Genomic DNA, 72,089 nt, shown 5'->3' with positions numbered 1-72,089 from the left:
CCGATGCATAGCGCTCAAGTCCGCTTTCCCGCAATGCAGGATAAAGATAAACAAACAAACAAACAAAATAAACTTTATCAATCAATTATCAAACGTTATCAGTTAAACCCCCAAATTTTCAAAGTTTGGATGTCGAAGTTGAGCCTTTTGTTGAAAATATAATAAAATTTGTAGAAAATTAGCCTAGCCTGTGTCATTTTCCAAGACATCTGGCAATTAACATCCCCCAGAACTTGTTTTAGACACACAGAAACCACCAATAAATTTTGTAAAAACAAATAAACGAAGTATTTTTAAGTCACATTTCGGCTTTGCGTGCAGAGCCTGATTACTTTTCTACAGAGCGTTCTTGACCATGACCGCAACGACCTGAAGATTTTGCTGAACACATACAAAGAAGCATGTGAAGTAGCCTACTCGGAGTACAAGAGCTGACAATGCCCAAAATAGTGGAGGTAGGCTACAAGTTTACCGTGCTAACGTCTGTGCTGAATTGGTTTCCCACTATATCCAACGTTCGGTAGCCTATATGCCCATACATCGACGGATTGAGTAGCTCTCTTCGGGAACGATTCAGTGACAACCCTTCATATTTTGCGTTGCCGTCCATCTTTCCACCAAACAAACAAACCAAGATAGAGGAGATTGAGCATTTGTATTCTTTGGATAACCTTGACAGCGAAGTAATTTTGTGGAGGTCTTCTCTGACTTCTCAAGTTAATCAGGAAAGTTTACAAGAACTTCTTCTGAGTGCTAAATATTAGGCTATCCATGTGTGCACACTGCAATCCAAGTTATCCTGGCCTTGCCAGCAACAAAAGTTGAAGCTGAAAGGTCTTTTTCATGCATAAAGAGGGCCAAGACCTGGCTACTCTCAACAATGACTTCCGATCGCCTATCTTCATTGATCAGTGAAGAGAAGATCAATCGAGTTGTTACGAATATGGCTGGCGGGAGGCGACGAATAGACTATAGAGTTTTAATTGCGATGTTGTCATTTTCTGATCATGCAATAAATTGTTTTTGCTTTATGTTTAAAATTACTTTTTAAATCTCTCAGAAAGCCAATTTTATATTATATAAGGCCAGGGAATGATTTTAAACCATCTTTTTTTTGCTGTATTTTTGAATGGTTGTTATCAAAAATGTTGATGGGTTTCACCAGTCAATTTTTTTTCTGCGCTTTCAACGTAATATGTAGCCTACTAGTGTTTGTGCTCGGCGTTTTTCCATAATTCTTTTTATATGGACTGTGCGTCTGAATTGAACAACCAATTAATTTGCAAAAACAAGCAGCTTACTTTGACTACTAATCAACCCTTATAAGTTTTTGTGTCTATAGGCTTCTACATCAGGTGGCGGCGTCTTAAAACAAACCCTTTGTATTTCCCTTAAACTCATCAAATAAATACCCCCACAATGTTTTTCTGGCTACGCCACCGGAGGCAAGGAAACTTTTTCATGACTTTGCCGAAACTTGCTGGAGTTTTTCCTTGCAGTGGGTTTCTCAAATAAATTTGACGAAAAGAGGGCGCTAATTGCGCAGTCATGGCAGAAGTGGGTTTATTTACTTTCTTGCCTCTCGTCTCGAGTCTTTTGCATGTATTCCGGCTTCTAAGTTCCAAGCGTAAGCAGAATATTTAAACTGTATGTAGTACATACAGTTTAAATATTCTGCTTACGGTAGATGTACTGTAAAATAGTCTAGTCATCTAGGCGTTTTGTACATTAAAATGTCAATTCAATGTTTTTAACTGGTAGCCCCCTCATTTTCAATTTGCTTGTTTATAGAGAGCTTTCTGGAAAAACGTGTGTGGGGCAACTTACTTTAAGGTTATAGCCAATTGATTTTGTCTACAATATTTTCTGAAGACTATGGTTAGTCAAGAATAGTATAAGTAAGTAATGTTGTAAGTATAAGTAAGTAATAATCATCAGCTGTCAGTGAGGCAAATGAAACTAGTAGATGTATGATCACCAGGCCCGTAACTAGGGGGGGCGCAGGGGGGGCGAAGCCCCCCCTGCAAAAATGTTGGCACCCCCTGGAAAAAATTATGTTAATTTGCTCTGTCGCTGACTTTTCAGTTTTATACTCAATTTTCTTGTGTTGTTTAATTGTAAACATTGTGTGTTTAATGGTGTGGTAGAATGTTGTCTCTAAAATAAAGTTTGCCTAATTTCAAACGAAACTGCATTAAAAGAGCGAGTTTTACCAATACCAAACATTCAAATATCTCAGCCAGGAATTAGCAACAAGAAAACATAGAGACTTAGCTTTATTACCGAAAAATGCCCTAGAAAACATGATCTTATCCTTTTGCTATACCACCGGACAGCACCATTTTACAGGAATATTCATACCCACATTTTTGTTGAAATTGCTCTCAGAATGCACCAAATTCAAAGTAATTTTTCAAAATTTTCTGGGGGTGGCCCCCCAGACCCCCCGCTGCTGGGTGTCGCTTTTGGCGAAGACTCCGTCGGGCTTCGTCCGCTGGCCGTCAAAAAAAACCCTTTTAAAATTCCTGGCTACGCCACTGACTGTTTGTCTGTTTCTATAATAAACTATTCTAATATAAGCGTTGTATTAAGCCTACGATGAATGTTCTTGCGTAAATATACCCACATTGTGTACAAAAGTCGTTTTCGTACATGATACGGAAGGTAAAAGTTGGGCCCCCTCTAGAATACTTTTTGCCCCCCCTGCTGCTCCAAGCTAGTTACGGGCCTGATGATCACTTCAGCTTAACAATTGATATGGAACAGACTAATATGCTGGCAGTCGATTTTTCTACTTTGTTTGGTTATTGGTGGATTTTGGAATATGTAGCTGTAGCAGCACAATTTAAAAATGCCTGTGGCTATTTTTTCCTTACAAGTGGTGCCAGATAAGGAATTCTGCCCTAATTTGAGAAAAGTTTGAAGTTGTTTGAATGTTTGCGTAGCAACTGCCTTTGGTAACCTTTTGGTCTTTTGCTGCCATCCTTATTGTGCAAATTGTTTGAGTATATACCGTACTACCATAGCAAATATGCGTATCCAAGTTAACCCACGACTAAACTTGCGTTTCTCATCTATTATCCTTACCATGAAAAGAAAACAATTAATAGTTTAATTCAAATGGATATATAAAAGTTTTTAATTTGATTTAATGTGAGCTTTGAAGCTGACTTGCAATTTGCAACCACTCACTTTAAAGTGAGTGGTTGATAATTGTCACTTTTCCAGATTCACTTTAAATGGAAATCGCTGCAAGGAAAAAAAACTAACCTCACCGTCATGGATAAAACCCAATTTGAGAAAGGATGATAAGGTGCTGGTAATCCGAAGTCCATTCTTCAGTTGTTCATTAGGGGTGCAACCTATTTCGTCCCCTGAAAATCTTGATCGAGAAAAAATGCAACAGAGCCAAAGTCACTGATTGGAGTTGCCGAAACAGTTGACCACACTAATCATCTTGAAATCATAGTTGATGAAACAAACTTCACTTTCAGGTTAGAGTTAGGCACACTTATTTTGTGGTGGCTCCAAAAAAATTAAATGATGAATTCTAGGGGAAAAGTTTAAAATGTTTGCGGAAACTGCAATCAGCGATATCAACTTTGTTCTATTTTGTTCTTAATCTTTTCAGGGGATGAAATAGGTTGCATCCTTCATTAGACAGCACTGATAAAGATGCTTTAGTTTAGGAAAAAAAATACTCATACACTAGAGTTTTTTTTCGCTCAGACTTTTCGGTCATTTGTCCAAAATGGCTTGAAAAATTCGGTCATTCTTTATTTATTTCGGTCATTTTTAGTCATTTTTGGTCATACATAGTCAATTGACTACATATTTTTTCAGACATTTTGACCGAATTGACTATATTTTTTTCGGACATTTTGCTAAAAAGTCGGTCAATGACGAAAAAGAAAACCCCAGCTCATACATACTGTGCATGGAAGGAAACAATGCTATTTTTAAAGCCACAAGTTTTCCTAAGTGTGAAAGTTTGTCTTGGTCGAGGTGATTGCATAAAAAATTGCCTAGATTTATTTCCATATGAATGCATTGTCTTTAGGTTAGTTCTCACCTGGAGTTTACTCAGTTCCATTTGAATCAGTCAGTGCTTGTCAACGTCCATGTGAAATGTCAAGGGAAATATTTCAACTAAATGTTCATAAGATTTGAAGCAATCAAAGATTTAATTCAACAGACATTCAATTTGGTCTGCGTATTCTGTCTTTTCGTTTCATGATGTAGTCCTGTGTCTCTCCGAGTATTGAAGTAGGTAACTAAGATGCTCTTTTTGCATGTGAACTTTTTAAAGTTTTAACTTGTCCTGAAACACAATTATGCACCTATGTTTATCATTTGCATGCTGGCAATTTTACTATGGCTTTGTGTTGAAGTCACTCAGGTGTGTGGTCTACTGTATAGCCTTATCAACCAAGAAAACTAGATCACACCAACAACTTCGGGAGCAGGTATACAAGTCCCCCCCCCCCCCTGGCAACTCATGACAAAGAGGAATTGACAAAAACATGTGGATTGAAGTGTGTGAACAGTAAAGCAAAGGTAAAGTAGTTTCACCCTATATGTTTGGTTGAGTCCTGTCTTGGTCATGAGTTACCAAGGAGAGGGACTTGTATACCAACTCCCAACTTCGTTTTTCATTTTATGAACTGGTTGCTTTTTAGTCATCAAAAATGTTTGACTTCTACATTCAGATCACAAAATCGTCTGAGCATATGGCCCTTGCTTAGCCAACGGACTTCTGTAAAGTTGGCTACAACTGGTTGCAACACAGAGTTAAGATCATTCAAAAGCAGAATTATGGTAACTGTGCAATTGAAAAGCTTGACAATTTTACTGGATTAATAGGCTATGTTTCATTTCATAGCATGTGTGGCATGAGCCAGAAACCACAGCCTGTCTTGGGCCATATATTTGCTTTGCGAGCCGCAGGTACCAGCTTCGTCTCAGAATATGGCAGCTTAAAACGACAACGTACAACATCCCATTTTTGTAATGCAAGCATAGCCAGATGTTATATCTTCTATTTACATTTTACTGGCCGTTAAAGAGAGAATGTACAGTAGACAGGCCTTTAAGCTCCCGGCGGCCATCGTTAAAAGTTCTTAAATGGCCTCCAAGACTACTGCTCTGCTAGGTCAAGTTTGGTGGCCGGCTTCCACATTCCACAAGCTAACATTTCTCTATTTGTGTGCATATTTCAAACTTTATTGTCCACTTGCGTTTGAACATGACACTTTTTTCTCTTCACTCGCTTTTGTAACCTTTTTTCACAAACAAGGCAAAGTCTTTCACACACCAACAAGAAATATAGCTGATCAAAGTTTCGCTTAATGTTTGAGCGTTGACCTGTAAAAGCTTAAAGACTAGCTTGACACCAACTTGGGAAGCAGTATATTTAAATGTAACTGCAAATATGTTTGAGGGTCTTGTTCGCGTTAGTCTTACCTGAGTGAACGAAAAAAACACAATACCTATTGATTAACGGACTTATAAAAACTCAAATTTTTAACGGATTTTTTTATTTGGCTGCCGGGCTTAATAATTGGGCCACTGGAAAGAAGCTCTGGTAGGCCATGCTTGGATGTCGGAAAAATAAAGGAGCTTAGATGCCTGATACCAGTAGCTATTTAGGATCGGTTGGTTATAGTTACCATTATATGGTATATATATAGCCATAGCCTCTGAGGCTATGGCCCTTTGTCACTTGAGCATGACACTTTCTTTTTACTTCAACGGGCGCTTCAACAAGAAAAACGGGCTGATTGCTTTGGACTCATAAATCATTTTTATTTGTGACAAATATGTCACATATTGGTAATACCAGGTTTTTTTTAAGGTTTAGTTTGGGTGACCGCTAAGTAGTTTTAAGAGACCGCAAGTGTTTCATTTAAATACCAAAAAATAGCCATAACTACATACAATCAACGCAACATAACATGACTTATTCGACAAGGCACAGCTTAAATGATTGTGACAGCGACCAAACAGTCTGCCCAACACGGCATCCAAACAGGTTTGCTGCACAATCAAACAAAATGTGCTTGTTGGCTTCTGCTTGTTTTGTTTCCACACGTAAAAACTGATCATTATGCGCCATAAATCAGAAATAAACATTGACGAGTATCGACTATCGAAGGTGCACTTCTTTTGTGAATAACTCTTTAATTCATCTGTTAACTGTACCTCCCCCTATTCTTTTTTCCGGACGTGAACTATTGATTGTAGGCTATATTCGTATTATCGACAAGACATAGCGAGAAACAACCATTACTTTTCTACTGTAGTTGCAAGTCCAAATTTTGGGAAACCGCTGGAGAAATTTGGGTGACTGTTTCGGTCCCCCAAAATACCTTAAAAAAACACTGGGTAGTACCTGTGTGAGAAGTTCCATATGACTTCGGTTTGATGCAGCTCCGAAGTACTGCATCAACTGGATGCCAAATCAATTTAGTGGCTGCCTGACTCCTGCCCAAACATCTAAACCGCGTCGCTGCCAATGCTCAAGGGTGGCATTAAAATAACGTTTAAAATGATACTTTGCAAATCTTAACCCTTTGATCTTGTTTAGTTAATTTTGATTGAATTATGTGCGGCACAGTACTGTATATGAATATATTGCAATAAACAAATAGTTATTAATTAGTGTTTTTACTGAGCATTTTTGATGAAGCAGTAAACATTTTTCTTTTCTTTTTTGCAAACTTATCTTGTTTAGCAACTATAAGAATGCCTAGGTTTGATGTATCAGCAATTCAGCATGTCAGGTTGTATAGAATTGAAGTTAAATTTTAGAAAGTTTTACTACTTTAATGCTTGATGTAGTTGCTGTGTTTACTGTGATTTGATTTTATTGTGCTTACCTACTTTTGATAATGTTTGGTTGTCATTAATAAATATTTTAGTTGTTGTGCTGTTGTGACATTTGGCTTCGATCACCGCAAGCCCGCGCGAGAAACTAAATTAGTCTCGCGCTTGCCTTCAGATGACCTCACATTTTTTGTAAGTTACACGTTTCATTTTTTGACTAGGTTGAGAAAAATGCATCAGTTTTAAGTTGGTTGAGTTACAGTACGGTTATTCATTTTTTTGCTTATCACTAGAGAGAAGAAACTGAATTAATAAAACAAAAGTGCACAAATATTGTTTCTCTTCATTTTGCAAGTCGTTGAAAACAGACCGAAGAAAGAAAAGTGAACAAGTAGCCCGTTTCGCGCACATTGGTGACCCCGACGTGATTTCAGTTTATAACAGAATTGCGATCGATTGCGATATACTGGCAGGAAGTAAGGAATAGCAATCCTGGCGGCATCACACCAGTCAGATTTATAATTCCAGATCGCTGTGGCACAATGGATTCGTGGCCGATGAGATCTGAGCTGACAAATAAAAACATTCGAGGGTTGTCTTCGACAGTCTCTTTGATTTCGTTTTCTCTTTCTGCAGGAAAGTTGCATGGCCGTTCTTAGTTGGTGGATCAATTTGTCTGGTAAACCCCGATAACAACGAAACATTCTATCTTTATTCATTCTATTGGTAATCAAGAGTTGATAAATTTGTTTAGTTTTTTCTTTTAAAATTCAAGAGTTCAGGCCTCAAATGTCTTTTATAACCATTCCTGATGGTTTTGATGGATATGCATGTGATTTATTTTAGATTTATGCTTTAAAATGTTTACCATACTGTACTGTAATTGGAGATCTTATGGTAATATTTATGCTAGTTTCAAATGGAAATCTTCTACATAAAGCAATGTCATCCAACTTGCATGTTGCTGATCAAAACTGATGCTTTGTGATTAGATTTTGTTGAAAAATTCATTGTTATATGATATGTACGCACTGACACAAATACACATTTTAACAAAGTAAAGTTCAGAGAAAATAGTTTTCTTTTTTGAAAAAGGATTTACTTCAATGATTGAAGATGCTTTTTGATGTCAGTGCTATTTTGTGTCACAGTAGTTATATATATATATTGCGTTGGTTTTTGTTTTACATTGTGTTCTGCGTCCTTTGCATAGCATGTTAGCTAAAGTAAGAATTGTGTAGTTAGATTTCATGTTGACTTAGTGTAATCTTATGTTGTCTGAAGGTTTTTGCGTTTTTTGGCAAAAGCTCATGTAGTTCATCATTATTTTTGTAATATGAGATTGTTACTTTTTAGTGATTATTTAAAGTCATGGGTTTTGATAGAAATACTGTATCTTTTAGCATGTGTTAATTAAACATCAATTTCTTGCTGATTCGCAGGACAAAAAACGTTCTCAAAAGTGATTTATGTAATTCGCCCAAGAAACCAGTTTGTCCGTAGCAAAAAAAAGTGATATGTAATGGAAGTACTTTGTTCTTTCGTGCAAAAGTACCATGGTCATCTCTTCTGTACATCCAGTGATTTCATTTGTGCACATCACATATGTTTTGTCGATTCACCATTTTTGTTTGGAATATCACATGGTTCATCTGGGGGAGGGCTGGTGTGACGTTTGGCTTCGATCACCGCAAGCCCGCGCGAGAAACTAAATTAGTCTCGCGCTTGCCTTCAGATGATCTCACATTTTTTGTAAGTTACACGTTTCATTTTTTGACTAGGTTGAGAAAAATGCATCAGTTTTAAGTTGGTTGAGTTACAGTACGGTTATTCATTTTTTTGCTTATCACTAGAGAGAAGAAACTGAATTAATAAAACAAAAGTGCACAAATATTGTTTCTCTTCATTTTGCAAGTCGTTGAAAACTGAGACCGAAGAAAGAAAAGTGAACAAGTAGCCCGTTTCGCGCACACTGTAGCTCAGTGAGTGAGATGCAACTTCTTTCAATTGTCGTCTAGTATGTAAGGTACATGGCAATTAGAGATGTACACCGATATATCGGTGATATCGGCCATTTTTTGAGTATTGGTATCGGCAAAATTTGGTCGATACTGTGGCCGATACTAAACATGCAAAAAAGGCGTTTGCTGCGGATTTTCTGCAAAAGCAAAGATAGGCTATAGATTTTTTAAAGTAGTAACTAACGTCACATTGATGTAGCAAATGACAACCTGTTCAAACTTTTGATACCGGTACCTCACACTCCCATGACTTCATGCGCGCACCTTTTGGCATTGGTTGCTTACAGTGATTCTTTCACTCAAACAAAACGTTTTGTTTCAGCAGTGTTGCGTTGTTCGATTCTTAAGTTGTGAAGGAGACTCAACTACTCCAATATTTATCATTTGTGTTTTTTTTTTACTCTCAGCAGAGGATAAAACCAGGCCAAGACTACCCAGGTAGCAAAAATGTATATATAATTTTGCATCGTTTTTACGTTGCTAAACGTTTTAAAAACCCATGTAACTTGGTTGCTTTTCGTAAGCTGGTTCTATCAGTTTGTGATTTAATTTCCACCTTTTGTTGTAATGAACTCACCAAGCTTAAACAATGTCATGGCAGAGTAAGTAATTTTTCTGAAGGTGTTGTGAACGTGCCAAATTTTTTTTAACTCAATAACTTACTTCGGTTACAAGCACGTTTTAACGTTTGCGTTTTGTCGCTTCTACCTTTTTCTACACCTTTGCTATGTTGACATGTATTGTTTTTGATATCATGATCAGACATAGAAATAACTGAACTGACATGACGAATTCAAGCACGTTTTAACGTTCACGTTTTGTCGCTTCTACCTTTGCTATGTTGACGTGTATTGTTTTTGATATGATGGTCACAAATAAAAACAACTGAACTGAACTGACATGATGAATTTTAATTTAATAGTTCAAACAATTTATTTTTATTTCTTTCTGCACAATTTCAACGTTTAGCGACGTTAAAACGATGTAAAAACGACAATTATAATTAGGCTACGGTACCCGATAATTTCCTTTCAAAAATTTCAAAAACTTGCCGAATAGGGCACTCGTCGAAAAAGCCTCTCGCCAAATAGGGAACTCGCCGAATCGGACTAGCCGAATCAGACTCGCCGAATAGTAGCAGACCCTCCAAGCTAGCCATTTAGACCATCCAATCAACTATTAATATGTTTCTCGGCAGCCGTTTTGTAGCAAGAATTGACATCGACAAGTATTGAAATGGCTAGTGTGGAAGCTACACCGTTGTGGTTAGCGAGTCGCAACTGCTCGCTGTACTAGTGAGTGCTCAACATTGTGCTCATTGGCGTATGAGCATTGAGCAGGTCTTTTCCAGGCTAGATTGGAGGGCAGGAAGTCTTCAGGCACTCGCCAGTCTCGTCATCCGTGGTCCTCAGTACATGTGCACCATGTGGACTCTGTGGAGGCCGGTGGGTTGGGCAGTGGTTAATGACATGGTCCGCGGTCTGTTCTGTGGCGCCACACTCGCATTCTGATGGAGAAGCCAGGCCCCACTTGAGCATGTTCGAACGAAATTGTGCTGATGGTCGGGAAGAACGCTCCTTTCTTCACAATGAGGTTGTTGTCATCTTAGGCGCAACAAGACCATTTTGATTAGTTTAGTGAAGATTCGTAGCCCCATTGCTTTCATTTTGAGCCTACTTTTTCTGCCATGACATTGTTTAAGCTTGGTGAGTTTATTACAACGAAAGGTGGAAATTAAATCACAGACTGATGGAACCAGCTTACTAAAAACAACCAAGTTACACAGGTTTTTTAAACGTTTAGCAATGTAAAAACGATGCAAAATTATACATTTTTGCTACCTGGGTAGTCTTGGCCTGGCAAAAGCTTTTCAACCAAATGACAAGCGCCCTTAGGTTGCACATTACTGGTCGAATAGTTTTTGTACGACTACACAAATCACTTGGTTTACATTTTACATCTTATTATCGGTTATGATAGCTTATTTGGAGAGTTTGCGCAAACACTTTATTAATTTTTCAGAAACTCTAATTATGATGTAATGTTTCTTCCCTTATACTCCAGTCCTCAATTACAGTGGACTTTCATTACTAAAACTTACTGACACAACAATGCGGTTGAGATTGGATTCTTGAATCTTTAATAAATTATGCCAATTGAAAGCTTTTTTTAATAGTTTTATGCAAATAAGGTAAAATTTAGCATTTGATACAATTCCTTGCAAATACCAAAATTGCTTCTTTTTGTAACACCAAATTATCGGCCAAAATATCAGTATCGGTATCGGCATAAAAAAGTGATATCGGGATCGGTATCGGCCAAAATATTGGTATCGGTACATCTCTAATGGCAATAAAAGATTCATGTTGCTTTTTGACGCTATGGAATGAATAGCGTTTTTGTTAGGCTTTGTAGAGCTTGTTTTATCAATTGGGTTAGGATTAATTGCCAAGTTAAGAACTAATGTGTCTATTTTTCTATTCATTGGTATTAAATTACGGTACCTTAGTTGAAAAACTAAGCTCTACGATTTTCACTGGCAGCATCTCAGCTTTGTGAAACTTTTCGACAAGTCAAAGACGCATATAAATCTATTAGTTTTTATATGTTTTATAAATAATGGAACTGAAATGTGAGTATAATAAGTAATTAGTTGCATGTAGTACAGTATCAGGTTTAACTGTTAATCACAACTTTGGGTTATCTGCTTAAGTGCTTAAGCAATCATTGGATACAAACGTATTCAAATAAAATAGAAAAATGTTATCACAACAATTAAACCTAAGTAATAGTTGCTTCAGAAGAAGGTCAGCTTGAAGCCCATTTTGTCTGATGTACATAAATAACAATGCAGTAATGCCTAATTTTATAAGTATGTGGTGTATTTGTTGCCGGTACTAGATTTTCGTTGATGTATGATATTGAATACTTTTACAACTCCTGTATTCCATCAGTGGGTTACATATTTGTTAGCGTTATATATATTGAAGACAAAGATGTCGTTATTAATCTGGAAAATTGTTAGTTTATGCCTGAAACTTTTTGTAAACAAAAAAAGTTGGTTTCTATTTTTTTGTATATATATTCATCTGCTTGTAAAAGTGTTGACTGGTGGTAACAATAGACTGGCAATTTAGTTTTAAACTATTTTTGTTTCAGTTGGTGTGGTGGATGTTTACATTGTTGCTAACAAGTTGAGTTGAAGCAAAACTCAAAGGCATAGTTACTTTTTATTTGCAGCACACTATATTATGGATTGTTATCTTGAATAAATAAAAGTTTTTTTTTATTAATTTATTTAAATGTTTTCTATATTTGATTTATATTGGCATGGGCAAAAGTTCTCATTCCCACATAGTGTGGTCAGTGGCGTACGCAGGATTTTCTCAAGGGGGGGGCCATTGAAAGTAGCGTAGCCAGGAATTTTGAAAGGGGGTTTGACGACCGGCGGACGAAGCCCGACAGCGTTTTTGCGTAAGTCGACACCCAGCGGCGGGGGGTCTGGGGGGCCTCCCCCAGAAAATTTTGAAAAATTACTTTGAATTTGGTGCATTCTGAGAGCATTTTCAACAAAAATGTGGGTATGAATATTCCTGTAAAATGGTGCTGTCAGGTGGCATAGCAAAAGGATAAGATCATGTTTTCTGCGACATTTTTCGAAAATAAAGCTAAGTCTCTATGTTTTCTTGTTGTTAATTCCTGGCTGAGATGTTTGGTATTGGCAAAACTCGCTCTGTTAATGCAGTTTTGTTTAAAATTAGGCAAGTTTTTTTTTAGACTGAAAGCATCACTCTCAATATCGTGACGTCACACGCGTGCCAAAGGGGGTCGTTAACTACTAAAACATTTTTAAGGGGGGGGGGGGCATGGCCCAATGGCCCCGCCCCTGCGTACGCTAGTGAGTGTGGTGTTCATTCACTTTTATTATTTTTAGACTCTGGTATATTATATAATGGAAGTGGTTCAATAGGTAATTTTGCATGTGTGAGTGTTGATCATTTTATGGTGGCATTGCTAGCGTTTTAAGAATATGTATTTTTTGAATAAGGTAACTTAATTGACAGTTAAACATTAATAGCATTTGGAAAAGCACAATATCCTCAAATACTTATACTGTACTATCAAATAAATGTCAGCTCTGGTAGCGTGATGAATCTAAAAATTATTCTAGTGACGAAAGCTACTGTGTTAATGGTATATATATATAGTTTTTGTCAAAACGTAACCACCTGTCAAGTTATCAAATTCGTATCTTCAGATGTTTGTTTAAACTTTTAGCAGACAATTTTGTCAATCTAATTGTCTCTGCCAACTTTATTTGAAATAGCTTTTTCAAAAGATAATAAATTTTAGCTACTTTAGATTTAATTGCAACATCGTTTCGAACGAAGTTGTTGATTAACAGCAAGTGAAAAAGTATTTTTCAGGTTTCAAACCCTACAGTTTGGTGTTAACATGCCATTCTAATCTGTGACCATATATGGAAGTAGACATTGTTAGCCGCCTGACGTCAATTTAGTTTGATTGTCTGATTACCAGCAGTCTAAGACCACATGCTCATTTCCAATGTTACGTTCTTGTTGTAGTCTAGCGAAGTCATTAACTGGCAATTGTGATGTCCATTCAAAATTTAACTACATTGAAACAATGCATAATTAGTTTGTTTTGACAGATACCAATTTTTCTATTTTAAAATTTGGTAGACATGTTAAAACGTGTGCTTTATTGAACTTTTAATTTATAAAACATGCCAAATGGTCTGTGTGCATAATTAATTAGATCTACATTTTGTTGATGGACAAGCTGTAAGACAGAGATTGACCTTTTTAATCTGGATTAAACGTTGTCAATTGTTAATTTAATGCAAACAGTTAGGTTTGTTTTAGACAAGCCGCTGCAGTTTGAAAACTAGACAAGCCTCGTAGTTTGAAAACTTTCTGCTATTTCCATTGGCTTAATTGGCGCACAGATGAGACTTTATTTCATTGTCAGTACTTGGAATAGGTTTTCTCATTCAATGTTTTAATTAAACTTTTTATTTAGTATGAGCAAACATTTTTGCTGGCATTTAATGATCGATGACAGTTGTACTAAAATAATTAGTGTTTCAGGCTTGTAAGTAAAACTTTTATGCAAGTGTTGGTGTTAATTTGTCAAGTTTCCCCTACACTTTAAATACTGTCAGGTAGGAAAAGCATTATATGTTGGCAGTGTTATCTAAGCACTTGGTGATCTTTTGAAGAACTGAGCAGCAACATCTGAGTCAAACTAAGGGGCGTTTCTTTTTTGTATGTGCAATGTGCATAGTTCCATATTCTTTATGCTTTTCTTTTTTTGTATTGAAAGAAGGCTTTGTTTTTCTTAACGGGTTAGGCTCCACAGAAGCAAAAATGGTTCATTTCATAAACAGCATATAACTAACAGTTTACTTTCAGCACTGCACAGCGTGCCTATAGTTTGTTGCATAAATAGATTCAGGAGATTAAATTTTATTCTTAAAACGTTAAATTAACCTTTTTACGTTTAGCACAGTAAAGTTACTGTGGATTGTTATCTTGAATAAATAAACTGTGCTGAACCAGGTGCCCTTCAAGGCGTGTGTTGATATCATTTTATGTAAATGCTACGTGATGAAGTCATTCAAACAATAACATGCTTTTTGAATGGTATGCCGTTGTCACCGTTGTTTGCCAGCTAGTTAGGATACTTCTAAGTCGTGACAATCAACGCGATCCTTTGTCAACTTACTTATTAGTTTAACGCGAACATTCAATTGTCTGCCTTCGACTTAGCGTCTACAGAGAGTACGAATCGCGCAAGTTTGCTTAGGCGATGCGTACTACAACGCAATACTTATTTTGCTAAGTAGAACTTCTGTCTACTGTGTGACCTCATCCATTTGTAAACAATCAAAAGAGAATTTAATTTTCCATCACGACTGTTCAACAAACGGAAGGGACGGATTGAGTTAAGCCGATATCATCCCAGCCAGCAAAGCGGTCTTTTTTACATTGAACGTCATGTAAAAAAGTTCAACGTTCAACGTCTCTAAATCTGAACAATCCCCTCTCACACGAAAGAAGAAATCGTCTGTGAATGCTGAATCAATGTAAAAAAAAGACCGCTTTGCAGGCGGGATACTTATGCAGCTGTATAACGCTTCTTGTCTCATGCCAGTGAGCTCTGTGAATGAACCTGGGGCTTTTGTGGCAAGACAAAGAAATATCAATCAACCCGGTGATACTGTGTTGAATCAACGTCAATAAATGTTGTTCGATTAATAGCAGGATGGCATGTGACAGCTGATAACTTTGGAAGCCAATAGAACCGACTTGCACCAGTTGAGGTCGGTCTTGCTAGCACTTGTGTTAATTTGTGTTGAAAGAGATTGTTAATTTGTACAAAGCGAGAAATTTATCATTGTAATGTTTCCACTTTTATCTTGGCGACTTTATTCTCTTGTGGCATCAACCAGTTGTTCATTCACATCAAACCTATGAGGTCACGATCTATCAATGGGAGGCTCAGCCAAGCATGACGAGCGTGTGGTTTGTTTGAGATCCGGGAAGTACTTGTGTTGTCCAGTGTTGTGGTGCTTTATGGAAATATGATCCGTTGTTGCTTCTGATTACCCGTGGGAGTGAATCATAGCCAGACTGTCCCTTCTTTACGCAAAGTATACGTTCATAGATGTTTATGTGGTGATAGTTCATGACATTCAATTAGATGTCCCTCACATGTACCATTCATAGTGAACACAGGTTCATTTTGACATGAGTATGATTACTCATGCTGAAGGGAAAAGTGCTTTGTCTTCAGTTGCAAAGGTATAGTTTTAAAGTTTCAGCTTTAACTGGGAGATGCGGAGGTATATGACAGTTGATATTGTAATCAGAAACTGTATGAGCAAGTTCGTGTTTAATGATCCAGCGTGAAAGAAAATGGTAAAATTGAATGAAGCTGTTCAGGCATTTAATTGAATAACATGGTACGTTCTTCTGATGTAGACCAAGCTGAACTGAAACTTATCGCAAAGTGTTCAGGCGATAATCTGCGTTTATTCCGACGTTAACCAGTATAATAAAGAATCTCACAAAAAGTACTAATTGGCTAAGCAAGTTTGCTTCAAGCTTTTAAAATTACGTTTCGATTTCACGTTAAATGATCAGTACGAGTTTAAAAACAGTTTTACTTTTGTAAAAGAAACCTTCACTTTAAAACCAAAACGTTATATATATAGCCTAGTTTTCAAATTTCCTATTTTTTTTCATTTACTATGCTCAATGGCTTTATTTCCCAAGAAGTTAAAAGTGTTTTATTTCTGGAAATACACTCATCTACCTATATTGTGTCGATTTAGATTTCAATGTGATCAGTGTGAAACCGCTTCCGATGTGAGTACATTATAGACTATAGAGAGGCATCATGGGTTTTGCAATGAATGGAGTTTCAGTTACCATATTTTACGGACCACAAGGCGCACTTTAAATTCTTTTTTTTCCTCATAAATTGATCGTGCGCCTTATGGTCCGATGCGCCTTATGTATGGATCAAGTGCGGTAGTGCTTTATTGCCTACACTCAAAACCAGTACCGATATACTATTATATATATATATATGGTCCGGTGCGCCTTATGGTCCGGTGCGCCTTATAGTCCGGTGCGCCTTATGTATGAACAAAAAACTACTCAAAGCAATTTATTGACAGTGCGCCTTATAGTCCGGTGCGCCTTATGGTCCGTAAAATACGGGTATATGTATTGTATACTTCATATTGTACAATCGCAGTTTTTTAGGCTACTGTTTTTTATATGAATTTATATTTTTATATTCAAACAACTCTGTTTAAAATTGATTTGCTGACTCAAGTTAGTTTGTATTAAAATATATTATTCTTATTTTCAGAGATATATACTAGCTCAATAAAGCAATATTTTTAGTTTGTTTTAGAATATTTTATTTAGCAACGTCACTTCAAATGAAGGACGAAATGGGAATGCATCATTCATCTCTTAGCTGTGAGAGACTTTCTAATTCAATTCAAAACTGTTTCGGTTTTAATCGTTCGTATCAAGCTCAAGCAGCTAAACAGACCAGTGCATCCAACTCATCTCTGTGCAATGGGAATAGTCTGAACGGGAGTACCAGTACTGGCTGTGCAGGGTCTGTACGGCAAAAACAAAACTTGAAGAGCTCCTGCGCCAGCGAGTCATGTTGTTGCAAAGGAGCAGCTGAAGACAAAGATGGTTTTTCTTACAATATATGCAGCCAGTCTGCCGAGTCACAGGTTAGTCCATAAAGCCTTGGACCGATTCTAATCTTCTTAAACATTGTAGTTTAAATGTGACCTTTTTTGTCTGATGTAAGGTTCAACAGTACATTGCACGAAATTGTTTTTTTGTAACGTTTTTGAAAATATCCATAAATTTTATTTTCCTGATTATGCTTTACCACCTAATTTATACGCTTCATTTTCACATTGTGAGCTCACAATGGCACCTTCCACCCTGGGTTTTTTTTTTCGCTGAGACTTTTCGGTCGTTTGTCCGAAATGACTTGAAAAAGATCGGTCATTTTTTTATTTATTTCGGTCATTTTTAGTCATTTTTGGTCATATATAGTCAATTGACTATAAAAACTATTAATACTACAAAAAGTGCTCAATGCTAAGCAAAAAAGCAAAGCAGAGCGAATTAAATCAAATATATATATAGTAACAACTATATTTGAGTCAATTGACTACATTATTTTTTTTGGACATTTTGCTAAAAAATCGGTCAATGACCGAAAAAAAAAACCAGCTTCCACCAGCATAAAAATCGCTGAATTGCCATTCGAATCTACTCGTGATTTCAGCATCACACTGAAATTTCATGGTGAGTTGGCTATGTCACACTTGGAAATTATTGAATAGAAAAATCTGCGTGTCTTGATTTGCGGAAATGCATATTCGCGTGTTCAGGGTATGACAAGATATGTCTCGCTTCTGTTCTTTTGTTATCGCTTCGTTGTCATTGTAACAACATTTTGTTAACGTAGAATCAACGAGTTTTGTCAGTTGGTATGTGCTCTGCCTGAGGCTCAATCGGTAATTGTAGATCCAGCCTGCTGAACCTGTGTGATTAGTAAGATTTACCCTGCACTGGTCTATAATTATTCATAGTATATATTTGCTAGCCGGTGCGTCGCTAGTCTACCATATGTTTTGTGGTGGAACTTTATGCTGCGTGGTTACATCAACTGCAGCAGTTTGACGCGGCTTTTATTACAAATTTTTGTATAGTTATTTACTTGGTTGAATCCTCATTCTTTCATATTGGTTAAATTTGTCATCAGACGCTCGGCCAGGGCGGTGCAAACTTGCGAAAGAGTTGAGATTGAAATTTCAGTATTGACTTGCAACAACCAGGGATAATTGTACAATTTTCAACAGGGATTTTAATCACTTGGTTTTCTGTTGTGTGGTTTACATTAGCTTTGTTACCTTACCTCCATTTCTGCAATTCTCCGCCGTGCAACCTTTTTTGTATTTCAGCTGTGGTCAAAGTCGCTTTTAAGTTTTTAAATTCGTTTTTTAACTGTTTCAGTTGAGTCCCACCGTCTCCGTAACTTCAAGCTCATCTTCTTTACCGCCGACCAACCAACAAAGCTCGTTACGGTCACGTGACTACAAGTCAACGCATCACGACAATTCTGGAAAGTCTTCAGAAGCCAGGGACGCAATTGATTGTAACGGGGCTTCCAACGTTGACTGCACATCGAAAAATACAAATATTTTAAGTAATTCTGAGGGCACCTCCGTAAGGACAATTGTTATTTCAAATGATAGTACAACCAATGCAATAACGAAGCAGTCAAGTTTTACCAATAACTCCAAAGACAAGAGGCAATCAAATGTATTTAGAAATGAGTCCCAAAAAATTACGCCTTCAATTGAACAAAGAACATTATTGATAAACAATGGAAATGATTCTGTTGCCGTGGAGAATGTTAACTTAACTACTATCGTGCTTGAAGATAAATCGGAAGGTACTGGAAATCAAAGTAATTTTTATGTTTTTTGCTACCTAGTCTTGCTGTTGAATCGTTTGGGTTGTTAAAAAGCACGGATTTTAGCAGCATACAGAAACGTCTTGAATAACTGCGCTTTGCTGAAAAATTGTTTATAATCTATGAAAACACACCCCAGACAGCAAAATCTGTCATTTTTACATTGATTCAACATCATCAACAACAACAATGACGAATTTGGCTATCTGGGACGGACTTAGCTCAGATATGTTTGTGAACCGCTTGAAACTTTGGTAAAGTTTTATGAAATATAGAATACTCGTGAAGTAAATCAAGCTGATCATAGTTTTGGAAAAAACAGGCTTGAGAAAGAAAGTTTTCCATTTTAGTAAAAACTGGAAACCCTGTGGTCTGTTTTGGGTGAATTTCATCATACATGTAATAGCTTTTCTTTTCAGTTTCCTCACAAGCGGGCACCTCTATGGTTGACATCCAACATTTTAGGAAGCTCATCTCCACGGAAACGGACAGACTAAACTTGTCTATAGACAACTGGAACGCGGTTTTAGGGGACCGGAGTAGTAGATGCCCTGTAGAAGGTAACATCGCGCGCTTATTAGCTGGCGCAAAAGTTAATTTGCTAATGTTGTTTTAGACTGTAGAGGTAGATGAAGCTTTAGTGCCAGGCTTCAAAACTGTCGTCATAGAAAACATGCTTCTTGTTCAGCAAGCCATTTTTTTATCACATACAGCGCTGGCGGTTTTCATAAGTTGGTTTTTGATCACACAGGCAGTTTAGGCTTGAAGGCGTTCATTCTTGATTCAATAGCAAAGTTCTTTTGTTATCCGATTTAATAACCACTCTCTTGAATGTTATTGTTGTCGCACAATAGCAACTTTCTTCTACGTTGGTTGGTAGCCTTTTCTATCTATCAAATGATTAACCTTTTAAGTGGACATTTTTAGATTCGAGTGTAACCTTCAAATAATGTCAAAAAGCGAAATTGTAGCAGTTTCTTTGCGACAACATCAAACTGTCGACCGCTGTTGACATGTCCCACTACAGATGGCATGGCAGGGCTTCGTTTGAAAATAAACAGCTTGATTTTTCAAACTAAAACACATCTTCCGCTAATTTTCATGCACAAATCAGCCCATTAGTGCAGTTGATGTACACGCTCTCCATTATGAAACAACATATGTTACCGTGCGTCAGTATGACGTCATGTATTGTTACGCAGTGTCAACATGCATGAACGCACCGCATCGTTTCCGGTCGAAATTTATTGAATCAATATAGTTTCTGCCAGATGCAAGAACGTCATCAATGTCATGGCTTGCTGATTGATGAATTGGGCGCAAAACAATTCACTATTCTGCCAAGTGTCCATGTGTATTAAGTTCTGACGATGGTTTTCAAACCGTCCACTAAGAAAATATATACCTATACAATATGTGTTGCGGCAAACCTGATCCTGCTTCTTGAGTCTAGTAATTCTAGTTGGTTGGAGGTCACAAACTTGATTCAACTTAGAAAAACTTCATTGAATGCCAAAAGTAAAGCTTTTATAGCTGACCTTGCAAACAATTTATCAACAAATACGCAATTAGTTTGACTGTGTTTGTGTTCTTGTGGTATAACAACTTCAGCTTTCACCAAAGTTGTATTATTTGCCAAGTTAATGATTGATTGTTGCCTTTACAGTTTGCGGCGAAATTCGCACTGTGATTGGCCAAACAAGGCTTGTAATTACCGAACGCTTTGCGCAATTTTCAAAGCTGGTTGACCAAGCTGATGGCATTCGTGAACCCCCCGATGGTCGATCGGTGCTGCTGTCAGATCTGCAAGGATTTTGGGACATGATATATTTCCAGGTATGCCGGAACGAATCATGCTTTCACGCACAAATTGCTATCGATTATTGGCTTTTGAACTTTTGAAAAACAAATGTACTGCACTTTTTTCCGTTATCATCATTAGCCTATCCAAATTCGTTTTTGTCCCCACTAGTGAGGGTGGCCGATTCTTTTCTTGCAGCAATTGCCTTCATCTTCCTTCAGTCCGACTTTGTATGCCTCAATCTCATTCTTCACCTGTTCTTTCCATGTTCTTTTTGAACGTCCCCGTTTCCTCCTCCCATTTACCTTCAAAGTCAAAGCCTTTTGAAGAAGACTTCCTTCCTCTGTTTTTTGTACATGTCCATACCATCTTACTCCGTTTGCCCTGGCAAGCTGTTCAACACTCCCTCATCTCTAGCATATTATGTGATTGTTACAGTATAATACAATATATGTTTTTTTTTTGTTTTTGCTTACCTATGGAAGCCTTAGTAAAGTGATATTGTTGAAGAAAGAAGATGTTAGGACACTGCGGCGAACCGATAATATTAATTGACTTGTATAATTCTATTAGAAATATTAGCCAGGTTGTGTTGACCTCAGGAAGATCGCTCCTTCCCAACAGAAATTTTACCCATACAGAAAGTATTGCATTGGCGCACCACAGTTGGATGCATTTGTGATAATTAACTTTTTTTACCTATAAATAGCTGTCATTTTACATTGCATTAGCGTGCTTTAAAGGTTGGAGTTAGATGACCGACTCGATGTAACATTTAACGATGAAAACATGTCATAAAGTGCGCAACCCAGAGCAAATACAGAAGGCATAGTTACAATGACTTAACGCTTGAAGAAGTAATTTAGCCATTAGGGAAAGTAGCGGTTGGAATTTGAGAGCAAACAACTCACTTTAACGTTTTTAATTTTCAAAAATATTTTTCCCCTCACGTTCTTACGTTGTTGCCGCAGAAGTGTATACTGCAGTTGGCTGATCACTAATTAATTATTCATTTCCAATACCTTGGTCTTGAAGGAACTTCACGCTTCACTGCAACATTTAGCAACGTCACTGTGACGTGAACCTGGGTTTTTGTACCAAGCAGCTTTCTGTATGTTCATTGTTCAGGGGTTTGATTGCTTGGCACAATTATCACTGGTTTGATGCTACGTGTCCCTCATTATTTGCGATAGGGATACACGCTCCAATTATAACGCCTCGACAATGTATTCCAGACAGCAAAATCCGTCATTCTTACATTGTAAAAGGTGTATTCGGTGCCTCATCGATGGGACACTCAAGAATGACATGGCCAGCAGTTCTGCGTCTGCGTCACATTGGTCATAGCGACCAAAGTGCTGATATCGCGTAGTGCAGCTAGAAACTGATGCTTATCGCGGTCGCATGAAAAAACCTGAAGTGAAATTATTATTATCTTGAGGTTACTTTTGTGTAGGTGCAAGACGTGGATGGAAAGTTTGCCAGTTTAGCCAAGTTGCAATCACAGCATTGGGTACCTGACACTGCAGCAGCTCTCAACACCACTACAAAGCGCACTGTGACTTCCAAAAAGCCGAAAGGAACGCAACCTCCAAAGAAGGTAGGTTAAGGTTGTTTGTGAGCATAACTACCTCTTGTGTTCAAAAATTATTTATAAGTTATCTCGAGAAAAGCAGCTTCATTTTTTTACATTTTCCACAACAATCTAATTTCAACTTAATTTACTAACGAACCGATCTCGCTGTTATAACAGCACTTCGGCTTATTCAAATAGAGTTCTTTTGTCGTTAAAAACATTGGATGAAGAAAGCGGTCGAACCGATTTTGTTTTCTTTACCCATGTGCTAACTTCTGCAACCCACTTTCAGCGACCAGCAAAGAAGAAGTCTCCTCCTCAAGGGAAAGATGAAGATAAGAAGAGGCGGGAGGCCGCAAGGAAGAGACTTGCTGACGCGAGAAAGGCTCTTGCTCAGCGGAATCAAGTTGACCAAGATGCCAATTCCACTTCAGACTCCGCACAAACTGTTTCTCCTCCAAATTTTATCACTGACCCTAGTACTCCTGACATCCCAGAAGATAATCCTAATGATAACCAAGTGCTACGAAAGCGTCCGGACTCGATCGTTGATGTGGTTTCATGTGCGGTAGCCATGGGCCCTGTTAGTACCGACTCTCCTTCACTGTCAAGTATGTCCTCAACCAGCCTGGTTCATTGATATAGGAAAATCTTCAGCATTTTCCTATTTTGTTAAGCTTTGTTTCTGTCCAAGTTTTTTAACTTCCGAAAGTGGTTAAGGTCTCGGATTTGGTCTTGAACAAGTTTTCATTGCATATCCAACACATGCCAAGATTGTGCATTTGTAAGTTTGGAAACCTGCTGTTTTGATGTTCGACCTAAGTGGGAAGCACCTCATTTATTGATTTTGTTTCCCTCTGCAATCAGCGTGCTTCTTTGTGGAAAAAAACTCAGAATTTTTCAGAGTTTTTCTCCTGACTTTATATTTCTAAATGGTAAGATTCCCCCGCTTTTCAGTCGACCTGTTTTTGACTTCTGTTTATGTGAGCGGCTTCTTCTATATTACATCTCATCAAACTCGAAAGTCGTTTGTAAATAGCAATTCGACTAGAAGGCACTGATTTGACTCCATTGAAGCGTGAGTGCAGTATTAATAAATTGTAAGTAGCATTTTTTACTATCTGTAATTTACATTCGCTGGAACTTGTGTTAAATATTGTGTTAGTCTACCTGTTGCTTTGTTGGTTAGTGATTTTCTTATTCGCAGTTTCCCACCTCCACCGTGGCATTGCTTTCGGCCTGATGTCATCAGGAGATGTTGGAAGTGGAATATTATCTTTGTAATATCTTCCTATGTTTAAAACGTTATGACCAACTTCGAGCACTTTGAGTCTATGTATAAACATTAATTTTGTTTTGTTTAAATGTTACCTGAAACAACTAGTTATATTTTACTTGCAAATAAGAAGATTGCAACGCGGAGTTACTTTAAATTACAATTTTTTTACTAATGTGAAAATACCAACCATCCGAGCAAATGAAAATGCTTTTGGTTTTGGTTCTTGCTGTTTCGTTGGAAAAAAATTGGATAAAATCGTTTGGAAAACACTCGAGTGTATCCGTTGCAAAACCTCCACTTGACAAGGGCGCTAGCATCCATTGGTCCAAGCACTATATCTGCAGCGTTATGCGAATACGTCTGCGTTTTCACGCCATGCTTTTTAAGTGCCTGTCTTTGAGCTAGCTTTCCGCTTCATTTTTTACAAACAAATCACTTGGCAGCCCTGGCGGTTAGCACTGCAAAGAAGCAGCAGCCGATGATTGTGAGTCTCCTTCTTTCGTATTTTTCCGTTTTCTTGTGTCTTTCTGGTTCAGTCAAGCTTACTGTTGTTCGTTTTTTTGTTTGTTTTTTTATTATTCCTTTGGCACAAACTTACTTCTGACTGAGCTATCTTATGTTTCATTACTTGGCTTATGGCAAAGTATAGAACTTTCTCTTGCTTGCGTTTGTTTGACAAGAAAAATTATTGTCTTGCATTGGCTCGCCAATGCCGAGTCAATCAGTTTTATGACCGAATTGTATAATACAACCCTGTTGAATTTTATTTTGAAAACTGCGTTTTTTGTAACTTGATGTTAGGAAACGTTGTTTTTGATTTGCAGTAGTCGCACTGTGTTAGGGAAAGACCGGTGCCTCACTAGCAGCAAAGTTAAGACGTTTTGTAACTGTGTGATCAGGATGTTGTTTGTTCGATAGTTCAATTTTGTGGAACCACATGTGTTAGAAGAGGTTTGACTTGACCTGCACTTGTTACAGACCAATGCAACTGTTTATGTTTTGGAGCAATTTTTCATGTGGTAAAATGCTACAACTAACGCACCTTCGATACCTTTGCTTCAAAGATAAGGTTTTGTACTTGCAACTTAGCAGATGCACTTGTACTTGCAACTTAGCAGATGCACATTCGAGTTAATTTACATAAAATGCTTTGACGTAACTTGCTTTATTGCTGATATAAGGTTCTAGGTGTTTTGTGGCATGCAACGACAATTCTTAAAGTTTTAAACAAGAAACTTTGTCGCAGTTTGTTACAGAGCATCTTGGTTTGTCTGCACTGGCTATATTGTTAGGTCTAACTGTTTGTATTTTCCACATAGACCGTTAGTGTAATTCCTGTACATTTTCTGTTGAACCAGCAGTTGCTCAGGCTCACAAATTCCTTATTTTTGCATTGATTCAACGTGGGTTGCAAAATGATACAAAAATACTGGAATTTGTTTCTCTTGTCATCAACCAGTGTTGCAAATGTAAATTATTTCCGTATTATTACGTAGATTCATTTTCGGACGGTGTTCGGGCCTTGTGATACAATTATTATTATTCTTAGAAAAAGATTCATGATCAAATAGTTTTTCCTTTATCTTCTTTGCGATAGAACATGCTATTTTTTTCTACTTCGTATTTCACTTTACATTCTGAATTTTTATCTCCCATGAAATTGTTGATCGACTGCTATGAGAGAGATGTAACAGTCACATCGGTTCATGCTCTCGTGCAAGACCGCATCAGATCAGTGACACTTAATCACGTGGCTCACCCTGGTGGGCAACTCAATTCTTTTAACATTTAATTCAATTTTTAAGTGATAAAATATTTGTTTGATTGACCGCCCCGGTGTATTTCTTCATAACCGACAAACTTTTTGACCTGTAGCGCACTGAATGGACATGGTTTGAAGTTACTTTTCCAGAAATATTTTTCATGTGGCGAGGCGTTCCTTGCAACGTCATTATCAACATTAACCAATCAAATTGCAGCAAAGAGGCGGCCAAATACATGGGTAAAAATAAAAAAATTTCTAACCGGGGGGTGGGCTGTCGTGATTTCACGGTGGCTTCTTTCACTGTCTTGATTGTCCAAGTTGATTGGTTTTTGAAAGTTGTTGGGGAAAGTTTTTATTGACTGACGATGTTTTTATGCTTAGAATCTAAGAATGGCAGTCAGTGAAATGTTGTTTAAACAAGAATTTCGACTTTTTAAGCTGACTATGATTAGAGCAAATGCTCTGGAACTCTTTAGGTTGTAACTCTGACAGGAAATAACTTGACAATGTAAGAATTAGTAGCAACTTGTGTAGCATTTCTGTGTTTCATGGAGAATAAACGATTTGATCGAACAACTATCAACCAACTCTGCTGTTTATATCCATATCGCTAACTTCGCTCGGCCGTAGTACTGACCGCAAATGCTCGATTTGATAATCTTCGTCGCTGCCGCGGTGGCGCATTTGAATAAGCTCAAGACTGTTTCTTCAATAATAAATTGGTCATGTTTGATCAGCTGTGTTCTCCCTTATGAACTTCCTCCATTTTATTCTACCTTTCGTTTTAACAATTCAAGTTTCAGAGACAAGCGATTTTTTTTTTTTCAGTTTTCAGAGACAGTTTTGCGATGTCAGATTAGCACATAGGTTGGGTGGCACCAGCTGATGTGTTTTGTGAGGATGTAGTTGGTCACATGTTTTCCGTGCAAGCTCTCAACAATTTTCTACTCGTCAGCTTTCTAATGTGATGTGACACAAAACCGGTGTGACGTCACATTGGGTGGATGAAAGCATCATTTGATGGGCGTTTTCGGCCGCGCTCCTTTAGAAAGTGCTTCATTTTGGAAAGAATGTTTATCGACAACAAACGCGCTCTAGCTTGGGCGTGGTAAGGTTTCTAGATGGTAATGGGCGCTAATAAAGTTGGAAGCACTTTTCTGATTTTCTGCAAGCGCCTTGGCTTCATTTTTAGACTCGTAGCAACGCAAGGACAACCAAGTGACAACTCTTGTCATGACGACAATGGGTAGCTTTTTCATTCTTGAGGAATTTCACAAATATTATGTCTATGATACGTAAGGGAAGCACGCACACTGGACGCAGTTTCGTATGTACTGTATTTACATTACCATGTCACACAGCAGCCGATTTTAGGGACACTTAATCACATGTAGCCTACCCTAATTACAGAAAAATAACTTTTCTCTGGTCTATAAGTTTTGCTCAATCACACTACGTCAACCGGCGGTGTAGGTGCAAGATGTGTTATAAGTTAATTGCGCTCGGTGTCGTTTTAATTTAGAGGGATAATAATCGTTAATGCATGACACAAAGCTTTGCTTTTGTAGCTTTACCAAAATATATCGATTCGGTGTAAAAAACTTTGGGGATATTTTAGCCGCTGGGCGGAGTAATGTTGCTGATGAAAAAACTGAAGGTTGTCTGAAACAAAAATATGGAAAGAAAAAATTTCATAATCCAACTCTGCACAGGAAAACCCGTCAAAATCGTTTTGGTTTTCTTATCAAACTGCGGAAAAAGTGGGCGCGAAAGAGCTAAGTTGGTCTTGGATTATTGGGAAGAAACTTAATTATGTGCCCCTCACTCTCTTACGTAAAAAATAGGCTACGTCAACTACATTAGGTAGACTAATTCTAATGTTATTAGAAGTAGCCTAGGCTAGTAGGTGAAGGATGTCTTGCATTATGGTTAACACGAAGGAAATCCACAGCTTCGTCAAAAAGAAATCATTGAAATTGTTTTATCATCAAAAAGGTTTGTATAGTGTTAATTGAAAATGTGATCCTATAGCTATCATTTGTAGCAAAAAGTTTACACAAAGTTATCGACTTGGTGTAAAAGCCTTTGGGTATATTTAACCGCTGGGTGGAGTAATGTTGCTGATGAAAAAATTGAAGGTTGTCTGGAACAAAAACATGGAAAGAAAAAATTTTTATGTTTTTGGAAGTTGTGTCGGGTATCCAACTCTGCACAGGAAAACCCGGCGAAACCGTTTTGGTTTTTCGATGAAACTGGGGGAAAAATGGGCGCGAAAGAGCTAAGGTCTTGGATTAAGGAGAAAAAACTTAATTATGTGCCCCTGACACCCTTGCATAAAACATAGGCTACGTCAACTACATTAGGTTGACTAATTCTGATGTTATTAAGAAAGGTGTCTTGCATTATGGTTAACACGAAGGAAATTCACAGCTTCGTCAAAAAGAAATCATTGACATTGTTGTATCATCAAAAAGGTTTGTATAGTGTTAATTGAAAATGTGATCCTATAGCTTTCATGCAATCAGTTGGGAATACTCTTTCCTTGCTTGGTGGTCAAACACAAGATGTGGGTTTTAAAACAAGAAATATTATCACTGAAGTAAAAAATAGCCTTACATAAAAATCACCCGAGCATGACAAAATTGATCAACTTCTTTGCAAGTCAACACTTTGGAGGAAAAAACTTTTTTCTTGCCAACATCTTTTTACTTTGAATTGGCTGAGTGGTGTTCTCCGATTTTGTTGTAGGTCCCTTACCAATAGCGTACTTAGCTAACAACTTACATCAACACAAAGATTATGAAACAACAAAAATAATATGAACAATAGGAATATGTAACGAAGAAATGCAAAACAATGATATCAATATGCATGCCAGGCTTCCGAAGTGATTATCTTCAAATGTTATTTTAGTCAATTAAGACAATTATACTGTAGCATTAAGTTGTCACGAAGATTTTCCGCGAACACACTGTTCCAAATTGCTTTTTCTTCAACCAATGCAGTACTGCAAGTCTGCAGCCTAACTCTCTAACGTTTTTCAAGAATAGAGTGCAGCAAGAAAGCAATGGACACTTGTTTCGCCCATGAGGCTAGGCTCATCAGTACTGCACCACTACTTCGTGTCTTATTTTGGAACTGTAATGACGTCATTATTGATTTACATCATGATTTACAACAAATGGCAAACGTCGATCAATTCTGTCACCTAGCGGTCAAACTTTTGACCCAAAATACGATCCAGAATAGGGATCGCGACTTTTACAATATGCAACTTCACAGAGGTGCGTTCAGCCCACATGGGTCACGTCTCAGGGTAGCCCTGCCATCCAAACTTGTAGCAGTCGTTTAATTGCAATTTGTTTTTGTGAAAAACGATTATGGAATTGTAATAATAACACAAAAGTACGTGTGTGAAGAAGGAAGCGTTCTTCCCGACTATCAGCACAAGGCTGAGCACTCACTAGTACAGCGAGCAGTTGCGATTCGCTAACCATGACGGTGTAGCCTCCACGCAGCCATTTAGATCAACTATGTATAAAAGTACGTTTGTCAACGTCATAAATCACTTGGCCACGATTGTTTGTGTTCCCTATTGGAGTGTTGGATTCCAATTCTGATTTTAAAATCCTTTGGATCACTAGCATCTCCCCGATGTTGGCTTCTCGCTCGCTTCTGAAGATCCATTGTTTGTGAATTTCTTCGTCATAATAGGAGAGTCGATGGTGCAGCTAAAAAAAAGATAATTTGGACTGTCGTGAGGGTCCAAAATGTTGTCAAAAGTAGGCTAAAACAGGTTACAATCCGTTAGCTCAGTGATTACGTTTCGCTTGTTATATCAGCTCGGCTCTCGGGGTGTGTGCTTGAGCAACGCATTTTAGGACTACGTTTTAGGAAACATCACTCCGCCAATCTCGGTGACCGGGCCTGCTTCAGTGATTTAAAGCCTCTACAAGTATGCAAAACTGCCAGGATTAACAAATCAGAATTAAGATTAACGTATTTTATTAGGATTAACTGATTAACTGCCAGGATTAACGTATTTCTCAGTCGGAAGATAAAGATTTAAACTTACTAACCTACCTGACAGTATGTTCCGTATGGTCCACGTATGTATGAGACTGGGGATTACTTCTGCTCGAATGGTTGTCAGTGTTACCGTGACCAAAAGTTTTCGGAGTCTTAATGAAGAAAAGTAAAATGTTATCGGCTACATCATAATATTGTGCAGAAATGGAGTGTGGTAAAAGTTTTAGCCAGCTGCAGTTGGCTTATATGGCAACATTAAAAAATGTATCACGATGTGTAAAATGACATTAGTTTAGAAATTGTGCAAAAACGCCCATGGACATGGCCGTTGACAGGGTCTCTCGGGCCCGGTACCAATTTATTTTCGGGCTCTCTTCATCGACAATGTTATGAAGATAAAGAAAGTTGTGTAAAAACTTTTATTGATGTCGTTTAAGCATGGCCATTTACCAAATCTTGCGCAATCTTAAAATTTCTTGAACCACAAACCTATCTCTATCTAGTAGTTGCTGTTTTGAACTTTTATTTGTCACATGGCGCTAGCGTATTACTTCCCGATTCCATTGATATTTCACTGGTCATTCTAGGCTCAGAAGAAGAGAATTTACAGCAAAGTTAGTGCAGACAGTCAGAAAGTTTTCAATTTGATTTGGGAAAGGTGTTTGGACCTAGGTCAAACATTTGCTGATTGCTGCAATTTTTTGTGCAGAAATAGGGATAGCAATCTTCTTACCTGTGCTATTTCAGTTTTTAAGTTTGAATAAATATTAGCCTGTTTATTTTGAAATTCGTGTTTCGGGTAATATTCGTGGTTAGGGAAATCACTACACTAGAGGTTAGGAAATCACAATAGATTAGATTCTTATTTTACTGTTTGGTGGCTATTTTACCATCAGAAAGCTGAAGTGAGGCCGGTACTTTACCATCTGACGGCTGAAATGGTTGTTTTAATCTCTGATGGCAATTCCTTTAGATCTGATTATATTAAGATCTTGATAATGTTTGAAGTCGCGGGAATTTTTAAAATCCGGGTCTTTTAAATATTCCGGGTCCGGGTCCAAAAGTACCACTTAGACTCCCCTGTCAACGCCCCTGCCCATGGACAATGCGTGGTAATACAATTTTATGTTTTATTTGGGTTTTTAGATCTTTGTACCGGTACCCATTTTTGTAGTACCATATTTATGGAAAATTTAAAAAATTTTAATTCACTGTGCTGTGCAGAAAATATAGTACACAGTTTTCACAGTCTTATCCTTATTTTTCCATGGTATTTCGCACTTAGCCTATTTAGGTACAATACATCGTAAAATGAAAGCCTGCAAGCAATTTCTGCCTAAGAAACCTGTTCTTCGTACAAAAAGTTGTCAATTCTGTTTGGTGCACTGCAGTAAAGTTAGACTTCTAAAAAACTAACAAAAAACAAAGTAAAAAATTGGTGGAAGCTTTATTGAACAAAGCAAAGTCGTCGCTTGCTCCTCGTGTCAAAATAATAGTAAAAGGCAAGTTAGTGTTGCTATTCAAAAAGTAGAATTTTCTTGCAATGCTTAGTATTATCTTCGTGGTGAGAACATCTGACTGATCCCCAACCTCGGATTGACACCCATCGAGAGTTCGCAGCTGTGCCTAAGAAGGATGTTTAAACTTTTTAGTTTTTAAAATTTTAAAAATGCCGTAGTTTGAGGAGTTGCTTAAAGGAAGAATGTTTTATTTTGGCGCAATTTTTTTTTGCAGACCATGACTAGAATTAGAAATTAAACACAAATAAACTATAAATTCTGAAACCAAATTTCTTGCTCCTCAATTCTTAAGCTATATTTTCTCGAGATTACCATAATGAAAGTAGCCTATGACTTATTTCAAAATTGATAAACCTGTTTAAAATAAACTTATTTTTATTTTTTGAAATAAGTTTTGTTATTAGCAGGTTACCGTAAGTTTATTTAATCTTTTAAGTTTATTTTATCTACTAAACTTGTGCTTTAATTAAAACAAATTTTTAAAATGACGCTGGCTACTGTAGGTTGATAGAGACAACATGCTCTCAAGTTGTGTGGGCGCTGGTTCGGCTCTCGGGGTGTACGCTTGAGCAACGCATTTCAGGATTGCTTTCCTTCAGCGGCACCTAGTGAATGGAATAATTCCCAGGCAACAACATTTCAACAAACGGAAATTTTACTCTGTCAATCTCGGTAACCGGCCCTGCGTCAAGAGCCTCCACAAGTATGGAAAACTACCAGGAATAATCTATCAAGGCTTTGTAAGTCCGAGAATAAATATTCAAAACCAAACCTAACCATTTTGCAGAATTTTAAGAAGAAAAATTGAGATTAGGGTTTAAACGTTTCTTTTAGTTCCAAGATTGAAACTTTCCAGATCCCTAAAATTTCTGATGCACAAGAAACTTGTCAATTTCGTTTTCTTTTAAGCATCAGTAGGATATTTACTTCGAGTAATTTAAAGTTTACACCTCAGTATGAATAACCTTGTGAAAGAGCCAAGGCCATCTGGTCGAGAGGAGATGGGCTATAAATTTATTAACTTAATAACGCTGTATAATATAAAGATACTTTCAAAGTCTTCAAAAACAAAAACAAATTGTTTCCACTCAATTGTTTGCTTTTAGTTTTGTTTCAAAGTAGGTTTCTCACCGAGAAAAGTTTATAGCCTACAGTAAAACTTTGTTTTTGTTTCCCCCTCCAATGGAAAAATGGTTTCGGACAAGAACAGACCAATTTAATTTGCAAAAGTATTTTTTTATGGTTCTCTTTTTTCGATGTGCAAGCAATAGCAAAACAAAGGAGCCTACATGCATCCAATGCAATACCAAGACACACACGGGCTCTCAAGGGGTCCGCAAACCCCAGGTTGGGAACCAGTGCTCTACAAGAATGAGAAACTGCCAGAATTAAGCTATCAAAGAAAGTTTTTCTCCGAGGATAAAGGTTCCCATAATATAAGATATGTAAAAATTGTACACTAGTAGGGTTAGTTATAACCATTTAGAATCAGAATCAGTGATTCAAAAGCCTTTGTGGGTTAGAAAGCTTCGCAAAGCCTTCGAAGATGCTCTGCTGTTTTGCCACCTGTCTTCACCGAAGCTAGTGGTGGAACAAATATAATCAGCTAAAGTTTCGATATTTGGTTTCATTAGCAAGAAAGAACTAAACTTGCAAGCTTGTACAAACAATTACCAGTACCATGCCATGCAAAACATAAAACAGAAAAAGGGTAATTCTTACCACACAAGAGCACAAAAACTTAGCTTTCATTAGTAGCCTAATAGCAAACATATTGCACTTTGACAATTATGCCGTTGCAGCTTTTGCCGTAGCGTTGTAGCATGAATAGCAAAAACATCGAAAATGGTCGTAACTTTAGCAATGAAAAGCATAAGCGGGAAGCAAAAAAATAGTATGCTTGACGAAAACGAAAAAATGAAGAGAGATTAACATAAAAGTGGCTTTTTATTCTCTCGTTTTCGTAAACCATACTATTTTTTTTAGGCTATTACGGCCTATGCTATTCATTGTTAAACTTACAACCATGTTCGATGTTTTACCGCATGAATTAGTAGGCTATAGTGTTATGCTAGTGGGGCGAGTCCGATAGCCGATGCAGTAGGCTACTGGAGTAGCCTATAGCAGCCAATTCTTGAAACACTCGACTGCCAAGTATGCCATAACACAAGCACTTTTAAGCACAGAAGTGCAAAAATATACAGTCTCTCATGCAAAGTTGATACATATACAAGCAAAACATCAAATATAGTTACTATTCACTAAAAACCTTTACAGCTTGTTTTACCCTAAAAAGGAGATCATCAGAAGGTCCTTATTCAAATAGAATAATTCTATTTGAATAAGGACCTTCTGATGATCTCCTTTTTAGGGTAAAACAAGCTGTAAAGGTTTTTAGTGAATAGTGACTATATTTGATGTAATTTGCTCTGCATGGCATTGAGCACCTTTTGTTGTAGGCTATGATTTAATAGCATTTATTGTTTATACAAGCAATACGTATCAATTAATACAAGCAGTTTAAATGAAGAGATTTAGACAAAAATGTTTCCAGCCTTTGACATCAACCACTCATAAAAAGCAAGCTTCGTCAAACGCCAAGTCTCATCTACTGAAGAAGACACAAACGGATGATGATGATGACGATAATTTTCATACATTTTATGTTACATTTTTCATCTTGTTTTGTCGGGTATATTTTGATTTGGAAGAGTACGTCTACGGTTGGCCTAAATGTTGTTTCTTTTACATGTTTTGTTGTCGAAACTGTAACATCCTTCGATCACTATACGCTATGTACCTATTGAGAGTAGCTTACAAGCAGCGCTTAATTTACCAACGCAACTTATAACTTCCAGAATGGTGGCAAGTTCCTGGTCTTGTGCTGCTTTTTTGTTCACTCTGTTTGGTTCCTTCTACTGTAGATGGCACACTTTCGAAGATGTCCTGGTAGAAGTTTGTTCCTCTGCGTCGTACTTTGCAAACCACCGAAAGGGCCAAACATCAGTTGCAGATATGAGAGCAAAAATGAGTGATTTTTATTTGGAGCCGAATGAACTTGGCTGAAGTGGGTCGAGACAGGTCCAGTTGTTTGTTTTTCTCTTGATCGCGGTATGGTTGCGAATAATAGTGGTGCTACGTCGGTAGAAGCAGCGTTTTCTAAACATTGATGAAGACAGTTGCTTCTGGAAATAAAGACACTAGATTTCATGATCTCGTGAGTAAGTAACCAACTACAGCGCCTTTACAGTTTCATGTAAGCAGTAAAATATCTGCAAGAGCTTTTTGATTTAAACAAAAAATCAGTTGCGCTGTACAATAGCGAAGTCATGTGGGTCATATAATGTATGTCCCGACTTCAGTCGGTTGTTGAAAACACCGCTCATCTCTACCAAGTAGCCTACGTAATAAATTGGGTGGGCATAACTGCTGCAGGAAAGGCGGCCGAGAAAAAGGAACTGGCCACCCTACTCTCCTTAGTGCCGAAGGCTTAATAAAATAAGAACCTTATCTTCTCATACCCGAGCATGTTACCACCTTTACCTTTTACGATGTATCAAATAAAAACAAGTTACTTCAAGCGATAGAAAATGTTTGTTTCAAACTATTTTGTACAATGGACAGTGCAGATTGCGTATGAAAAGTATGTAAAAGGTTAAATGATTTTGTCGTAGGCATTATCTTCATATGAAATTTGTTGTAATTTGAAGATCTCTAATATCCGCCAGTTTTTTCATTTATGTTTTCAGTTGGAAACAGCTGGTTTCATGCAAGATATTAACAATTAACAGGCAACACAGAGCAATAACCAAACATCAGTTTATATGCAATGCATACCATCTTCCTAACCGCATAACCAGTTCTTCGTTATATCAATATAAAAATAAGGTGATTTAGGGAATGTTAAACAAGACTTTTAAAAATGTATCATATATGATACAAAATGAGTGAAAGGGTTAAGACGTGATTTCACTAATTACAGGGTAGTTATGTTTGGTGACTCGCCATTTCAGAATGTCTTTTTATTTTATGCGTGGGACCAAACTAAAATTTGTAAACTACTCGTTGATGCTTGTGAGCGAACAGCATGCATTATGATGCAACATGAAGCAAACTTGATGCCGCCATTGTTAGTTACCTTTCGATGACCTCCTTTACTGTTACATTTACCTGTTTTATGCAACAAATAACTTTTCGCAAATCACCGCATAAATTTCCACTGAAGCACATGTATATCCATGGATTGGTGCAAGAGTTGAGGCCAGCCAACAATTGGATGTAAAGTCCAGATGGTACTTCTAAATATTTAAAGAAATTGTAGCCTACGTAGGCTATTACCGCATAAGCCAGCGGTGCACAAAGTGCGGCCCCTGTCTGGGATGACGTTGAAACAACGTAAAAAAAAGGTTGACTTGCTGTCTGGGTAGAATATACAATATTAAAGCTTAGCCTCAATTTTAAGGAAAAAATGAGTGAAAATCTTAAAGCGGCCGCGAAGACTCGCCAAATGTGGCATGAGCTAAAACTAAACTTTAGGCACCCCTGGGTTAAGTAAGTTAGCTCAGTGAAGCGCCCGACTCAAGGTTAAGCGGCGTTGATTCGGCTCTCTAGGTGTGCGCTTGAGCAACTCATTTCAGGACTACTCTCTATTCAGCGATACCAAGTGGATGGAATGATTTCTCGTCAACAACACTTTAACAACTATCCAAAACTTCACTCTGCCAAGCCTGCGACAAAAGCATTTACAGGTATGCGAAACTACCAGGAATAACCTGTCAAAGGCTTTGTCAGTACAAAAATAAAGATTCAAAACCAACCAAGTCCCCAGGATCATGCTGTTAACAAATTACTATGCTGACGATCGATACTAATGAGTAGATAAACTATCACGTCATACATTGCTAACATTATCAATAGGCTACCACGCCATTCCTTGCACTGCGTATGCTACTGTGCAATGTGCATTTCATGCAATCTTAGTAAATTTAGCATTAGCATCCCATCAGTGTTTCATGTAAGGTTTCTATTAATAACACTAAGGGCATTCATCGTCGGCTGCATTGCAAAGTGGTGAGAGCCTTGAAACGACGTTCGAAAGGGTGCCGGTTCGACACCGCTCAAGAGCATGTGGCTGTGTCTTTGGTAAGACACTTAAAGTCATGCTTGAAGGTGGTCACAAAGATTGGCTTCCTTACTTTACCCTCCACTTATTCTAAATCTTCATTCACCGGGTGTAAGCCTGGATAAGACAAACAAAAACTAAGGGAAGTTTGGTGCGCACTTTGATTCATTATTCAATATTTCAATATGCTATATGCTATTTTCAATATATATAGGCTATATGCAATATTCAATATGCTTTCAGCAACTTACTCTCTGGGGTAACCAAGTCCCATGGCTCCAAAATTTCGATTGTGAAGTAGGGCGCCCAACATATAATATACGAGAAAACAATCACCAGCATCATTTTGATTGTTTTGATTTTTGCTCTTGATACAATTGCCGAACTGCTTGCTCGGGGAGCAAAATCTAGTGGAAGAAATTCAAGTAAAAAGATTAATTCTAAATGTTCCAAAGGTAGGCTGCCATTTGCACAACAATCTAATCTTTTAGTTTAGTACCATTTATCAAGAATCTTAGCATAATTTATTAAGCCATATAAAAACACTTTAAGAAAAAGAAAAGATCTGAAAACTGATTTATAGTCGAAAACGATGCAGAAGACTTCTCACACTCAGTATGTTTACTATGTGTATATTGTTTTACTGTAGTTTCAGGATTGATATAATTTTTTTACCTCTATTTTTTGTTTAATTTGACATATTAGCTGCGCTTCATTTAAGCTTCAATTTAAGCTCTTAGAAGTAAAAGACAATAGACTGCAAGCACATTTGCATACTTGGACTACATAAAGACTCAAGCAAATGCTTGCAATTAAGCAAATGGTCAGATAGAGATGGCTATAAAAATATTAAATATGTCATTTCAAAAAATCTGAAAATAATTTCAAATCTCTGCATGCCTACGAGAAAGGATAACATCACTTGCCTTTCCACATAGCTAATTTTTTTAAAGGCATTCTAAATGAAATTTTCAAATGGGAATTAAGCATTAAAATGCGTAAACTGAACATTCAAGAATACATTTCAAAAAAAATTACCGAAAATAATTTGTTTTCAATGGCACTGGCAAGGCCCAAAGTTCAATGTTTTATTTATTTTTCATTTTTTCAAAGTGATCAAAAACTGGAAACACTGCTCGAGAATACGTCACTATCGACAGCAATAACAAAAGCCACGTTACCACATCTGATGTTTTAGCATCGGATCTGATGTTTTGAGCAAACTGTCTGATGTTTTGATGTTGAAATCTGATGTTTTGATGTACAGACATACATAGCCTACAGTTAAATCGCCCTCAGTAACAACTATTGCTCGATCAGCTGATTGCTAGTCTATAGTGACGTAGACTGTACAGTCGCACGCTTCGCTGCTCACGCCCATTCCCGTTTTGAAAGCTCTGACAAAAGTACTCGCGGAATTCTGATCAGACCGCAATGGGGCAAAATTTTATTGAAAATTGTTTTATGGTAGAATGTTAAACACAAAGAACGTGTACAATTGCCAAGTCAGGTTTTTCCTTTAGTATCCCTTTAAGTAGCTTATTCAATCTTGCAGTACTGCAGTAGGCCAGTTAGAACAAAATTATTATGCAAAAATTGACATAAAAAATCCAACAACAGATCAACATGTGCTTCCATTTTCAAAGAGAAGTAAAAAGTGTGCCACAACAAAATTCTGATCTAACAAATATAACTTAAAATTTTTGATGCTTTATCTTAGATTAGTTGCTTCAGGTATTTAAATTCATGTTATTGGCTATTTGGAATAGTGATTTTCAACCATTTTTAAACACGAAATACGGTACTTCATGCATTAAATGGATCTTGCAGAACACCAAGCAAATTTTAAATGATGCATTGTAATAAAACGAACAACACAATTTATTCATTGTTAGTTTTTCTTTGTGCGATATCTTGACTTGTTTGGATGAGCACAAAATTTATATTAGGTGAAGAATTACAGAAAGGAAAACCTGATGTTATTGTGATTTTGATTTTCGATCGGTGTTCCATGCAACACCAGTCAAACTGATAATTTTTTAGCGGAACACTCAACGATTTTTCACGGAATACTGGTGCTTCGTGGAACACCTATTCAAACTCATTGATTTAAAAGCTATAAACTTTTCCGTAAACTAATAACTAGACAATAATAATAATACTAACAATATAACTAACATATAACTAATAATAACAGCTCTAAACAAGACATATTAATCTTTTCTTTGGTTTTTCAAATTATAATTATTACTATTAATTTAGAATAAGTATTGTTTTAGTATTAACGATTGTTATAAGCTTACCATTCTTCGTACGGTGGCCTTTAGTATTGGTAAGAGCTATCTTTTCCCCTGTTGGTGAGGTTTGACCTTTCGCAGCTTTATTTTTGCTCTTTGCGTTTTTCATGATTGTAAAGGCAATCATTCCATAGAAATACGTCAGAAAACAGGCTGGGATGACCTAGAATGGAATAATATACTGTACAGTAGGTTATGGCAAAAACTTAACGGTAGCCTATAAACCACAACAAAATCATTTCGGTGAGATGGCGCAGCGGATAAGGCGTTAGCTTTTCAATAATGTAAACTTGGTACAATTCCTGATCTAAGCTTCTTTCTTTGTCGTATCCAGGCTTACACCTGGTAGTTGCAGATTTAGATTAAAAGGACGGAAAGGCAAGGAAGCCAATCTTCATGTCCACCTTCAGTCCTTCAGGCATGCCTTTAAGTGTCCTGCCAAAGACACAGCCACATGGTCATGAGCGGTGTCGAATCGGCGCCCTTTCGATTGCCTTTCCGGTGCTCTCACCACTCAGCTATGCAGCCGACATTATTAATTAGGCTGATTATTAAAAACACCGCTCACCTCTATCCAGGGTGTAATAAATAAAGTGAGCATACTTGCTGAAGGAAAGACGAGCGAGGGAAGAAACTGACAACCTTGCTCTCATTAGTGACGAAAGTTTAGTAGCCTAAAATGGGAATCTTGTTTTTTCATCCCCCGACGCTTGAAATCAATGATAAAGCCAACTTTACCTTATGGTATAAGGCCTAGCCTGGGCGGTGGATAATATCGTTCGTCTTAATCTATTTCATGCAAGTTCGTAGCCGGATATGCAAAAATAATACAATCACTCGCTTGATGGCAGTTCCGATAGACAAAGATTTAACCTCTCATGCACAAACATGGCAATACCACTACACAGTGAATGACTTACCACAATAATCATAAAATATGCCATCGTGTAGACCTTAAAAAAGGTTTTGTTGTCCTGTAGAAAAGGCGCAGGTTTACAGGCAAGTCCTTGTTTCTGGAAGACATACACCTAAAAATAAAGTTTTCGTTTGTGCAAATTTTAAGTTGAACATTTTTCTTGTGCCGTTGTTCATTTCAATTGAAAAACAGAGTTTTGTCTTTCATTTTATTCTCCGGTTAATTGTATGTCAGTCTTTATACATTTGAATTGATAAATCTCTTTAGTTTGAACTACTGGAGCCAAGGTTTTTTTTTCTATTACCATTTTAAGGTGGTAAAGCTTCCTGGACTACAATCAAAAGTTACACTAGAAAGCAGTCAATTTTATGGTTTTGTCATGCAAGATGCGAGGACTTTCTTCTTGATGAAGTGATAAAACTTCTTTGCTTTCCTGATGCGATTACGCAGAAAACGGCGTTGAGAGATTAATTTGGCCCGTGACTAATAGCCTTTACGGACACCAAAAACAAGAGATATATGCTGCAACTTCTTCAACTTCTTAAGGTCCATGGAATGTTTTTGCGCCCCAAAAACCTTCCCGGAATATTTTATGGACTGTACAGTACACAGGCACACGATTGGAATGTCCTCTCCGCTCCGATAGCTCAGTTGGTTATAGCGCGTGACTTCATGGACGAAGAAGCTTCAAGATCACGCGGCGCTGGTTCGACTCTTGGGGTGTGCGCTTGAGTAACGCATTCTAAGGACTGCTCTCCACTCAGCGGCATCTAATGAATGGAATACGTAGTTCTTGAATGGAATAATGAATGAAATAATTCCCAAGCAACAACACTTCAACAACCAGAAAGCTTCACTTTGCCAATCTCGGTAACCGGCTCTGCGTCAAAAGCCTCTACAAGTATGCGAAACTACCAGGAATAACCTATCAAGGCTTTGTCAGTTCGAGAATAAAGATTCAAAACTAAACCAATGTCGCAAGAAAAATTCAAATTACCAGTAGCGTTAACAAGGGGTGGGGGTAAGTTTAGACTTGGTTTCGGGATGATTTCAGGGGCCAGCAACCTTTCAATGGGGTCTGGGCACTTAAAGAAACTACCTCGTATTATTTGGGTATAGTACGTATTTTTTGGAGGAGTCTTGATTTGGGGCCCGGAGATTGTATCGGTACCGGCCCAAATTTTCCTCTCAACGGTCCTAAAAATCATTGTGGTTTATGGTGTGCATTTTCCTTTTGTTGGAGTTTGGAATAGCTACCGTGAAGTAGATAGGTCGCTTCAGACGTTTGATCAAGTCTAGCTTCATGAATTAACATTTTATTACGTCATAGAAAAAAAATAAAGCCAAACTTGTCCACCCCGATAGCTCAGTCGGTTAGCGCGTCACTTCTGGAACGAAGAAGCTTCAAGATCAAGCGGCGCTGGTTCGACTCTCGGGGTGTGCGCTTGAGCAACGCTCTCCATTCAGCATCTAATAGATGGAATAAGTCCCCGACAACAACACTTCAAAGATCGGAAACTTTACTCTGTCAATCTCAGTGACCAGGCCTGCGTCAGTGATTCAAATCCTCTACAAGTAGGTTATGCAAAACTGTCAGGAATAAGCTTTGCAAGAAGTTTTTCCAGTCGAGGATAAAGATTCAATCAATCAATTAAACTTTATGTCCACCTTGAAGCATTTGTTTCAAGTTATAATGAAACATTACATTTTTGTCTACGAGCAAAACCAACATTTAAGTGCTCTTCCAGCACATTGACCATGGATGTGACTTTCTTACGGGTCGGCAATGCAGCCAGAGTGAATTACTACACAATGTCTAACTGTCAATGAATTAACCTGAGTTTTAGTCGACAGCTTTATAAACGAAGTTATTCAAGTAGACAAGTTTAAAAGGAAGACCCTTTCTTACCATATATAATCGCGCATTTTGTTACCTGAGGAAAAGAACACAAAAAAGCGACACCCCAAGCTACGGCTACAGTGATGTGAACTCTCTTTTTTGAAGTCTTGAATGACAGCATTGGGTAAAGGATAGCCCTGTGGCGGTCGAGTGCGGCGGCTAGTAAGATAAATGTGCTTCCTAGCATTCCCATCACTTGCATAAACTTGTACATCCTAAAATATATTTTGTGATTTAAATTAAGGAAAAAATCATAGGCTACTATATAAAAAGGTAACAAAACTCACACGTTGAAATAGCAAAAGGTGCGTTTAATTGATTATATTTTTAGGAAAATTAATTTGCAATGTTGTAACAAAGATATGAAAACTATAAAAGTTTCTTCGATCAACATCCAGCTCTGGTTGTGGTTCAGCGTTTAATTTGAAAACAAGAGAAAAAAGATTTTTTTAAAAGACTTAACTATGGTTGTTAAATTTTTAGATTTTTGCTAAAATTGTTGTTAAATTGTTAATTTTTTTTTATTTGAAAAAAGATACAAGAATAAAATCAAAAAATTCCTGCCTTGAAGTTAGAGAAATTAAGCGTAAATGAGAAACTAAAAATTCACAATTAAAAACCTACTTGCATGTACCATCACCAGCATGGAATCCGCATACAACTCGAATGACAAGTTGAGGAAAAACAAGAAATAATGCGACGATAATGTCGGCTAAGGCAAGATGGAAGATGAACAAAGACATCCGAGACTGTTTTTGTCTGCGAGTCCACAAAACCAACAGAATGCAAACATTTCCAAACTGAACAGAAAAACATAGATTTGAAAGACAATAAATGCTATTAATACTACAAAAAGTGCTCAAAGACAAGCAAAGCCAAGCAGAGCGAATCACATCAAAATTAGTCACTAGTTCACTAAAAACCTTAGCAGTCTGTTTCACCTCAATAGGATCATCAGAAGGAACTTATTCAAATAGAATCTATTTATATAATAGAATCTCTTTATATAAATAAATCATTAATAAATTATTAAATTATATATTATAAATAAATCAAATATAGTTATTACTATCTAAAGTTTAGAAACCCTTGACAGCCTGTTTCACCTAAAAGGAGGATCATCAGAAGGTCCTTATTCAAAAAAAGACCTTTCGCTCTGCTTTACTTTTTGCTTGGCATTGAGCACTTTTTGTAGTATTAATAGTTTTCATTGTTTAGATATAGAAATATATATTTTATTTGAATAAGTTCCTTCCGATGATTCTAGGCTGTTAAGGTTTTTAATGAACTATAGCAACTAATTTTGATATAGATTTAAACTTTAGCTTTATAGCAAACTTTTTTTATTACTTCAGGTCACCATTTGTCCTTAATTCTTGTCATAATTCTTTCTAGTTCTTACACGTAGCCTAGAGAGACTTTCGAAATTCTTGAACACAAACGTCTTCGCCAATTTCAAAATAAACATACACCACAACTTGCAACAGGTACTTTACAATTGGCAATAACTTCCACTGTTCCACTTTTACAATCTGTTCAATATCGGCTGGAACTCCACAATCTTCTTCAAGCTACTTTTCATTACAACTTCTAATCCCCATAACGGGCTACACAACAAAACGCAACTCTCAACACAACTCTAATTATAACTGTAGCCTAATCAAATCATGCGCAGGTTTGCTTAGACCAGAAGCTTCCAGAGACTAGGGTAATATTGCATCACAAGAACTCACTCTTCTAGTCAACAAGTCAAAGAAGCTTCCATACTGTCACATTTGTTTGTTTGTTTGTTTATCTTTATCCTGCATTGCGGGAAAGCGGACTTGAGCGCTATGCATCGGTGTACGCCTTCCGACATACACCTGACCCACGCTGCAGCCGACGGCAATGTCAGTTTCCTGTTGTCTACTCTACTTATGACTTAAAGTTGGTACTACCCATTACTCGAAATCGATCACTGGGTAAAGGCAATTATCGTTAAGTTTCTTGCCCAGAGAAACAACAGCAAGTGCGGGTGGCTGGAGTCGAACATGCAGGCTCTCGACTGCGAGCCCAACGCGCTAACCACTCGGCCATGGCTGCCGACAATAGACATAAACTTCTAAAACACACATAGACATAAACTTCTAAAAATTTATTTAACAATAAAAGATTACGTAACTAAAGGTTACTATTGGTCAGTCAGTAATCATCGAAATACTACAACAGAATTACACAATAAAATTGTTCACCTATTCTAGAACAAAAATGTAGCCTGCCGTGAGACTACGCAAGTACGCATGTTGATTGTGACAATTCTTTGTATCTGAAACCTATTGCGCCAGCTAACCACCACAAATTTTATGAAAAACTTCCACGATACGGTGTATGAGGTTCAGCAGTGATGTACGCGCATACAAAAAATATTGACGCCGTCAGCGTAAACGCAAACGTTCGAAAAACCATACGCCGTATGCGTCAACGTAACTTCTAAAAAAAGTTGGCGACGTCAGCGTCAGCGCATACACTAGCGTAAACTCATTTTGTTTGGTAGGTGCCAAACATTCACACGGTATAAACCACTCGAAACAAACAAGTTTTGTTTTAAATTTCCACGAAGAAACACAAGCATCTGAAAGTGTTCATCTGACATTTTGCTGTGTTTTGGTTCCAATATGTCTTTGCCTATTGAAAACATTCTTTCAACTGCAGCGCTGGAAGGTATTAGCGTGTTGTAGCGAAAAAAATATATTAAAGAGTATGCGTTGACGCTATGCGCTAAAAAACCGCGAAAACTTTACGGCGTAGCCTCAAGCGCAAACTATCCAAAAAAATGTGGCCGCAAGCGTTAGCGTAAACAAAATGTCTACGCCGCAAGTATGCGGCGTATAACCTACGTACATCTCTGAGGTTCAACAATGAGTTTCAAGTTTCAATCAACACAGTTCTGATTACTAATATACTTCGGTAGATGTTCATTGTGATGGGTTTTTTGCTTTGAACATTAAGTTTGTTTTAACAAAAAAACACCGCGAGTAATGTCGGTCTGGAATTGCATGCGGGAAGTGATTTGCTGATGTCTCTGGATTTATTAATATTCAATTGAACACTGAAAATATGTCCTTGTAATGTTTGTAATGTATTGTATTGAGTTTAAATTTAACCGTTGTTATTGCGTTCATAAACGTAGTTGCACTGATGAGAATTTAATATTCGAAAACGCGTTCTGCAACACTGTTTTTTGCACTCTGCAATGCTTGATGCGGTAGGCACTTTAACATGCAGATATCCAATCCACCACGAACCAATCAGATGTTACGTTGTCTGTCCAATTGTGACCATTCCAGCATTCAGACAGAGACTTGATTATTACTTTGAACTTTGTTCGGTAATTACAGAAGAAAAAAGAGCTATAGCAGTAGTGAGAATCAAACCCACGTCAATGAAATGACTAGTCTACCACCGCCCTAACCTTCTGCGCCAAGCCAACCGACGGCAAAGCGATGACTTAATTTAGCTAGAATTTGCGTTTTTCCTTTGTTCTTTCTAAACGCAACCTTGGTGACGTCACGAACGGCGTAGCTTATGATTGGTTCGTGCTGGATTGGATATCTGCATGTTAAAGTGCCTACCGCTTGATGCAGATTTATCTGTAGATTTCCATCACGCATTAAAGCGGTGATCTGATAATGAAATTTTCTACGGTTCGAGAAAAAGTTTTTTCTGCCTATAAAACGTTGAATGGTAGTTTAATTAATTATTTCTGAAAGTTCCTTGGTTTCATATTATCTGGACAGTTCTGATCGTTTCTTGTTGTATTCCTCACTAAAAATTTGGGGGCATAGTTGTTTTGTTGTTTTGTTTTTTGTTTGTTTGTTTATTGGCCGCTGCGAAAAAAATATGTACAATAAATCAAAACACAATGTACAGTAAAACTGTTGAAAAGTTTACAATAAAAAAAAAACGAGTAAAAAAATGATGGTTGCATCACAGCAGCGGGAGGCTGCGAAGTGACCGTTCAAGGTCTTCAAGTCAAGCAGCCACCCTTAACTCATCAATGATAATTATAATTGAAAAATTGAGACAAAGACATAATAGTACATAAATAACGGTGAAGCTGTCCAAGATGATAAGAAATCAAAAAACTGATTAGTAGGTTAATTTAGCATTTGTTTAATATGAGTCAATAATTTTCTTTTTGTACATTCTTTTAAAAGTTGTGAATGAGGATTTGCGAATTTCATCTGATATATTGTTCCAAATTTTTGCGCCAGAGTATTTTATTGAGCGTTGTAGTTTTGTGGTTGTGTATCGATAATAATAGTAATCTAGGTTGGTCGAGTTTCGAGTAGAAAAGTTGTGAATTTGGTTACATTTTTTAAAGTAGTTTTGAAAAGTGTCGGGTAATAAATTAAAACTAAACTGATACATAAACTTAGCAATTTCAAAGTTGTACAGATCTTTTAACTTTAGGATATTTAGTTGTTTATAAAAGGGTGTGACATGGTCAGCCCATTTGCCTTTCACAACAGCTTTGACTGCCTTATTTTGCAAAACACCAAGCTTTCCAATATGTGTTTTGTATGACGACCCCCAAATTGTCAGTCCGTATATGAGGTAAGGATGCACAAGAGAATAGTAAAGCTGAAGCATAGCTTTGGTAGGTAAACAATGTTTTAATTTAGAGAGTATGCCAATAGATTTGGAGAGTTTAGAAGATATAGCATCAATATGAGGAAGAAAAGATAGATTTTTATCAATTAAGATACCAAGGTATTTAGCAGTGTGAACATCTTTTAGTTGGGTATTGCCGTAAAATACTTCAACATTAGTTGATTTTTGGTTGGTCTTGGGTGCAATTATTAAAAAGTTAGACTTAGAAGCATTTATCGTAAGTGAATTGGCTGTGATCCAACGTTTGATTCCTTTCAGTTCAAGATTAATTAAATTTTGAAGACTTAATAAATTATCGGCTTTAAGAACAAGACAAGTGTCATCAGCAAATAATCTAGGAACAGAAGAAACACAGTTAGATATATCATTTATATAAAGTATAAAGAGAAGCGGTCCTAATATGGACCCTTGAGGGACACCAAATTTTATTTCTTTTAATGAAGAATTTTCTTGACCAATAGACACGAATTGTTTACGATTTTTCAAGTAGGAAGTAAGTAAGGCATTGGCAACTCCTCGAATTCCATAATGATCAAGTTTATGCAAAAGTTTTTCATGATGAACTGTGTCAAAGGCTTTTTTAAGATCTAGTAAAACAAGTCCAGTCAGTTCATTGTTCTGCATTTGCTCGTATGAGGAGGTAATAATGTCTAAAGCAGCATGACTTGTTGAATGGTTGGCACGAAAGCCATACTGAGTAGGCGTTAAGATCGAATGCTTATTTATAAACGACGTCAAACGTTTGAACATTAACTTTTCCAGAATCTTTGAAAAGCATGAGAGTAGAGAAATTGATCTATAATTATTTGTTTCGAGTTTGCTTCCAGATTTATAAATTGGAATGACTTTAGTAATTTTGAGAACATCTGGAAATATGCCATTCGAAAATGCGTGGTCGAAAAGGATGGATAGAGGCAAGGCTATGATAGTCGAAGAGATTCGAAGGAAATAAGGCGAGATACCATCACTCCCTGCTGATTTATTTAACTTTAGCTGATGTATTTCTTCTATTATTTCGTACACGTCTGGTGGTTCAAGGAAAATAGAAGAGGAAACACGGTTGCTTAAAAAGTCTTTAAAATTATTTGTTTTATCAGTTTCGACTTGTTCTGCGAGGTGGCTTCCGATATTGGCAAAAAAGGAATTAAAACTCTCAGCTATTATTTTTGGATCGCTTTCCAGTTTATCATCAACGCGAACACAATCAACATTTTGGGTTGTTTTCTTTGTATTGGGCAAAAGAGAATTTATAATACTCCAGATTTTTTTTGGTTCATTACTATTAATGTTCAGTTGGTTTTGAAAGTACTGCTTTTTTGCTATACTTTTAATCTTTGTTAATTTATTTGAGTATTTTTTGTAAATGTATTTTCCTGTTTCGCCTCCTGTTAGAAAGTGAGTTTTGTACATTTTTTGTTTGTTTCGTATGGAAACAAGCAATCCTCGAGTCAGCCAGGGTTTACTTTTTAATTTAGTTTGTCTACGAGAGAGTTGTTTAAGTGGAGCATGTTTATCAATTACGCTAGTGATTATTTTCACAAAGCGAGCAAACTTCAAGTTTAAATTATCAGATGTCAATTCAGACAATACTGGTAGTAATTCAGACATATGATTACTAAGGTCATTACAATATAGCTCAGGGTTAAAGTGCCGTTTGTCTCTGACAAAGTAGGCATTTGAACGAGAGCAGTTCTTTAAACCAGAAATAATACAGAATATAGGATAATGGTCCGAGAGGTCACTAGTGATTATACCAGGCAGGATAGCGTTTGAAGTGTCATTTGTTAAAATGTTATCAATAGTTGATGAAGAGGTATCAGTCACTCTGGTTGATTCAACTATCAGAGGGTACACTCCATTGCTTTCTAGCATGTTTAAATATTCGGTCACACCAGGGAGATTGCAATTAGTGATGTTTATATTAAAGTCCCCAAGAAGATAGTACTTTTCATTCTTTTCGTTCAGAGTGGTTAGGGAATTATTTAGATCTTGAACAAAAGAAGATAAATTAGTTCCTGGGTGTCTATAGAGTGCACCAACTATTAGTTTAGATTGAGTGGTCAAGTTTTTGATACTAATCCATAAGTTTTCACAGTAATCGGAATCGACTTTACAATGATTTAAGACAGAAAAAGAATAACGGTTGGAAACATATATCATGACCCCACCAGCAGAGGTTAGCGAGTTTTCATATACAAAGTCGTAGCCAGGAATAGCAATGTTTACCAGTGGTGCTGTTTTAATGCGAGTTTCAGTGATACATATGACGTCAGGAAGGGTTTGTAGTGTCGTAAGGAAATCGTACAAAGAATCATAGTTTTTTTGAATGGACCTAATATTAATATGAAGAAATGCTATAGTTTTATTTTGGTTTCTATAAAGTGCTGGAGAATTTTGTTCGTAATAGTTTAAGATCCTTTGATGAGCAATTGAGCATGGTACCAGCAGCAAGCGGTGACCATGTTTTTTTGGTATTCGCTTTTTTCAGCAGACTTTAAAACACACACTATAGGTTTGAAGTTTACTCAATAGCTGTTTAGATCATAACAAAATAAACTGATGTGATATAAAGAGTCACTGTGCAAATCAAGTATGTGTTTGAAACTTTGTATAAACTGTGAACACCCAAAAGGGTCACCGTATGTTACTGCATGGTATTTGGCCAGCTAAGCACATAAGCAGTAGCATTGACACAGGAGTTCAGAGGGTGCTTTAGGTCTCGGGCTAATTTTAGGGGCCAGACACTTGAAGAAACCACAACATTTTATTTAAATATACTGTAGTGCTTTTTTTTATAAATGTCCTGCTTTGGGGCCCAAGGATCTCATTGGCATCGGGACCAAAATATCTTCAACGACCTTGAACTTAAGTGCCATGTTTACGATAAAAGATTAAGCAAAATAGTACAAAGGAAAGCTTCATATCGCGTGTTTATAAATGATTGCATCATGACACAGCCAGTGCCGGTCTTTGGGGTGTGTAAACCGTGCGATCGCACAGGGCCCGCAAACTAGGGGCCCTGCAATTTACTCAGAAAATGCAGTAATTTTTGTCATTTTTAATGGAAAAATTTCGATTCACAAGCAAGTACCGGTATCTTTAAATTCATTCATACCCAAATTTTTGTTAAACATGTTCTCAGAATGCACCAAATTCAAAGTAATTTTTCAAAATTTTTGGGGGAGGCCCGTCAAACCCCCTCCCCTTTCAAAATACCTAGCTACGCTACTGAATTGGATCATTGTATTGGGGCCCGCAAAGCATATTCCGCACAGGGCCCGAAATACCCTAAGACCGGCACTGACACAGCTAACAATGTCCTTGTACAAAATCATGTTGAAAAGGGGTGAGTTTCAAATAAAGATGCAAGTATGACCACAACACTGTATGACCTCAATATCGAGATAAGATTCTTCTTACGTGACATAGAAAGATAGTGAGAGTGACAGCAAGTGCCAATCAAATGAATGGTTTCAAAGGATATGTGGATATACGAAAGCATTACATCTAAGCAGCGTTGGAATATACTGTAAGTCCATGTATTAAATTAGTAATGAACAAGGTTTCACCTAAACAAAATACTACGAATATTCCACATGAAAGTTGATAAAATATTTCTCTTTCTTTCTCCTGGAGATCGTAGGGTGATAAACAAGTAAATATTCCCAGACACAAATCAGTCATTTTTTACGTTGATTTAACGTCTGCAGACGTTGAATCAATGTAAAAAACGACTGATTGGTAGCCTGGGAATTGTTTGACGCGTACAGAGTCAAAAAGGGTCATCTTCGCTTTGACCATTTCTTACTCTCTGTTGGGTCAGGTAACGTTGCAAAACAACGTGGCTTTGGTATCAACGAATCGATTTTGTTAAAACAATTGAACAAAAGACATAAATTTTTTGACACTTCAAGAATAAAACTTTTTCAGATTTCTGAGATGGAAATTAACTCGATCAAAACAAGGCCGTATGAAACAAAAATAGCAAAATATTTTATTTCTTTGTATTTGTTGATGTTAAAAAAGAATCTTGAGAATCTTGAAAACTAACGTGGATCAAGCAACCTTTTAGAAATATATGTCTAAGCAAAACAGAAGCGATATTTGGAACGAAACCGAAAGTATAATGGGTTTCTAATTAGTTTTCATATGCAATATGCATGCGGTATTGATCATAGAGGCTACAAGTTCCGCTTAATGCATTTTTTATCACAAAACGCCAAACTTTCAATCAAAAAACAAACTCTGCATCTTATATAAAATTTTCTCTTCACAAATTATTCAGAATTAGAAGTCATGGTCCAGCTGCCTCTTTTCGTTTGCAACTCTTTTTGTTTAAAAAATAACAACACAAAACGGTTGAACTTTTGCAACGGGGGGTTGAATCAGGGGTACAATAAGTTGCGAATCGTATTCATTTCAAACTTGAATAGATGATTGAACAAATTAGAAAAGTGGCCTTGCTTTGTCATAAAAACGACAATTTTACAATTTTGCCCACGACTTAAGATCATGCGGCGCTGGTTTGACTTTCGGGGTGTGCGCTTGAGCAACGCATTCTAAGGAATGATCTCCATTCAGCGGCACCTAGTGGATGAAATAATTCCCCGACAGCACTTCAACAACAATCGGAAACTTCACTCTGTCAATCTCGGTGACCGAGCCTGCGTCGGTGGTTCAAAGCCACTACAAGTATACGAAACTACCAGGAATAACCTATTAGACGCTTTGTCAGTCCGAGGATAAAGATTCGAAACCAACCAGTGAAGTTAGAGGTTAACATCGGTCCGATACATATCCAAAGCACGCTGCGTCCACGCAAGACACTTTATAAAACGCTTGAAGATAGACATGAAGTTTTTCTTGTCTTTCCAACGATGTAGTCTGATACGTCAACCTCCAATCGTAAGCCTAAATATGTCAAAAAAGGGTACTTATAGTTCAAGATGGCCGGAGGGTCTAGAAACTTAGTGACTGTGCCACACTGTGCAGATATAGACTTAGCAATCGTACAGCTGCTAATCCAATCAAATGGTTTGGCACAACGTGATAAGCTAATAATAAACAATGGCTGAGATGCCCCTTGCTAAATGGTCACATGACGTCATAATTTTACTAATTTAATTTCCTTCACAGCAATCTGATTATGTCGTCAGCCACACTAGCCAGGTAGCAAATCAGCCGATTTTTTACATTAATTCAACGTCTGCAGACGAAACAATCATAACAAAACAAAACCAACACGCAGAATTTTGGAACAAAACGAACCCAGACAGCAAAATCCGTCATTTTTACATACAGCTGTAGACGTTGAATCAATGTAAAAATAATGAGTTTTGCTGTCTGGTAAAGTTTTCAGATTTTGAAATCTATTTGTTTCGAACAACTCAATTCCATTATTACGTAGATCATACTTACCATTGCCAAAGCGAATTCCGTCGCTAATAAAGCAATTTGGACGTTTAGTGAATAAACTTGTTCTGGGGTAAATTTGGAAGGGGGACAGGTTCGTTTTGTGACGTTGTGCGGCTCCCAAAACGTCGTGTTGGCGGTGTACGGCCCAGCGGTTGTCATGGTTACTGCAAAGCACACATTGTTGTAAAGAAAGAACGAGTTTTTGTGAGAAATGTGTGGAAACTGGAGGAAAAAGAAACGAGAATTAAATTTGTGAAAAGAGCAAAAGAGCTGGTAAACATGAGTGCGCAGGACTTGTAGGCTTCATTTCAGAAAGGTGTCCTAGCAGCATGTGATGAAGTATGTGGAAAAAGAAAGTGAGGAGGGATCGTGGAGACACATGGTGGTGGGATGAAGAGGTGAAGCAGGCGATTTCACAGAAAAGAGATGCATACAAGCAGTGGCGCAAAAATGGGTCAGAAGAGAATAAAAAGAAGTATAAGAGTATGAAAAAGAAGGCAAAGAGGGTTGTTGCAAGAGCTATGAAGAATGGTGCTGAGGAGGAACTTAATAAAATGGGGGAAAGCCAAGACAAAGTATTCAGACTCATAAAGCAAATGAAAAAGGATGGGAATGATATTGTAGGGGGAAGATGTATAAGGAGTGGAGATGGGAAGTTGCATTTCAGCCCGGAAAGCAGAGGAGAAGTGTGGAAGGAACATATGGAAAATGTTATGAATAAGGAGAATGTATGGGATCATATGACAGAGGTTGATCTGGTGGAGGGTCCAGTGGGAAAGGTTACTCGTGATGAAGTGGTGGAGGCAATGGGGCAAATGAAACTGCATAAAGCAGCGGGTCCATCAGAAGTGAGCGTAGAGATGATAAAAGCAAGTGGAGAGTTGGGAATTGAAGTAATGCTACAACTTAGCCAAAGGGTATTAGATGGAGAGGGAATGCCGGAGGAGTGGAAGCATAGTACTCTTGTTCCATTGTTCAAGAGAAAAGGGGATGTGAGAAGTTGCAGTGCATATAGAGGTGTAAAACTACTAGAGCATGGAATGAAAATTGTGGAGCGAATACTAGAAAAGAGGTTGAGAACATTGGTGAAATTAAATGATATGCAGTTTGGATTTATGCCAGGAAAAGGTACAGTGGATGCTCTGTTTATATTGAGAAGAATGCAGGAGGAATACCGAGAGAAGCAGAGAAAACTATATATGTGTTTCGTCGACTTAGAAAAGGCATTTGACAGAGTACCAAGGAAAGTGATGGAGTGGGCAATGAGGAAAAGAGGTATACCGGAGGGATTAGAGAGAGCTGTGATGTCTATGTATGAGGATGCAAGAACAAAAGTGAAAGTTGGATCAAATTATTCAAACGAGTTTTTTGTGAAGGTTGGTGTACACCAAGGATCAGTTTTGTCACCTCTGATATTTGCTATTGTGGTTGACGTTGTAACTGAAGGAGTGAGGGAGGGCTTATTGAGTGAAATTTTGTATGCAGACGACCTGGTCTTGACAAGTAATAGTATGGAGGGACTGGAGAGAAAGTTTGAGAAATGGAAAGAAGCATTTGAAACCAAGGGTATGAAGGTGAATCTTGAAAAAACAAAAGTGATGGTGAGTGGAGCAGAAGGAACAGTTGCTGAGAGCAAAGTAGATCCCTGTGGAATATGTGGCAAGAGAGTGATGAGAAATTCAATGCAATGCAAGGAATGTGAAAAGTGGGTACATGCAAGATGTGCTAATGTCAAGAGAGCCGCAACAAGATTGGCGAAGTGTTTTGCTTGTGGGAAATGCAGTAAAGGAAGGAATGAAGTGGAAGGCCATGATGATGAGTTCTGCCATGGCATAGAAACAGTGACAGACTTCTGTTATCTGGGTGATCGGATAAATGGAAGTGGTGGATGTGAAGCAGCGGTGACAACAAGGGCAAGATTGGGCTGGGCAAAGTTCAGGGAATGTGGGGAAATGTTGTATGGCAGAAAATTCTCACTAAGGATGAAAGAGAAAGTATATCGGAGCTGTGTGCGGCCTGCAATGCTATATGGTAGCGAGACATGGATATTGAGAGAGAGTGAACTGGCAATCCTGAGAAGAACGGAAAGGTCAATGGTGAGAGCAATGTGTGGGGTGAAAACGAGAAGGGAAAAAGGACTGAAGAATTGTTGGATATGCTAGAGATGAGAGAGACCATAGACCAACTGGCAAGGGCAAATGGAGTAAGATGGTATGGACATGTGATAAGGAGGGAGGAAGGAAGTTTTCTTAGAAAGGCACTAGATCTAAAGGTGGATGGGAAGAGGAAACGCGGTCGTCCAAGAAGAACGTGGAAACAACAAGTGAAGGATGAATTTAAAAAAGTCGGACTGAAGGAGGAAGATGCAAGGGACAGGGTGAAATGGAGAAAAGGGATTAAAACAATTGCTGCGCGGAAACAATCGGCCACCCCCACTAGTGGGGAACAAACCGACGATGGATTATGATGATGATGATGACACTCAAAGTCAATTATACTCAACGCATCAAAGCCGTTTATGACAAAAGTGACACTATTGTTTATGTGATGCACTGTGAGGTAAGTATGCCCATTGTTGAATATAAACGATCCAATAAATCAAATGTAGTTATTACTCTCTAAAACCTCTACAGTCTACAGCCTGTTTCACCCTAAAAGTGGATCATCAGAACGTCCTCGTTCTGATGATCCCCTTTTTTGGGTGAACCAGGCTGTAGATGTCTTAGAAAGGAATAACTGAATTTGATGTAATTTGCTCTGCTTGGCTTTTTTGTTTGGCATTGAACACTTTTTGTAGTATTAATAATATTTATTGTTTAAACGATCCAGTAAATATATATATTTGAAACCAACCGTTTCCCTAAAACCGTTAGATCCACCAATAGCGTTGACAGGGGTGTCCAGGGGTACGTTTGGATCCGCGCCAGGGATGACTTTAGAGGCCTGCAACCTTTCCAAGGGGCCTGACAACTTGAAGAAGCCATCGCGTACTCGTGGGATATAGTACGTTTTTCTTGAAAGCGTCTTGATTTGGAGCCCAAGAGTCTCATTGAAACTTGTCCCAAACTGTCCTCTCAACCGCCCTGTACATCGCCCCCAGCTCGGGAGAAAATTTTGCACATATGGGAGAGTGTTGAAGCCGATGCCAATACCAAGAACCACTTCGGGGTTCCGGCTGCGTGACCAAAGGAGGATAGCAAAAAGTGTATGACCACTTTGCAATTTTCTAGCTAACTGTTGCGTGATAATGCTCTCAGCTTCTTTCTACAGTAATTCTTGTGTTCATTTTCATTTTAACACCTGCGTCGTACAATTGTACTTCTTCTTTCTTCAGCTTATGTAGGCTGTGCTGCCGGTGGGATGGCGCAGCGGATAAGGTGCTCGCTTTCCAATCATGCAATCCTGGTTCGACTCCCCACTTATGCTGGTTGTTGACAAAACACCGCTCACCTCTACCCACGGTGTAATAAATTGTGTGGGCGTAGTTGCTGAAGTATAAGCGGCCGAGAGAAAGGAACTGGCCACCCTACTCTCGTTAGTGCCAAAGGCTTAGTATCATGAGAACCTTATCTTCTCATCTCCCGATGCTTGGATTCAAGTATGGGACTCACCATTACCTTTAGGCTGTTGCTACATGCCTAATGGTGTGTTGTATCTCAGACAGTAAAATCTGTTATTTTGACGTTAAACCAATGTAAAAATGACGGATTTTGCTGTCTGGGAATGGAAGTTTTAAACTATGTTACCAAATGTAAGCTGGATTGTACGCAAAAAGCACGAAATACCATTGGAAGTGCATACATAGCTTTTGAATAGCAATGACTACGAAAGAAATAGGAATAAGTCAAAATGATGACACCGTAAAATAAAATTGCGGCTTAATTTAATTATGAAAATAGTTCACAACTAATAAGAAACTACGGTACCTTTTTAACACGTCTTGGATTCCGACTTAAAAAGTTGGTGTGCTGATCAGTAGAGGGTAGCAACAACAGCCACTTTGTAACTTACTATAATCTGATGTTCTATAGAAAATACAAAATTAAAAGTGTTACCAAACACAAGTTGATGCACCTGATAAAAGTTTTCAAACAAACATATCTATTTCTAGTCTTGCTTCTTCCTGCAATTGATTTACTAAGACAGATTGAAAACCTGAGTTGAAGAACTACGGTCCAAAATACGATGTTTAAGATACAGTGAGTTATTTCAACGTTGTTTAATCTTTTATTTCTATGCAAACAGCAGTGTGTGTTATAGAAAAATTAAGCCGATTTGTAAATCAAATTTTACCTAGGGACAGGCATTGATCATTATACAACATATTTTGTTGATAAACCAACTGAATTTCCTCAAAATATGACGTAGGTAGTTCTACAACTCAAGTCTTCAATTTAGGAATTACAAAAACTGTTCTACATGTTAAAGTTCGTTAATTTTTATTTTTGTTGATCGCTTATATTTACACACCAAATGTTTTTGTTCCTGTAACTTCTGGAAACGCAGACTGCTGTTTTACAAAAAAAAAAATACAAAAATGCGGTGTCTGCATTGTAGGCTATTACAGATGTGAAAAAGAATGCAAAACACGTTTTTCGAAAGCAACACACGGCGCACAGCTTACACACAAGTAGGCTACAGTAGATGAGATGAGTGTTTTTACAGAACATAAAATAATTCCTTGTGAAAAGTTAAAACAGGATTTTGGTCTCCTAGCATCGAGGATTAGCCTTGTATCCTTTCATACAAAAAACAACAAAAAAACACTTATTCAGATCTACATGGTACGGTTTGATTCTCAGCCTCCCTTGTATACTCCCATCCCTTGCATCTGTATATGCTTACTTTCCATCCCTTGCATCTGTATATGCTTACTTACATAGCTATAGTTGTGACTTGGTGCAGTCATAACATCAGTAATAGCAACAGCACAGTATCTTGAGCGGAATATTTCTTTTTGTGAAAATAAATCAAAATCAACAAACGTCGAACCGATCATACTTTCAGTGTCACTCGATCATGGCCGTTAAGCGTCTGAAGAACCCGTGAACTGCATGCAGTGACGTTGACAGGGGGTCTAAGGGTACTTTTGAACTCGGGCCCGAAATGAGTTTTTGGGGCCCGTAATCTTACAAGGGGCCGGGAACTTAAAAAAACCACTGCGACAGGGGGGTCTAGGTTAACAAGGGGGTCTAGGTTGACAAGGGGGTCTAGATTGACAGGGGGGTCTAGGTTGACAGGGGGGTCTAGGTTGACAGGGGGGTCTAGGTTGACAGGGGGGTCTAGGTTGACAGGGGGGTCTAGGTTAACAAGGGGTCTAATCCCGGGCCCGGAATGATTTTTGGGGCCTGTAACCTTACAATGGGCCGGGAACTTAAAGAAACCACCACATATTCTTTGGATGCAAAGCGTTTTTCCTAGAAGTGCCTTGATTTGGCGCTTAAGCATCATATTGGCATCGGTCCTGGCTTCATACAGTTGGAGCTTAGTTAAACCTTTGAAACGAATTAATAAAACAACCCACTAGTCCGTCATTTTTCTGATGATTAGAACTTTAAAAAGAATCAAAGTTTAAAACTGTCTAAACCAAACTCGGACTAAAGTATTAAACACAAACCACAAACTAATTTCATTTCCTTGGGGTTTTGATATCAATCAAAATTGAAGAGCAATGACTTGAATAGTCAACTTTAAACGTAGTACTAATGTACATCACTTAGTGTTTTTATGAGACAGCCACTTTGCTTTATGTCAGGTTTCTTGTATAATCCGTAAAGCACTGCAATGACATATGCGTCTATATAAATCTCTCTCTGTCGCACGTGAACTAAAATTGGGACAAATGAAATTGAATAATTATTGAAATGTGTTTTTTATTGATTTTCGAAATCACTTCTTGCTATTATGAAATCGCTACTAAAGGGCACTTAAGCAATTGGAAAGATGTTTTGAATTGGCCGAATAAAACGGTTGACGATATCACAAGATAGATGAAATCGTTTTGGAATAATGTTTGGTGCTTCTCGATGTGAAAAAAACGTCTCTACAACTTGTTTTAGCACACTTTGTGTCGTCGATTTTTGAACACTATTTTTCAACAGTTCTTCCAGGGTTTTTGTGTTTGTTTTAATAATATGTACCAAACATATTTTAGCAATTCTTTTAATTATGCATTGGCTAAGCAAAAACGCAGGAAACTTATTGCCTTGCTTAGGATACAACTGTAAGCTAGACTTCTAAGCCTATTTACTCTTGTCTATGCTTTCCCGAGACTAGAAAAGAAATATTTACATCCGCGAGCTATTTTAGGATTTGAATCTGTGCATGTTTCATACAATCAATCTTCTCTACTTCAGTGAAATAATTTCTTTGAAATATGTAGGCCTATCGTATGCTTATTGTCGCATAGTGTATGTGTATTGTGTATTGTTGCATTGTGTAATGTGTATGATCAAAAGTGGGAAGAACTAACTGGAAAAGGTGATCTGGTACTATGACACTTCCTCAAATGGGCGATCTACCTAATACAGAAAGCATATCACTAAGAAAACAAATCAATAGCTTTTTTTCCCTAAAGTCTGAACCTTAATTCATTTGTCCAGGCAAACACTCACCAGTGCCGGTCTTTGGGATGTGCAAACCGTGCGATCGCACAGGGCCCGCAATTTACTCAGAAAATGCAGTAATTTTGTCATTTTCAAAGGAAAAATTCAACAAGTGAATTCAGCAAAGGAATTCGCAACAAGAAAACATAGAGACTCAACGAATTCAACCTATTTCGTCGCCTGAATATTTCGTACCCTGAAAAGATCGAGAAAAAAAACGACATAGCCGAAATCGCTGATTGGAGTTGCCGCAAACATTTCAAAATTTCTCGATCTTTTCAGGGGACGAAATAAGTCGAAATTTAATTTTGTTACACGATTTCAGGGGACGAAATAGGTTGCATCCAGACTCAACAGACTGTAGAGACATAGCTTTATTTCCGAAAAATGCCAAAGAAAGCATGATCTTATACTTTTGCTATGCCACCGGACAGCACCATTTCACAGTAATATTCATACCTAAATTTTTGTTAAACATGCTCTCAGAATGTCCCAAATTCAAAGTAATTTTTCAAAATTTTCTGGGGGAGACCCCCCACACCCCCCGCCGCTGGTTGTCGTCTTTGGCGATCACGCCGCCACCGCCGCCCCTCCCCTTTCAAAGTACCTAGCTACGCCACTGAATTGGATTATTGTTATTGGGGCCCGCAAAAGCATATTCCGCACAGGGCCCGAAAAACCCTAAGACCGGCACTGCACTCACAATAGTATTTCAATAAAATTTAAAATTTAATTTATGTCGTGGAACCGGTTTTCGTTCATTAGAACTCTTCAGCACAACTGGATCGAAACAAAATTACTTGAAACAAAAATTAGCCTACAAAATTAATAGATGTCACTGTCAGCATAACTGTACCAAAACGAACGAAAATTTACATACGGTATTAATTAGATAAAATGTTCATGTCTTCCATGTTCTTTTCTTTTTTTCTTTTCCTTTTCTTCATTTTTTAGCAAAAACGCAACTTTCGAATACTATATAATAGTATTCGAAAATATAATATATAATAGTATTCGAAAGTTGCGTTTTTGCTAAAAAATGAAGAAAAGGAAAAGAAAAAAAGAAAAGAACATGGAAGACATGAACATTTTATCTAATTAATACCGTATGTAAATTTTCGTTCGTTTTGGTACAGTTATGCTGACAGTGACATCTATTAATTTTGTAGGCTAATTTTTGTTTCAAGTAATTTTGTTTCGATCCAGTTGTGCTGAAGAGTTCTAATGAACGAAAACCGGTTCCACGACATAAATTAAATTTTAAATTTTATTGAAATACTATTGTGAGTGTTTGCCTGGACAAATGAATTAAGGTTCAGACTTTAGGGAAAAAAAGCTATTGATTTGTTTTCTTAGTGTAATGTGTAGCCTATGTATACAACACAAATTTTGGAAATTTTTACCTTGTTTCGACCGCTTTTTGTGTATTTTGTACTCCAATATTCTGTCTTTTCGTATCTGTTTCACACTTTGTATTTGATTAAATTTATCCAATTAAAACTAGATTTCTGTAAAAGGTAAAGCTACAAGGTTTAAAATTAAAGTAAAGTTTCAAATCTTTTATTTTTAATGGCCGCAGAAAGATTTCAGTAGCTCGGTTATAAAAACTACTCGACATCATGTCTTTGTTATAACAACACGGTTGCTGCCAAAGTAACAATACGAAACTGCAAGAGTTGATGTGAGCATTGGTAATTCTAATCATTAGTATTTAACTACAAAACCTTTCACCACTTCTTGCACTCAATCATATTGATATATCTTCACTCTCTCGCTTTCTTTCTCTCTCCATTTTGCTTCAAAGAAGACTGGTCTTCATCCCGAAACATCAAGGTCTTGCTTGCAAAACGCTTTCTGTAGTCTGCGAAACCTTGCGAAAATCGTGTGTGAAAAATATACCATGCTAAAAAAGTAGGCTAAATGTCATGCGGATACGTTTGACGGAAAATGCTGCCTAACATAATAGGCTAAGCTTAATAAACGCAATCAAAAGGAATTAAGAATTCACCACAGTATGATTCTTTTCTAATTACTTCCAAGAAAAAGTGATTAAGATTATAAAGTTTACGGTGTTAACTGCAGATTTTCTAGTGCAGGGAATATCAACTTTTTTGCACCGTGACCCCCTCAGTGCAATCAACATAGCTTTGAGACCAGTTTTTAATCTTTTTTACGAAAAGAATTGAATACGAGACAATGGATTTTCAGACGTCTTACGACTCCCCACAATGGACGCGACCACCAGGTTGAAAACCACTGTGCTAGTGCAATGACACCGTCAGCTTTAAACGTAAATTTAGGCCAAGTGTTTATAAATTTTGGAACTCAAAAAACGACTTCAAATTTTAAAAATCAGTGGACAACAAAATTTTACTAAATAATTTATTATTTATATACTATTATATTTGGCCGATACATTATCATTATCATAAATGATAACATACACTATTATATATATTTATTATTTATAATAATTGAAAATTTTAACTTTTGTAATTTTTGTATTAAAACAAGCCCTGAATCGAACACAAGAACATGAGGTATAATAATTAGTTTAAGCGGGCTTTATCGGTGCTTCTGTACTGCACCACAAGCGCTGTGACTCAACAAAGATAAAGCTTTTGAAAACAAGTGTTTGTTTTGATTTTCGTTTTATTTTCAATGAAAGGTAATTTCGTTTCGTTGAATATTAGAAGAGAAACGATTTCAAAATTACTTAGAATTGATTATCAGAATGAAAAACAAAACATTTCATAATCATACGTTTCGTTTCCACACAAAATTCGCTGTCATGGTTTGGTTTCGAATTAAAATTTCCTCCAGAATTACGTTTCAGTTCGTATCAACCAACTAATCGTTTCGGACAGCCCAGACCGCAGCTATTCGGTTGCAAAACAACCTCATGAAATTTAAGTAATTAACTTGTGTTTTGGTTTTCACAACACAACTGCTGAATTGTCACAAGAAGTAGCATGAAAAATGACAAAACCTTAAATCACTTTGTTAGACACAATAAAAAATTGGCTTTTTATTGAGATATTAAATAAAAGAGTGCAGAACGTATAGCTTCTGATATCGAAAACTTTAAAAACTTGCATTGCGCAAACTTCCTAAAGCAACAAAACAGTGACTTTGACCTTCCCTAGTTGATTGCACTTTGCAAGTAGGCCTAACCTTCTAAGCATAATTCTATTATGATTCTAAACACATGACGGCATAAGTTTACGTTTTCTTACAAGTTTTTCTGATCCAAATCACACAAACACATTAGAGTTTTCCAAATGTCGAACAACTCAGCGTGTGCGTTAAAACCATGTTCAAACTACATCACACTGTTATGCAAAAAATTAATCCTCTTTTAGACATAAAAGTAACGCCCTGGCTGACACAAATTTTTGAATCCTAACAACTTTTTCTCAGCAAACCAGACTTGTTCTGAATCCGGCTTAGATGAGCCTGCGCAACGTAATTGACTAGCTGCAGCGCAAAACTCGCAATCTGAAATCCTGGAACGAGGACATGGACAAACGAGAACGAGGACAAAATGACATTGTATTTCATGTTAAATAACGTTTTATAAGTGTTTGGCTGCAGCTATAATTACAAACTCTTTATTTCAAATATTAAACTATTTGCTCCCAACAGTTGTTTTTGTTTGCTTAAAATTTTCTTTCTAGCTGCGTCACTATCGCAAACAGTGGCTGCTTTATGACAGTAAAAGACTAAACTTTGCAATTTTATTGAAAACAAGTCTTCGAAAGTAACAGGCCACAACTAACCCTTTCCAGTGCTTGATAAATCCATTCTGGCAGATAGCGTTTGATTCGTCTTCTTTTATATGTGACAAAATTGTTCAGTTTTAAGACAGAAATAGCGTTATCACATTGTGAAATTGATAACTTATTAATCTTTTGCCTGATAACATTGAACTCATTAATTACTCGTGTTCATCCAAAGAGTTTCGTCGTTCAGAAACTCTCCTAACCAACTAAGCTATCCGACGGTGGTCCAAAACGTATCTAAAACACATTTCAGTATCTGCTTACAATTTCTGGTTATCCTTGGCATCAATATAAATGCTGTGTTGCTGACTGACTTGAGTTGCTTGTGGTTCCACAAAGTCAACTTCTGCCAATTTTTGTTTCTCAGCACCGGTTTAATTAAATTAGTTCTTTGACATTATGCATTTGAAATTGCGCCATACAACAGTTTGAGCCGTCGTTTTGTAATTATGACAAACGTGGACTTAACATTGATTTAAAATCTTTCAACAACTGTTCGGTTGGGTGGCCTAGAGGCGAAAGCGTTTGCTCGAAGTTGGAAAGGGCATAAGTTCGAAGCAGATCAAGAGCATACATTTTCCTTCTTCGTTCGACACTTGATATTTAACTTATACGACGGAAAGCAGAGTGTCTCCAAGAAAGTGAAAAATACTTTACATCATAAACAATATACATTGTCCCCGTATTTTTTTAACCTTTGTAATTTTGGTTCCTGTCTGCAGGGAAGTAGCCACGGAAAGGCCGTGGAGGCAACCGTTCACCCCCCAAAAAAATGTTATCTTACCCCCAAAAAATAGGTTTCAATACTATTGACTGTTTTACATTGATTCAACGACTGCAGACGTTGAATTATTGTCTGGGGTTAGATCGTCCGTTTCATAAGTTCACACAAAGAAAAAAAATAAAGATTACAACTTGTGCCAGATTGAATTTAGAGTTTAGTTGGTGTTCATCCCATTTACTCAATTTGCACTTTTCAATAGAAATGGTTCAATAAATAACAAAACATTGACTTTATGCGGCAACAAATCTAGTCTTTCAAACTAACTGCCTCTCTTACTGCAGGCCTACAACAATATTGATTGCAATTTGTTTATCTTACCATCCCTCAAGTATGGAATTGATTAATTGCTTGGAAATGGGTTAAACCTCCCAATCAAAATGTTTACATTTCTCAAAAAGAATACTAAAATGTCCAAATTTATGCTGTAGCTTCTTCGTCGTATGAGCTGTTCTTCGGGACTATATGTTTGGGCATGATGTCATCAGCCACTCTACAGTCTCGTCATCCAGGGTCTTCAGTCCAAGCGTTCCATGTGGTGGTTGATGGATTGGGCAGTCATGGACGACATGATCTACTGTCTGGTCTGTGGCGCCACACTCGCATCCCGGTGAGGGAGCCAGGCCCCATCTGCACATGTCTGAACGAAAGCGACCGACGCCGGTTCGTAGGCGGTTAAGCCGGACCCACGCAAGTCTTGCGAGGGACATTCCCGGAGGGTGGGGATCGACGTCGGGTAGGAAATCATGGAGTCGGGAGGTGTTGTTTTGCCACTCCATGTTCCATGTGTAGTTCGTCCAGTGTGCCGCACTTATTCCAAGATCTTCAACGTTGTTCAGAAGCTGTTGTGCGGCGGGCACAAATGGGCGTCTTGATTTCAGTCGCTGCTGTCCTCCAGGTAGGCGCTGGAGTGCACTGTGGAGGAGGTGGTCGGGGTCCAGTGCGCGACGAGCAAGGGAAATCATGGCTCCTTTACGGCGAAGCTCAGCAGGTTGGATGCCTGCAAGGATGGGAAGGCAGTCCGTTGGAGTGGGACGCAGGCATCCAGTCACAGTGCGTAGTGCGTCATTGATGGCGGTGTCAATGTGGCGGGTGTGAGAGCTGCGGCACCACACTGGTGCGCAGTACTCAGCGGCAGAATGGACGAGGGCCAAGGCAGCTGTGCGAAGGGTTTTCGCATCAGCTCCCCAGCCGGAACCCGCCAGCCGCCTCAAAAGTGCAACGCGCGCCGATAGTTTTTTGCGCAGTGACTCCAGGTGTCGTCGGTACGTGAGTGACCTGTCCAGGGTTACGCCGAGGTAGGTGGGTTCGGCGCAGTAGGGGAGGTGTTCGTCATCGGTGGTAATGTTGATCTCACGTTTTGCTTCCTTGTTGTTTAGATGGAAGGCCGCCGACACTGTCTTTGCCTTGCTGAGCTGTAGCTTCCATTTCTGGAGATATGTTGATATAGTTGACATGTCCTGGCTTAGGTTCCTCTCCATTGACTGCCAGTCTCCGGCTGGATGCAGGAGAGCCAGATCGTCTGCGTCTGCGTCTGCGTGCTGTAGCTAATGTAGTACAACGCTGTCTTTTAAGCTGACCACTTCTTCTACTGCAGGCATGTAATAAGATCGTTTGCAATTCATTTAGCTTTCCGTTCCTCAAGTAGGCTATGGTTGATTGAATGCATTAAGTTGGGTTTTAATCTCATAATTACTTTGCACAAACGCTGCCAGCAAATCAATGACTTTTGCATTGATTTTACCTTCGCTGACGTTGAACTAATGCAGATATGACTGATTTGATGGTTAGGGTCAGTTACAACTCTGGTGACTAAAGTACAAGGCAGTAGACTTGCATGCTTGCTAAAGTTGAAATCCAAGCCACCGATAGGCATTCTCAACAAAAAAAAAAAATTAACGACCTAACCCTAATGTAGTAACAACGCACCCAGTTTATAAGTTTCATACTGCACAGGGTTACTAGTTTCCGCTTTTTCTTAGCCATTGAGCTGGTTTTGTTTCCAATTTGCGGGGAAAATTGTAGCAGTTGCGGATTTGGTGATATTTGATCCGTTTGGTTTTGTTTCAATTTGAACCGATTTTCATAGAATAAATAAACAGTCGTTTCTTTATTTATAATGCAGCTTTCTGCAGTCTGAGTTTAAACTGTTTAATTAAAAGACGGTACTAGTATTGCGAGATAAGTAATTCTGCCCTAATCTGAAAACAGTTTAAAGCCAAAGACAAAAACTTGTGATTTGGGAATTTTAAAGTCTTCGGCAGAGACAAAAACTCTAAGTCAATTTTCGTCCAAACTCTGGCAACACCTGTCACAAAACAAGACTTTTTGCTCACACTGACAACAACCAGTGAAGAAAACATAACAAGTACGTAAATTAAAATACTATCATGCCTCAAATGTTTAAAACAATTCAAACGGCAGAGTTTAGGCAAAATAGGTTCAATTGAGAAAAGGCTCTCTTGACAGGTTGTAGGTTTGATGTTATCAGGTTGTTCTCTCAAAAATTACATCAGATGACATCAGAAATGAAGATTTTATGTTTGTGAAAAGGAGCTGCAATTGTGATTTATTTTAGCTTGATTTTGAATCCGACTATCAAAGGAAAACCAATTATGTTTGAAATGATATACCGAACCGAAAGTCCAGAAAATAGAAGTTGCTTATCTTCTAGTCTAGTGTTTGATAGACTAGCTCTAGCAAAGCGATGATGTCGCATATTCGCTGCAGAGTAATTAATAACGAAGACGACTCATTGATAGGCCTAATGTGGCAGAGGAAGCTTTCATCAAGAATAAAAAGTTGTAAAACAAAATATCTTATCACATTTAATGTGACTTTTGAAATGATGATATCGCATGTAACAAGGGCAGTACGTATTTAAACATACTGATAATAAGACATTTTGAGTCATTCCTTGACAGTAAATGTCCAATCAACAGTGGTTTTAAATAACTTTTGATTTCAGTTTAGTTTGATTGAAATTTCCGGCTAGATTTTTAATGCGATAACGACGTTCTAGTAAGAAAAATCACCTTTAAACTTTCCATTTTATGGAACTACTATGATCAGAAAAAAGATCATTTGAAGAACGATTTAAAGAATGATCAGTTAAAGAAATAAAATGATCAATGGCCATTTTAAATCTTTCGATAGGTTGTATTCATGGTCATTAGCATTTGATTAAAAAAATTCCCAAAGAAATTAGATTAAAAAATCTTTTAATCTAAAAAAACATCAATCTTTTTCCAAACCATTTAAAGATAAATCGTTTCGTCATTTAATTGAAGAGTGTCATTGATTTATCTTTGTGATGTCACAATTGCGCCAAATAGTAGTAAAGCCCTTTCTCTTCAACACCCTTTATCGCTAGACATTAAATTTAAATAAAATTTCTAATACTGTACATCTTGTCTCTTTTTTTTGTCTGCTTTTCAGTAAAAAGTTTATATTTCGGTACAGGTTATAATGTCAAATAAAGCCGCCATAAAATCCGCTTAGATTAAGCCAGATATATGTCATTTATTTTGGTGAATGCCATAAAACGCTGTAAACATATTTTTTATTCAAAATAAGGATTTCAAAGGAATTAGCCAAGAATATCGTTGGGTTGTCTACTTTATGAGGTGGGTGTGTGCAGTGCAGTTTTGTTTGTCAACAATGGGTGGCATCACGTTACGTTATATTATTGTAATTACACATCAATATAATGATTGATGAAAAAAAATAAACTCACTTTATGATAGTACCTGCTCACCTAAAGCTTTATTTAAGAAACTGTTTCTGGCCACATTCCATAAACGTTGAGTTATATTACTTTGATGATTCCTCTCAATAAGTTGTGACATCTAAGTTTGTAAACGAAAATTCTATTTTGTAAGGATGAAAAAATAATTTGAAAACTCTGATTACAAATTTAATCCTAATCCATTTATTCAGAAAGCTGGATTAAATAAACATTCCATTAAAGTATTCCTTATAGATTTTAATCTAGTTAGAGGGCTCTCAGCATTAAAGAAAAATCGAAAAAATATAGGCAGTTTACAATTTTTTTTTCGATTGTAGCAAAAAGCTTAAGCAAACCTGAAGTAAAAATCTCAACTTGGGCATTTGTTTTGCCAAAATACTTTCCCTTACTTTGCTGAGTGAAGACTTAAGTGGAATATATAGCTCACCTGACCACTTCAGAGTTTTGTTTTAGGTACCGTATAAAAGGTAAAAGTGGTCCTGTACTTGATTCAAGTGTTGGGAATGAGAAGATAAGGTTCTCATTATATTATATTATACTAACTAAGCCTTCAGCACGAAGGAGAGTAAGGTTGCCAGCTCCTTTCTCTCGGCCGCCTTTCCTTCAGCAATTACGCCCACCTAATTTATTACACCCCAGGTAGAAGCGAGCGGTGTTTAGCTCTATCTGTTTCTGGCCACATTTCTTAAACGTTGAGTTATATTACTTTGACGATTCCTCTCAATAAGTTGTGACATCTAAGTTTGTAAAAGAAAATTCTATTTTGTAAGGATGAAAAAATAATTTGAAAACTCTGATCACAAATTTAATCCTAATCCATTTATCAGGCAGCTGGATTAGATAAACATTTCATTAAAGTATTCCTTATAGATTTTAATCTCGTCAGAGGGCTCTCAGCATTAAAGAAAAATCAAAAAAATATAGGTTGTTTACAACAATTTCTTTTGATTGTAGAAAAAAAACTTGAGCAAACCCGAAGTAAAAATCTCAACTTGGGCATTTGTTTGGCCAATTTGCTTTCACTTACTTTGCTGAGTGAAGACTGCCCTTAAGTGGAATATATACTTCAGAGTTTTGTTGTAAATATAAAAGGTCAAAGCGATCCTATACTTTATTCAAGTGTCGGGTATGAGAAGATAAGGTTCTCATTGTACTAAGCCTTCGGCACTAAGGACTAAGGAGAGTAGGGTGGCCTGTTCCTTTCTCTCGGCCGCCTTTTCTTCAGCATATGCCCACCCAATTTATTACACCCTAGGTAGAGGTGAGCGGTGTTTTTATCAACAAGACGAGAGTCGAACCAGTTTTGCATAATTGGAAAGCCAACGCCTTATCCGTTTTGCCATCCCACCGCCTAGTTGTAGATATAGTTGTAGATGAACGTAAAAAAATCTAAATGTAATGGCAATTGCAATTTGTCGTTTTGTCTCTTATTCTTTCATCTATCACATAATAAGACCTGGATGCAAACAAATCGTTAGCCTTGCAAGGATTATGTCCGAACAATGCTGCCATGTAGCAGAGGTTCGTTTTCTTCGGCTGAATCAAAGCTATTCTGAGAAGGATTCTTTAAAATAGTTATTTTCATTTGGCAAAAAAAAACGTAGCCTACGTAAAATGGAACCAGAAATCCTCACGCTTATGATTGACATATTATACTGTATAATTATCCAATGTAGTTGAATTGTAGCCTATATAGGCTATTATGTTACCTGAAGAGGACAGCTTGTGATGTCGAAAACGTGCAATATTTAATTTGTTGTTGAATGAGTTTCGCTTTTAGCAGCATGATCGTTGCTTACTTCACAGTGTAGAAGCTCAACAGCCGGCAGCCTCAAGCTAAAACAAAGAACCATTTTTAAAAAAACCACTCACTGACTTCAACACCATTCGTCATAGCACATGACCAGAGAACTGTGTTCCGAAAGCTATAGTGTAATGTGATATTGCCAAAAAGAATCCGCAGCATCAGGCTATAACAGATCGTTTGAATCTACACTGTGAAGTATTTAATTTGTTGTTGCGTAGTTTTGTGTTTCTGTAAATGTAATAAACTTGAATATGTTAGACTTGATAACTTTGCTCGGCTTCGTATGCCTATGGTTCAACAAGATAAAGTCTCTATCGAAGCTCTATCAATATATTGTTGACACAAAATAAGAAAACAACAAAAACGTATAGTTTTGTATCTTGTCCAGCCAAGAAGATGTCCTATGACCCTTCATTATAGCAGTGTGGTCTCTACGGACAGGTGTTTGCTGTTTATGTTCGTTTGGAAAAAATCAGGGAAAGGTGAGAAAAATTGTCTCAGAAGTAGAAAGCGATTATAAAAAAAATTAAAATGTATTTAATCCTATTTCAAACTCATATTCATCTGTTTATCGACGCATTTTATTAACATCTTAGCCAAAAAAAAAACACTTATCCGTAGGCTAGTCTAGGAATTTGGATATGCTTCAAAGAAGAACAGTCAATTAAATTATTATCAACGTTGTTAGCGTTTGCGAAAGCTGAACCGGCAAGGTCACCAGAAATATTAATAAAGAGTTAAAGCCTGCTTGGTTGGCTACTTTATGATTGTTCAAGTTCATTAGTTTACACAAAATCAAATTAGCGTATTTGTCAGCCATGATTTAGTCGCATGTTTTGATTTTAAATTGTTGAGTTTATTTTTTTTAATGTTTTGTTCACAAAAGATTTTTTTTTTGTATTGTACACTTTTAACGCTAAAATCCCAATAGGCTACTTTTATATTCGAAACAGAATACCTCGCAAACTGACAACCAATTAGGTAGACATCGAGCAGCCATTTGCTTTTCCTTTTTGCAAGGTTAAGCTTAAGACTTGTAATATCATTTCAATTGAAACATCATAAATGATTGACATGTAGGTTACTTTGAGGTGCGAAATCTGTTCTTAAGACCTTCTAAAAGACATACTATTTATTGCACACATTTAGAAGCTATAAGACCTGATAAGAAAACGAGACAGCGTAGCCTAGTTGGTAAAAAATGCTGATAAATGCCTTACTAAGCCTATTACCAGTGGTTTTCTTCACAGCCTTTATTTGGTCATGCATCCCTTTCAACAAAACATCAAGCTTAACTTTTTAAGATTGAGTCTTACATGAAATACTGACGTTGAAATTAAATTTTGTAATCAAATTTAACTGAAACTTTGAATTTGAAACTTTGAAAACTTTTAAACATGAAACGATAGTCAGGGCCGTGTTAACCGCCCCTGTGCCCTCCGACCGGAAGGAGGCACGGCTGTTTAAGGGCCATTCATTTTGATATGTTTAATGTTTTTTGACGGTTTAAAAAAAGCTGTTACAAATGCTCGATAATAATCAATAGCTTAAATTATGCAAAGCCGTATTTACTGCTTTCCAAACTTCCGGCTGGGGCTCACCTCTGTCTAGGGGTTCTTGCAAGTTTAGTTTGTGCAGCGCTTTTGGGCTTATAACTTTACATTCACGGCAACATTAAATACCGTACATTTTTTTTCCATTTTGTAAACTTTCTCTCCCGCTTTGCTCACTCAACCACATCTCGTTCACCTAATCAGCAATCTTGGGCATGCATTGTTTCGGAAAGTAGACGGTGAAGTAAACCGCTTTTATGTACCACAAAAAACTAACAAAATAATGCAATATTTCGAAGCAAACACTGCTCACTGAAATAGCTTCCTTAACTCAAGAAATACATCATTGAAATCCTACTGTGGTCGTGAATACATTTTTTTGATAAGATGACTTAAATTCAAATCCAAGCTTCTACCATAATCCAGTTTTAATGAATTTGGTTACATATAAAACGACCTATGGTTATAAACAAAGTGTGCATCTTGATAAACAAATATTATTGCACTAAAAATGCCAAAAGAGTAACCAAAACAAGATTATATTTGTCAAATACTTTCGGTGGGCAAGCCCCCTTATCCGGCTTTACCAGTTTGGGCATTATCGTTTGCATTGTCCATTCATTTTAAAAATTTTGCTTTAGAGTAGCCTAAGTTATTAAATGTCTGGCTCTTTTTAAACTTCTCTCCAAATCTGCTGCTGCATTATCGGCCTATTTACGATCCTTAAAATCTTAGAGTTGTTTACTCTTTGCTAAAACTGAAATAGTTTGCAATTATAACCTAACCATGGGCTGTATCCAAGTGGGGGTGAGAGGGGTGATCACCCCCCCATTTATTGGAGTGGTTTGGAATAACTAAGACGATTTTAGCCCACTGTCTAAAAATCACACCCCCCCGAATTCTAAAAGTGGATAGAGCCCCTGAACCTAACGCTTACTTGTCATATTTTTAAGAGCCACCACTAAACATAAATGCTCACTATTGAATTTGTGGGGAGGGGGCAAGATCGTGCTCACACGGCTCTGGATATATTCAAAAACCATCAGAAAATGAATGCAGGTAAGCTACATGGTTGAAACAAATAATGATACAAGCAAATACTCACAAACTCTTCATTATAGTCTGCAAAACTTTTACAACAAGTAAGTTAGTCTATATTGTGACCGAAAGTTAATGCAAAGTTAGAGTTTGAATCATCGACAAAGGTAAAACAAATTTAAAATCAATAACAAATCTTCAAGATCATGAATAAACATCATTGGGGCAAAAGGGAACTTTTTTAGGTATGACACCAACGAAGACAGTATCTGCTTTTTATGTATCTCTCCCGCTTTCAACTCACAATAGCTAAAGCACTCCTCATAAAATTCCTTATTACTTTTGATAGCCATAGTAGTTTGCAAGACACCAAAGCCTACCTTAGCCGTCATGCTTGTAACATATGGTAGGCCTATAAGCTATAACAGCGAAGTATTCGAAAACATATCGTAAGCGAATGAAGTCACTAAGGCTACATTGCGAAGCAATCTTCTTTTTGCGTTTGCTTGCATCACAGGAATAAACTGCTGCAGTTCTCATCCGTTTATATTTCAGTTAAATCAGTGATACACTTTTAATCGATAAAATCTAATCAACTCCATTTGTAAATAAATAAATATATAAACTTTACTAATTTTAATTTTTGTTTTCAGATGTAAATTATATGATTTTAAAAATAAATTTCTAAACTTGAAACGTTTGAGTCTGTGGTAGGCACTTTAACATAGGACAGTTTTCCGTGCGAACCAGCTACCATCATTGCGCCGCGGCGCATTGGTTAAGAAAGGTAGGATAATTTTCCTTATAAACTAAATTGATTACAGTCATTATAAGATCCTTCTTGCACTCAGTTCAGTTGCAGAAGAAAAAAAAAAAAAAAACATTAGCAGAAAGGGGAAATCGAACCCACGCAATTGAAATGACTATTCCCTTTCCCTAACCTTAACCCATTAGGCCACGCTGCTTGTGGCGATACATTGACTTAATTTTCTTTGTATCAAAAATCTTTCGAGTAGATCGGTCAGAATAACACGTGCTGAGTCGCATGACTGAAGTCAGCTGATCCGCAAGGAAAACTGTCCTATGTCAAAGTGCCTTCCTTGGTCTGTTGAGTTTTATTTTAATTAAAGCTTAGATGACTTGATAAACACTTTTGGCTCTTTAGACAGATTAACTGGAGAAAAAACAACTCTTCTATTTCTTATTTAATCAAAACGTTCCAGTACCAAAAGACATTGGACAATAGTTAATTATAAACATTGAAGACGTTTTCTTGTTACTTCAAAAGTTAAAGTATGATGGAATAGACACTCTTGGCTCTAATGTGAGCCCATAAACAATATTTATCAGGACAATGTGTGATAATGACATCATATATCACTTTGATTCACTGCTTGAGGATATCGATTGGTATTTTAGTTAAACTACAGATCGATAAAACAAAAAGATTGAATAGAGAGATAGGCTAAAGAAGTTTAAATGTGTTTGTGATCATATTAAACTTTAAAGTAGTTTTGAAACCGGTTCATTTGGGTCATGATTAAATTTCGTTTTGAAATTAAAAATTTAAATTTCTTTTGGGATTAAAAAAGTCTTTCAAATAGCA

The 72,089-nt window shown here is 37.3% G+C and overlaps 2 protein-coding genes and 1 long non-coding RNA gene across 3 annotated transcripts; 1 reads left to right on the top strand and 2 right to left on the bottom strand.

The window, feature by feature from the left end:
* Positions 1-16,824: 16,824 nt before the first annotated feature.
* On the top strand, positions 16,825-26,000 carry LOC145765506 (uncharacterized). Its single transcript, XM_082577338.1, has 6 exons — positions 16,825-17,133; positions 18,434-18,875; positions 19,316-19,456; positions 20,563-20,732; positions 22,154-22,297; positions 22,566-26,000. Exons 1-6 carry the CDS (start codon positions 16,825-16,827, stop codon positions 22,911-22,913), a joined length of 1,554 nt encoding a protein of 517 aa, XP_082433464.1. The 3' UTR covers positions 22,914-26,000.
* Positions 26,001-28,138: 2,138 nt separating this feature from the next.
* LOC145764417 (oxytocin receptor-like) lies at positions 28,139-46,378 on the bottom strand. Its single transcript, XM_082576032.1, has 9 exons — positions 45,902-46,378; positions 41,726-41,901; positions 41,136-41,316; positions 39,206-39,313; positions 38,292-38,448; positions 36,240-36,395; positions 35,037-35,164; positions 29,401-29,498; positions 28,139-29,048 (listed from the first exon to the last, which is right to left on the bottom strand). The coding sequence occupies exons 1-9, from the start codon at positions 46,376-46,378 to the stop codon at positions 28,958-28,960; spliced, it is 1,572 nt and encodes a 523-aa protein (XP_082432158.1). The 3' UTR covers positions 28,139-28,957.
* Positions 46,379-51,203: 4,825 nt separating this feature from the next.
* LOC145764729 (uncharacterized) lies at positions 51,204-59,266 on the bottom strand. Its single transcript, XR_014288511.1, has 3 exons — positions 59,178-59,266; positions 55,096-55,194; positions 51,204-51,333 (listed from the first exon to the last, which is right to left on the bottom strand). It is a non-coding gene; the product is annotated as an uncharacterized LOC145764729 (long non-coding RNA).
* Positions 59,267-72,089: the final 12,823 nt, after the last annotated feature.

Source organism: Aplidium turbinatum, chromosome 2 (genome assembly GCF_918807975.1).
Source record: "Aplidium turbinatum chromosome 2, kaAplTurb1.1, whole genome shotgun sequence".
NCBI lineage: Eukaryota > Metazoa > Chordata > Ascidiacea > Aplousobranchia > Polyclinidae > Aplidium > Aplidium turbinatum.
Note: the sequence above shows the minus strand (reverse complement) of the source record. Positions and strands in the feature narration are given on the sequence as shown.

What these genes read in the sequence shown, in the direction of transcription:
- LOC145764417 (XM_082576032.1), bottom strand. Translation starts at nt 46,378, where the DNA reads ATGCAGAACAATGAACTGACTGGACTTGTTTTACTAGATCTTAAAAAA. An exon ending in CATATTTTATGATTATTGTG is followed by an intron (nt 38,449 to 39,205) that starts GTAAGTCATTCA and finishes ATTCCATTCTAG; the next exon opens with GTCATCCCAGCCTGTTTTCT. An exon ending in GGACTTGGTTACCCCAGAGA is followed by an intron (nt 35,165 to 36,239) that starts GTAAGTTGCTGA and finishes TTAAATATTTAG; the next exon opens with AAGTACCATCTGGACTTTAC.
- LOC145765506 (XM_082577338.1), top strand. Translation starts at nt 16,825, where the DNA reads ATGAAGGACGAAATGGGAATGCATCATTCATCTCTTAGCTGTGAGAGA. An exon ending in GCCAGTCTGCCGAGTCACAG is followed by an intron (nt 17,134 to 18,433) that starts GTTAGTCCATAA and finishes TAACTGTTTCAG; the next exon opens with TTGAGTCCCACCGTCTCCGT. An exon ending in GAACGCAACCTCCAAAGAAG is followed by an intron (nt 22,298 to 22,565) that starts GTAGGTTAAGGT and finishes ACCCACTTTCAG; the next exon opens with CGACCAGCAAAGAAGAAGTC.